Below are 72089 nucleotides of genomic sequence, written 5' to 3' on the forward strand. Positions count from 1 at the left end.
ACCCTTTTTTAACCACACTATAACATTTTAATTTAATTTACCAATTACTGTATTTCTGGTTTGATTAGGATGGTCTTTACAATCATAAAAGTAGCTATGTGGGGAGATCATAGGGCTTACTAATACATACAGGTATTACTGTATCTCTCTTCCAGTTCTACACACAAGGGAGCCAATGCCTTCCTACATTCCTGTGCTACAGGAGCTAAAGTCAGGTAACTGTCCTTCACTCCTCCTTTATTTGTTGGGGATACTGAATCAGTTTCTCTCATTTTATACAGAGTTATTCCACACTCATGACAAAGCCACCACCACAGTGATGTTTATTGTGATTGAAGTCCAATTTCAGTGTCTCATCTTTATGGCCATACTGTGTTAGTAAATTTCATCATACTTTGGCACAATAAACAATTAGGATGTATTAATTTCTAGCGTATGTAATTTCAATATGTAAAATATCAATTATAACGTAGTACTGAATGGATAAAGCGTCAATATCTGTGAGTAAAATATCAGGTTTATAGTTTAGTGCTGATCTCTTAACATAATTGAATCTGTTATAATTATCCTGGCTGATCTTACCAGTACAGTATACTGTATCATAAAATTCTACGCGTTATCTATGTTTTGAATCATGTAAGTTATGGTTTAACTCATAAACCAAAAATTTAATGTAAAAAAAAAATTAAATAAATTAACACACCTGTACTGTATTGGTTAAATAATTATATAAAAACCGGCCGAAGTGTAAGGCATCTGGGTCATCATTCAGTACAAAACCCACTACGCATTACTGTGTCACAAAACAGTAAGATATATCAGGAATACAATAAACCCCAAAAACCAGAAAAAGGCACAATATTCCTATTTTTCCACGATAGGATTATGGTCACTGAGTAACTATGGTGACCATATCGAAACTTACATTATTAGGGACACAGACAATATGCAGGTGCTTTTTGTATTTAACAAACGCGATCAATCATTTGGTGTTTTAATTTCGTGTTGAAACTGTTATGTGAGTAATTTATATAATTTTTTTTTCATTAGAAAAAAAAATTATATGGATATTTTTTTGCAAAAACATCTAATTTTGGAAGGATCACCTGAGGCTGCAAAGCGTTGGTTACTTTTGGGTTAATTTTTAATTTTAGAAAATGATTAAATTTATACACTGCTGATGGACCAACCTTACTTTTGTCCATCGTGCCAGGTATCTATTTTATGTTTTCTATTAGACAGCAAGTCTGAAAATAATAATAAACAGCACGGATCTTACTGCAGGTCGCTGTCTGGGATGAAGCTGATGAGGGTGAGACGGCGGCGTTTGGTTGATTTGTCTGACTTTGTTGATTTTCTTTCAGATCACTGTCGTCTGGGCTTGAACACATCAGATCTACAATATAATGCTCTGGTAATGCTTTATAGCCAACAGCCTTACACCATTAATAATGAACATCAAACTTTTCATCAAATGGCACTGGATTCGGTGAAAAACGTCATTGTTACCAGGTTTGTGTTTGGATTTTTCCTTCATCTGCATTAAATCGGAGTCTACTGATCTCTCGTCTTCCTTCCTTCTTCTCTCTGTCCTCCAGCTTCCTTTTCTTTTTTGTCTTTCTTCTTCTGCTCGGTAAATGTTTGAGAATAAATAAGTTGGTTAAAGAATGATCTCGTTAAAACTTATGATGCAGTAAGTATATTTGCAACAGGTAAGAAACACAAATGATAAATATAGACCATTGATGTGAATATAAAATATAGACAATTATCAGTTAGGTCCTACCCTATACTTCATTCAGCTTTTACAGTATTACCCCTTTACACATTTCATTGGTACCTTGCCAGAACGGACTTTTCACTTTCGCGGTGCATCTACTCATAAACAGTGAAGTATAATTTTTTTTTATTTGGCTCATAAAATGCGCTACTGAATTACCCTGCCAGAATATAATTTACATTGCTGGAATTTCTTACAATATGATGATCATTTTGAATATAAACATCATGGATTTGCATTGACTTACAATTTTTAGATTATAATAATTTGGTTTACAAAGTAAATTTTTGTCGTTTGGCAAAATATATAGCGTTTGCATTCAAAATGTTTCTGGTCTTTGAAGGAATCTAAAATGTAATTATATTGTCTAACTTTAGTCTGAGTATTATTTGTTCAAAAGTTAAATCTAGTTTTCTTAAACATTTCTGTAGGGAGGGAGAGGTGGGGGGGGAGGTTGGGACGACGACGGCTAGCGTGGTGTGTGAGGGAGGCAACGTGGTGGTACTTTGATTGATAATTAGTGTCCTGAAGAATATTTTTTTTTTATTACCTGAATATTTGTTTAGCTCGTAAAATTCATACGATTACTGTTGAATATAAGTTACATTGCTGAATTTTACAATGTGTTGGTCATTTTTGAATATAAACAGCATGGATTTTTGCATTAAACTTACAAATTTTGAATCTAATGTAATAATTTGGTTTACTAAAGCAAATATTTTTTTATCTTGTGTGTGCAAAATATATGTAAGTTTACATTCAAAATATTCTTGACATTCTGAAAATTCAGAAATGTCAATTATATCTAGCAGTCTGAGGTATTATTTAATACTAAGCGTTAAAATCTAGTGGTTTCACCAAACATTTCTCCAGAGAGGTAGGAGCTGGTGAGCTGGGAAGAGGGTGGGGTGGGGGATTTAGTCCATTGTTTGAATGGACATTAACCTGTGACTATATTTCTCTTAAATGATAGTATTGTGTGAGCATACCATCATAAAATTTAGATGTTATTTTTACTGCATGAGTGTTGTGTGGGAAAAGAAGTGGGTTGTGGGTAGGGCCAGTCTCTGTGGAATTAATCCCATATGTTCTGTTGTTCACTTTACGCGGTTTCACTTTCCGCGGTACCCTGTGGGTTCAATTGACGCGTAAATCAGAGTACTCTCTACTTAATTTCCAGGTGTGTTTTTATCTTCTTGTTTTAAATTCTTTCCTAATCTTAATTTCCAAAGTAACCAAAACTCCCATTTCCAAATTATATCATCAAACTCCTTCCTAAATGATATGTGACTACATTCTTTTGTTTTATACGTTGCTCTCATCCCATTCACTTTGATAGATATGCATCAGACAAAACATTTTCAAAATATTCTGCTGAGTATGACTTCATGTTATCAGCAAATATAAACCAAATAAAAGTGTTCACTTTGAATAATTATAGGTTTAAATTTGAAACAACTATTGAGAAATCTCAAATTAGTTGTGTACAGGCACACTGGCTTAGTATAGTGAGCCAACCTTTTCAGGACTTATTTTTCACTTGCTTTTGGGCCTTGTCATTCCTTCAGCTCTCTTTCCTCTAGTGTTTTCTTTCTGTCAGTTAACACAGGCTTTTCTCCTGGAATAACCAAAAAAGTTGAAAAAAGCGAGAGTATTTGTTGTACAATATTTGCTTACAATTTGTAATGTACAAGTGCTTTAAAAACTGTTTACTTGATATAAACTTCTAATAAATTATTTCTTTTATCTGTTTCTCTTATTTGATACTGTACCTTGCTGTAGAATAGCTATGATAGAAGAACTGTTTTGCTAGTTAAACAAACATTCTTGATCATTCTCTCTGTGGAATTTTCATTAGCACTCTTTACTTTTTTCCAATAAGCTGGTTTACTTCTTCTGTTGAATGCATATGAGTCTCACCTTGGACGCCATCTTACACCATCCTTTCCTGTTACCCAAACTTTGTCAATGTGTTTCTGCCCCATTTGTGGCCTCTCCGCAGTGTCACCATGTCATTGGCTGTCCATGTCAATATCGTTTTGTACTGTCTGTCACTGTGGTATTCTCATCCTGGTTTACTAACACCACATGCCAAACTAAATAATTTGTTTGCTTGGGTTGAATTCTGGCTGTGAAGATTCAGTCCAGCTGAACAAGGGTAAAGATACGTCGTTTAAACTAGTAAAGCCTGCTGTGCAGTGATGAACAAGTGGATTAAGAACAACTCACTTCGTGGTCAGTTGAACCTGGCGGCCGCGTGGTGAAAGCAGCAAGTGAACAATATAACATGTGGATGGTGAAGTAGAGACCGGGCGAACCCCAAACTCCTTTTTTGAACACAATACCTGCGTTTGTGGTAAAAAGCTTTTTTATGATGGTATGCACACCAGTTTATGTTAAGAGGAAATGTCTTTGCATATATTGGGTTTTTTTTGACGTTGGTGAAAGATGGCTTTGAGGAGATGATGGGGTTGGTTCTGTTTCAAGGTGTTGGCCCTCATATGTGTCACTTGTATCATTGTATCTTCTACTCACCATTGAAGGACGGGCCTCTTTGTCCGACCCTCGAGTCCTTATAGTCCATTTCCTCACTATCATTATCCTATCACTGGCTTGGGCGGCTGTGGTGGGTGGTGAAAAACTTGTATGTTTTTATGACTGGCGACCTTATGCGCTTTCCTGCTCATGCTTTTCTCCTGGTAAGTACCACGCGCGGAAAAGCGGAAGCATTCGTGAAGATGGTGGCGTGGCGTGGTAAGAGGTGAGAAAGTGGATCCGGCGTAAGGGGTTGATTGCGTGCATACACGGTTACATAATTTCACTGGCTTTGTGATGGAATTCTTCTGTTGAATAATATTCGGTGTGCAACTTATTATCCGTTACTCTGTTGATGCTTTGCTTCGGTTACAACCCATTTTCACCCAAACTACTGTGATAAAGGATGCGTAACCTGGCGTTTGAGTTTATCCTGAAACCCATAGTGTCAACAAGCCAGAGAGGATGATGTTTGTGCATAGATTCCCACAAAAGTCTGTGAGTTTGAATGTGCCGTTTCTCTAAAATAAGTGACTAAGATTCATGTTTAATTAACTCTTTATTGCTTTTAGTTCTAAAAGTTTTGACAAGTAAGGGTTGTGGCTGCACAACCTGTACCAATAAGAACATTCTGAACAAGTGTTATTGGGTATAAGCATTTTGTTGATGAGATAATAATAAAAGAGGGGAGATGAGAACACTTACTAACAATAGCCTTCTCTTTAAATGGTACATGAGAGAAAAATGATATGAATATGTTTGATGATTTTCCAACAAGATGGGTGAATATAGTTGGTTTCAAAAATTAAAGCTTATTATGTCTGGACTGAAGGACTGGTTTTGTCTTACTAAAATAATTAATTATTCAGAAATTACCAACTTTCCATATTCACATTTTCACCAAAATTTTAAAATATTACCTTAGACTCTTTTTGTCACCTTTTTTTTCGCTTTCTCTTTTTTGTTCTTTCTTTTGCTAATTTCAATTTCTTTCCTTTTCAAGCAGGTTTCTTAATGCTTTCTCTCTTCTCAATTGGTTGTAAATTTCCTGCTCACGTTCCTTTTTGGTCATTTGTTCTCGCGTGCTCTATGTTGTTCGTCTCCAATCATGTTTTCATCAAGCGTCATCATTCTTCATCGTCAACATCTAGTCACTGCTGTTGCTGTCTGACACCTCACCTAAGAATGAAAAAAAATTTAAATGTTTATATTGGGTTAAATATTGCAGTACTGTCCTGTATGTATATGAATAAGGGTCCTTCTCTATATTCCAATTCCAAAGATAAACTAAAAATTCCTTTTCTTACAAACTCTAAGCCTTTTTCCTGTACTTTCGCCAACATACTGTGCTACTATAAGCGTGCAGTCACAAAGATATCTTTCGTCTAACCTATTGGACCCGTATATTTGTAGACCAGATGCTGTTGTGGCACCCTACTCTGCTGTCTCTCTCTCACAGAGTATCATTGATATGACACCTTCCACTCCTCTGGCTCTGATCCACTAGGGGTGGTGGACTGTCATCTGAGTCTGTCCGAGCAACCACTGCTCGTTGTTCCGTGTTTTTCAGCTGCTTTACCTGAGAAAAGACAGATTAATTTATGTAATTGTCCAGTACAATTTTACAAGTTGACTTAACATTTGTAGGTATATTCTCCTAAAAAGGCTTACCAGCACCTCCTTCTTTACAAGTAGATACAAAAGAATCAATGATTGAATCTTACCATTTTCTTTTTGCCTGCTGGAGCTTGTCACAGTCTGAGTCAGATCACTAGTTTCAGAATCAGAATCAGATGCAACTTGCTTTCAGGTGTGGGCTTCTCTGGTGATGAACCACCTGATGATTCACTCGCCAGACAGCTTCTTTTCTTCTTTGCTATTTTCCAATAACTCTGAGAGGTCAATAAAAGTTTTCATCATACCACATTTTAGTTGTTCTTATATTCTGCTCAGTACACATCAATGCTGCGCTGCTCAGATATCTGCAGCGGGTTTTTAGTATCAGTAGTATACAAAGAATCGTTCAAGCAAACAAGCTGCCATTCATTGATATCTCTTTGACTAGGAAAAATACATTACAGGGATACACTAATAAAACCCAAGAATGAGAAATCATGAATGTTAAAATAGGTTGAAAAAAAAATTAGTGCAGGCACAATAATCATGAAGAAAACATAGCTATACAGTGCTGCGGCTACACTGTTGGTTTACCTACCAGTGAAGTGATGAGCACTTGCTTCATTTTCGTACATGCTACCCAGGTGGTGATGGTTGATATTAAGTCTTTCCCAAAATGAAGGGTGCATCCACATTAGCTCTGAAATGGTGGCTATAAAAGCCAAGAACTGAATTTTGTGTTTATATCTAACAAAAGAACAGCAATTCTTTATGTCACGTTTTCTCCTTGAACCTAAAACTCCTGTAACACTAAGTTTGCTGTATATCTTTCTCACCTTCTCACACCCTCACCCAGCTTATCTCTCTTGCCCTGCCCTCACAGCTTATCTCCTCTTACCCTACCCCACACCCTCACCCAGCTTATCTTTCTCACCTTCCTCACACCCTCACCTTTTCCTTCACTCTCCCCTACACCCTCCCTCTCTCTCTCCTCCCCACCCTACACCCAGCTCTCTCTCTCCTCCCACCTACAGCCTCTCTCTCTCCTCCCACCTACACCCTCTCTCTCTCTGTCCTCCCCTTCACCCAGCCTCTCTCTCTCCCACCCCTACACAGCCTCTCTCTCTCCTCCCCACACACACCACCTTCCTCCCCTTCTCACTACACCCAGCCTCTCTCTCTCTCCTCCCCACCACCCTCTCTCTCTCCTCCCTACACCCAGCCTCTCTCTCCCCTCCCCCAGCCTCTCCCTCCCCTCCCCTGTCCCAGCCCTCTCTCTCTCCTCCCCCTACCCCAGCCCTCTCTCCCTCCCACCTACTAGCCTCTCTCTCCTCCCACCCCCAGCCTCCTCTCTCCCTTCCACCTACACCCAACTCTCTCTCTCTTCCCAGCCTCTCTCTCCTTCCCACCTACATGGCCTCTCTCTCCCTCCCACCTCACCCAGCTCCTCTCTCTCTCCCTCCTCTACACCCAGCCTCTCTCTCTCCTCCCACCTACAGCCTCTCTCTCTCCTCCCTACCCAGCCCTCTCCTCCCCCACCTCCTCTCTCTCCTCCCACCTACACCCAGCCTCTCTCTCCCCTCCCCACCTACCTCTCTCTCTCCCAGCTTCTCTCTCCTCCCCACCCAGCCCCTCTGTCTCCTCCCCCACCCAGCCTCTCTCTCCTCCCACTACACCCCAGCCTCTCTCTCTTCCTCCCACTACAGTTTTTTTTTTTCCCAGCCTCTCTCCTCCACACCTGGCCTCTCTCTCTCTCTCTCTCTCCTCCACCTACCTCTCTTCCGCCTCTCTCCTCCCACCTACAGCCTCTCCTCTCTCCTCCCACCTACACAGCCTCTCTCTCTCTCCTCCCCCAGCCTCTCTCTCTCTTCCCCAGCCTCTCTCTCCCCCTACAGCCTCTCCTCCCCCCCCAGCCTCTCTCTCTCCTCCCACCTTACCCCATCCCCACCCCTGCTCTCTCTCCTCCCACCCAGCCTCTCTCTCTCTCCTCCCCTACAGCCCTCTCCTCCTCCCCCTACACCCAGCCTCTCTCCCTCCCACCTACACCCCAGCCTCTCTCCACCACCCAGCCTCTCTCTCTCTCCTCCCTACCCCCTACCCCGCTCTCTCTCTCTCCTCCCTACATGGCCTCTCTCTCTCTTCCCACCTGCCCTCTCTCTCCTCCACCTACCCAGCCTCTCTCTCTCTCTTCCCATAGCCTTCCCACCTCTCTCTCTTTCCTCTCTCCACCAACCTCTCTCTCTCCCTCCTACAGCCTCTCTCTCCTCTCCTCCCCCTACAGCCCTCTCTCTTCTCTTCCCACCCAGCCTCTCTCCCCTCCCACCCCCAGCCCCTCTCTCTCTCTTCCCACCTACACAGCCTCTCTCCCCTCCCTTTTTTTTTGTTTACCTACCCGCCTCTCTCTCCCTCCCACCCAGCCTCTCCCTCCCACCCAGCCTCCTCTCTCTCCTCCCCACCCAGCCTCTCTCTCTCCTCACACCACCCCAGCCTCTCTCTCCCATGCACCAGCCTCTCTCTCTCCTCCCCTCTACCCAGCCTCTCTCTCTCCTCCACCTACACCCAGCCTCTCTCTCCTCCTCCCCTACACAGCCTCTCTCTCTCTCCTCCCCCTACCCAGCCTCTCTCTCTCTCTCCCACCTGCACCCAGCCTCTCTCTCCTCCCTACACCCAGCCCTCTCTCTCCTCCCACCTACAGCCTCTCCCTCTCCTCCTCCCCCACCTTCTCTCCCTCCCACCTCACCCTCTCTCTCCCTCCCCCCTACACCCCGCCTCTCTCCTCCCACCCCCAGCCTCTCTCTCCTCCTCCCTACAGCCTCCTCTTCTCCTCCCACCTACAGCCTCTCTCCCCTACCCCAGCCTCTCTCCTCCCCCTACACCCAGCCTCTCCCTCTCTCCTCCCCCTACACCCAGCCCTCTCTCCTCCCACCTACACACAGCCTCTCTCTCCTCCCACCTACCCCAGCCTCTCTCTCCTCCTCCCACCCCTGCCTCCCTCTCTCCTCCCTGCACCCCAGCCTCTCTCGCCTCCACCTACTTTCACCTCTCTCCTCCTACAGCCTCTCTCTCCTCCCACCTACACCCAGCCCTCTCTCCTCCACCCCACCCCGGCCTCTCTCTCTCCTCCCCCTACACCCCAGCCTCTCTCTCGCCCTCCCACTACACCAGCCTCTCTCTTCTCCTCCCACTACAGCCTCTCTCTCTCTCCTCCCACCTACACCCAGCCCTCTCTCTCTCCTCTCCTACACCCAGCCCCTCTCTCTCCTCCTTACCAGCCCTCTCTCTCCTCCCACCACAGCCCTCTCTCCTCCTCCCACCTACACCCAGCCTCTCCCTCTCTCCTCCCACCTACAGCCTCTCTCTCCCCTCCCACCTGCCCACCCTCTCTCTCCTCCACCTCACTACCTCTCTCCTCCCACCTACACCCAGCCTCCTCTCTCCTCCCACCTACACCCAGCCCTCTCTCTCTCCCCTCCCACCCCACCCAGCCCCTCTCTCCTCCTCCCACCCTCCCCGACTCTCTCTCTCTCCTCCCACCACCCAGCCCCTCTCTCTCCTCCCACCTACACCAGCCCCCTCTCTCTCCTCCCACACCCAGCCTCTCCCTCTCTCCTCCCACCTACACCCTAGCCTCTCTCTCGCCCCTCCCACCTACACCCAGCCCTCTCTCTCCTCCCACCTACACCCAGCCTCTCCTCTCTCCTCCCACCTACACCCAGCCTCTCCCTCTCTCCTCCACCTCACCCAGCCTCTCTCGCCCTCCCACCACACCAGCCCCTCTCTCCTCCCACCTACACCCAGCCCTCTCTCCTCCCCCACCTCCCCGCCTCTCTCTCTCTCTCCTCCCACCCACCCAGCCCCTCTCTCTCTCCTTACCCCAGCTCTCTCTCTCTCCTCCCACCTACACCAGCCTCTCTCCTCCCTCCACCCAGCCCCTCTCTCTCCTCCCACCACACCCAACCTCTCCCTCTCTCCTCCCACCTACCCAGCCTCCTCTCCTCTCCCTCCCTACACCCAGCCCCTCTCTCTCCTCCACACACACCCAGCCTCTCTCTTTCCTCCCACCTACACCCAGCCCCTCTCTCTCCTCCCACCCTACACCCAGCCTCTCTCTCTCCCCTCCCCTACCCCAGCCCTCTCTCTCCTCCCACCTACACCCAGCCCTCTCTCCTCCCACCTCACCCCAGCCTCTCTCTCTCCTCCCACCTACCCAGCCTCTCTCTCTCTCCTCCCACCTACACCCCCCTCTCTCTCTTCTCCACCTACAGCCTCTCTCTCTCCTCCCACCTACCCAGCCTCTCCTCTCTCCTCCCACCCACATCCAGCCTCTCTCCCCTCCCACCTGCACCCAGCCTCTCTCCCTCTCCTCCCACCTACACCCAGCCTCCTCTCCTCCCACCTCATCCAGCCTCTTCTCCCCCTCCACCTACACCCTGCCTCTCTCTCTCTCCTCCCCTACACCCAGCCTCTCTCTCTCTCCCACCCAGCCCCCTCTCCTCCCACCCAGCCTCTCTCTCTCCTCCCACCTCACACCCAGCCTCTCTCTCCTCCCACCTACACCCCAGCCTCTCTCTCTCTCCTCCCACCTACACCCAGCCTCTCTCTCTCTCCTCCACCTACACCCCAGCCCTCTCTCTCCTCCACACCTACACCCAGCCTCTCTCTCTCCTCCCACCTACACCCCAGCCTCTCTCTCTCTCCTCCCCCACCTACACCCCAGCCTCTCTCTCTCCTCCCACCTACACCCAGCCTCTCTCTCTCCTCCCACCTACCCCAGCCTCTCTCTCTCCTCCCACCTACCCAGCCTCTCTCTCTCTCTCCTCCCACCTACACCCAGCCTCTCTCTCTCTCCTCCCACCTACACCCAGCCTCTCTCTCTCCTCCCACCTACACCCAGCCCTCTCTCTCTCTCCTCCCTACACCCAGCCTCTCTCTCTCTCCTCCCACCTACACCCAGCCTCTCTCTCTCTCCTCCCACCTACACACAGCCTCTCTCTCTCCTCCCACCTACACCCAGCCTCTCTCTCTCTCCTCCCACCACACCCAGCCTCTCTCTCTCTCCTCCCACCTACCCAGCCTCTCTCTCCTCCCACCTACACCCAGCCCTTCTCTCTCCTCCTCCCACCTACACCCAGCCCTTCTCTCTCTCCTCCCACCTACACCCAGCCTCTCTCTCTCCTCCCACCCACACCCAGCCTCTCTCCTCCCACACTACACCCAGCCTTCTCTCTCTCCTCCCACCTACACCCAGCCTCTCTCTCTCCTCCCACCTACACCCAGCCTCTCTCTCTCCTCCCACCTACACCCAGCCTCTCTCTCTCTCTCCTCCCACCTACACCCAGCCCTTCTCTCTCTCCTCCCACCTACACCCAGCCTCTCTCTCCTCCCACCTACACCAGCCTCTCTCTCTCTCCCACTACACCCAGCCTCTCTCTCCCTCCCACTCACCCAGCCTCTCTCTCTCCTCCTTCCCCACCCAGCCTCTCTCTCTCCTCCCACCTACACCCAGCCCTCCTCCTCCCCCCTGGCCTCTCTCTCCTCCCACCTCCCCAGCCCTTCTCTCTCCTCCCACACACCCAGCCCTCTCTCCTCCCACCTACACCCAGCCCTTCTCTCTCCTCCCCTACACCCCAGCCCTCTCTCTCCTCCCACCTACCCCAGCCTCTCTCCTCCCCCTACACCCACTCTCTCTCTCCTCCTCCCACCTACACCCAGCCTCTCTCTCTCTCCTCCCACCCCTACGACCTTCTCTTTCCTCCACCTACAAGCCTCTCTCTCCTCCCACCTACACCCAGCCTCTCTCTCTCTCCTCCCACCTACACCCAGCCCTTCTCTCTCCTCCCACCTACCCCCTGCCTCTCTCTCTCCTCCCACCTACACCCCAGCCTCTCTCTCCTCCCACCTACCCAGCCTTCTCTCTCTCCTCCCCCAACCGCTCTCTCTCTCCTCCCACCTACACCCAGCCTCTCTCTCTCCCTCCCACCTACACCCAGCCTCTCTCTCTCTCCTCCCACCTACACCCAGCCTCTCTCCTCCTCCCCACCTCCAGCTCTCTCTCTCCTCCCACCTACACCCAGCCCTCTCTCCTCCTCCCACCTACACTCACCTCTCTCTCCCTCCCACCTACACCCAGCCCTCTCTCTCCTCCCACCTACACCCAGCCTCTCTCCTCCCAGCCTCTCTCCTCCCACCTACACCCAGCCCTTCTCTCTCCTCCCACCTACACCCTGCCTCTCTCTCTCCTCCCACCTACACCCAGCCTCCTCTCTCTCCTCCCACCTACACCCAGCCTCTCTCTCTCTCCTCCCACCCACCTCTCTCTCTCTCCCTCCCACCTACACCCAGCCCCCTCTCTCTCCCCTCCCCAGCCTCTCTTCCTCCACCCTCCCTCCTCCCCTCCCACCCAGCCTCTCTCTCTCTCCTCCCACCTACACCCAGCCCCTCTCTCTCTCCTCCCACCTACACCCAGCCTTCTCTCTCTCCTCCCACCTACACCCAGCCTCTCTCTCTCCTCCCACTACACCCAGCCCCTCTCTCTCTCCTCCCCCAGCCTCTCTCTCCTCCCACCTACACCCAGCCCCTTTCTCTCTCCTCCCACCCCAGCCCTCTCTCTCCCCTCTCCCACCCTACACCCAGCCCCTCTCTCTCCTCCCACCTACACCCAGCCCCTCTCTCTCCTCCCCACCTACACCCAGGATGCAAGTCTCCCTCAGACAATGAAGTTATAATTTTCCACAAAATGAGTTTATGCACAACTTCCTTTGCATTACAGTGGATAACCCCAAGTTTAAAGATTATCATTGATCTTGTCCGAAAGTATATAAAATGGTGATGCAGTTTCAATGGTACAGTTCATTGGTGTATGCCTTTCTAGTTGTATTCTAAGAACAGTATTAACAAGTCTATAGCTGAAATGGAATGGGCTTGTCCAGTTGAACAATGTAGATATGAGATCTGATTCACTGCTGATTTGAAATTCTGACTGCCAGCTACCGGTACTTATAGTACAGGTATAATACTGTACAAGGATCTGAAAGTTGAATGTTCTGATGCCTTCAGCTTTTATTGGAATAAACTTGGCCATTATTATATAGCTTTTTGATGTATTGATCAACTAAAATGGTATCGTGTTTCAATACTGTATATAGTTCTGTGTTTTTTGTTTCAAAGTCAAATACGGAAACTTAATGTATTTTTCACTGAAAAATAGTTAAAAACAACCTTTATGCTGTGTATAAATTAAATTTTTCAGTGCTAAATGACATCTTTTAGAAGAACTGGTGGCAGAATACAAACACATCTAAAGGTAAGGATAATGGAAAAGTAAGAACCTATAACTTTGTCCGAACAAAATATATTTTATGGTACTGATATTATACTAGGGTTTTTGTGTAGGAGCATTGTATGTGAAGCAATGTTGTCTTACAACACAATACGGTACAGTGTATACTACAGTGCTGTCACACTCTCTGATATGTGAGCACACACTTGGATTATGTGGTTTAGTTTTGGTCACCAGACTATAGAATGGTTATTGATTTTCTAGAAAGCACTCAGGAAAGGATGACAAAGTTAATCTTGGGCATTAATAACCTTGAGTATACTGACGGATTAAAAAAAATGCAATTTGCATTCCACTGAAAGACAGTGAGTGAGAGCCAATACGGTCCAAGTGTATAAGTGGAAGATGAGGTGAAATAAAAGTCATATAACTAAGGTACAGTACTTCTAATAAAACACTGTCAAATGAGGAGCAAACACTTACCAATGGTTTTAAATTAAGACAAATTTAGTAACTGAGTTGTGAATGAATGGAAAAAGTTACTATACAATAATGATGGTCATTAACTCTTAACTCGCTGGTAAATTTCCAATACAGGTTGGAGAGTGTAGGGACAAAACCCCCTCATTAAAGTGCAAAGTAGGACATAAGTTTCCAATTTTTATACAGTATTATTGTTTCTCTGAAACCCTATCTAGGTACACATAATAGTGATGACAAATAAATATATACAGCATATACAGTATATATACCTGTAAAGTCATGTATATCTGATGTAATCATTATTAAGTGTCACTAAAAGGGACATATACAGCAAATCTATTTCCCCTCTTTATCCATATGTATGTGCATTTCTTTACAGGGAAGGCCTAGTGGATTACTCCAGTAACAGCTGTGTGTTCGGCACTCATCGTCGCATCCAGCCACCAGCTCTTCCAGATGGAGTACTTCCCCCAGTACCGGTATACATGAGGATTCCTCCCCTCTTTCCACCACAGTTATGGAATGTTCATCAGGCAACCATTGATGGGGAGGATCGCACCAACAACTTAAGCGAGAGTTGGACTTTTGCTTTCCATGAACTTGTGGGACATGACCACCCAACCAACTGGTTCTTGTACTAACAATCCTAATTAAGGATTCTCTTGGTGAGGCCGAGAAAACAAGTCATATGTGCCACAAAGGAGCATCACCAGTGTTTGAAGAGTCAACGTCTGGATTATGTGAACAAGAGGAAGACCTTGGAGGAGTTTCTGAAGGGCGTAGGTCACAACATATACCATAGCATGTGGTAAAGTATATCTTGACTTTAGCAAAGCCTTCGACAGAGTCCCCCACAAAGGACTTATAAGAAAAGTGGAGGCTCGCGGCATTGGAGGAGATATTCTAAAATGGATTAGTGCGTGGTTACAGGGCAGGAAACAGCGAGTGAGCATTAACGACACTAAATCCGATTGGAGTAACGTCATTAGTGGAGTACCCCAGGGCTCAGTCTTGGACCATTATTATTTATCATACAGTGATCCCTTGGTTAATGAACGCCTCGGTTAGCAAAATTTCGGTTAACGAATTACCTTCCACAAGAATCTTCAGTTCAGTTAACGAAAAAAATTCGGTTAACAAAATTTTTACGAAATCATGTCAACATATTTTCGCTTGCTCACCAGCTGTAGTATTAGTCCGCCAATACAGTAATCGGTTCTAGGGCTTAAATTCGTTCCCATTTGAGTAAATATCAAGAAGGTTGGACTGTTCAATAATATTCCAAGTTTTATATTAAAATTTTTTAGCAATTTTGCTGTGCTTATAGTGGAAGTACAAGCTTCTAATTTTTGATGCTTAACAACCCACCAACTCACCCACAAAAGCGTCGGGTTGTCTCTGGTCAGTAGGTAACATCTTGCCCTTAGCTCTCTTGAACATAAATCATTTTTACATTTTTGCAGGCTGGTATTGAGATACCATTCTGAAATTTATTTTACATATTGACAATATATAGTGCAGTGCAGTGTTGATTTAAAAAATAATCTTGGAGTACACCTAAATGAACTTAACATTTTGTAGTGCAAATAATGGCATAAACGTAGGGTGATTTTCTTCCACCCCACATCCTTCTCTTCTCCCTTCTCCTCCACCCCCACTTCTAATTCATCCATCATCATCTGTCATCAGCCAGGGCCTTCATGCACCTCAAAGTGTGCTTTACTGCATTTATTTTTTACTTTGTGTAATTTTTGGTGACTGGAACCAGTACCAAAATCCCCATTGAAACAATTGTTTAGGTTTAACGAAATTTTGATTTAACAAACGACCTTCTGGAACAGTGCGTTACGTTAACCGAAACCGCAACATACATAGCGACATGAATATCCAGCATGGCTAACATAAAGTATTAAATTTGCTGATGACACTAAAATAAGGCGTGTAATTAAATCTGTGAGACTCCAAAAACTACAGGAAGATCTAAAAAAAATTTTGAATGGTCTGAAAAATAGCAGATGAAATTCAAAGTGGACAAATGTAAAAGTACTTAGTCTAGAAGTGTAAACCAAGAAACCAGATATCAGATGAACAACGATGTTATAGAAAATCGAATGTGAAAGGTCTAGGAATAATGATAAGTAAATCTTAAGCCAAGTAAACAATGTGTGTTTGCTCAAAACAAGGCTAACAAAGGAGTGTTAGTTACAAGACTAGAGGTCACCCTAAACTTATATCTTGCTCTTGTGGCTTACTCACTTGAATTGCGCCAGTTCAATTCTGGTCACAGTATTACAAGAATGAATAATGAATCCCAAGAAAAATTCGAGGAGAAATGACAAAGACTTTTACAGGGCATTAGGAGCCTTGAGTGCTGAAGTCAGGTTAAAAGCATCTTAATTTGCACTCCCTCGAAAGGCGCATTAGAGTGGCTGACTCCTTGATAGAAGGTGTATAAATGATTAGGGCTAGCAAATGGGACATTACAGTTCATGTGCTCAAACTATCCCAACCAGGAGGCGAACTGGCTGTGGTTTTAGGTAGACAAATTTAGAATTTTTGCAGTAAATAGGTGAATTGGTTTTGGAAATAGGTAGTGGATGAATAGATAAGTTACCAAACATTGGTTTGGAAATAGGTTGGATGACTGGGCTGTCGAACAAATTTACCAAATATCATTAACTGAACTCGCTGAATAACTTCAAGCTTATAGGTTGAATAGATATATAAGCGATAGGGTGAGTATAAACATTTACCCAATATAGTATATAAATCGCTACAATTTCCTCCCATTAACATATTTCTTAAGTAAAATAAAACTTTTTATGTACAATTGTGCTTTGTTTGAGAATTTCCATAGATACAGTATGTTATTCTGCATTATATAATGAAACATAAGAATAAGAGAAAACACATGACCTATTATTTACATACCAAACAGTCACGTTTTTAACCCCTGGCCCATCATATAACATCAGCTTTTATGTTTGAAGCTTTTATTCCTTTCAATCAGATGTAATATTTATTAACTTGTTCCCGTCATCCACTACTCTGTTTCCCAAGCTCCAGTATTCTGACTGCGCCGTCTAGAATTTGTCTAATTTAAAACCATTATTCTGATTCGCTCTGGTTTGAACAGTTTAGTACCCCTTTGTAATGTCGCTTTGTTTTTAGCCTGCCTTCCCTTACACCTCTATCAGTCGCCCTACTCTCGTCTCGAGGAGTGCAAATTAAGATGCTTTAACCTGTCTCTATACTCAAGGTTCCTAATGTTCATCTTTATGGTTGTGTAAATAATTTTGTGTTCCTGTAAAACAGTGAGTTACTGTATATATAATACTTATAAAGCTGACTTTGCCTAGATAATGGTTGTGTAAATATTTACTCTTGTATAATAATTAGGAATTGATAATGCCATTGTATAATACTTATAATGCCTTTCACGTGTCAGAGAAGGGTCATAAACTGTAATGATGAATAAAATAATGTTAAAAAATCTATTATTTTTTTTGTCTCAGAGGGCTTTTTGCCCTAGGAGTTTTTGTCCTAGGGGCTTTAGTCCTAGGGGGCTTTAGTCCTGGGGCTTTTTAGTCTAGGGGCTTTTTGTCCTTGGGGGTTTTGTCTTAGGAGGCTTTTTTGTTCTGTGGGGCTTTGTCCATGGGCTTTAGTCCTAGGAGGCTTTTATCCTAGGAGAATTTTGACTCAAGGGGATTTTGTCCTACACTCAGGTTGGACAGAAAAAAAGACCAGGTGTTAACAAGGCCGTCTAGTGTGGGTCCAACAGCCCTATGGTAGTTTACCTTCAATGATTATTTTGCATCTATGGTAAAAATAACCCCAAATGGAAATTTTTAAGTTAAGGAATATTTTTTGTCTCACCGGCATGGTAAAAGTTAGGATGTTAAGGATTTTAACAAGACAATTACAACTTGGGAAGAAGTAACAATATTAAGCATTACTCACAGAGTCAATGTCTGAGCCGCTACCTCCCTCATCATCGCTATCAGAGTCAATAAGGGCTTTAACTTTTCTTTTATTCATGGTAGCTAATATAAAAGAGTAAGAAACACCTTGAGACAAGATATACAGCCAGCCCAGCCCGACACACTCACTGTAGAGGACAACAACAAACATCAACACGGGAGAGACTTGACTTGTGGTTCTTTTTCACTTTTTATTTAAATAAACCGATATTATATAAACTATTCTGATAAATTTATGTATAATATTTTATTTATAGACCATTTTTATTAGCAAATATCTATTAAATAACAAAAAATGAGATCCTATAGTTTCCTGAATGAATAAACAATGTTTATTAGAAACAATATATTTGAAAGACATTAATGGAGAATGATCATATTTCTTATTGAGGCATAATTTCCTTTCTTAAATAGGACTGTAAATAATAAATTACATCACAGTAGAGCTGTAGTGAGGGCCAGTGAGTGATGGCAGCTTCCATAGTACGGTCCTGTAGACACGTACCCACGGCAGTAAGTACTCTTCACTCTCGACTTAGTACATATATTTAAATCAAGAATATATTTAACAAACATATATTGTAGTATGAATGGCGCCAAGTATATAAAGGCAGTTGTTAAATGATAATGAAGGAGAGAGCATCGTCTGCTACCCGGCGTCGCCTCCACTGTAGTTACTGAAGGGAATTATTACTCCAGTGATTACATTGTGGAGGCTGCTCATATATCTTGGTGGTTTTGTATTTTTTATGGAGTTTCGTCTGGTACCAAGAGATTGTGTGGTGGGCATTAAGTAGATTCACCTTAGGTAATGTTACGTCAGCTCACCTTACATCATTCCCCAGTAACATGTTAATGACACTTGTTAAACTGTATTTATCACTATGTTAAGACGGACTCCTCACACTTATTAATGATTTGTTTTCTGTAGATTTGTTTTGTTTAAACCTTTGTGTTAATGTGTACAATTCAAACCTAGTGAGGCAGGAAGAGAAGAACTTTGAATTCACCTTTGGGGGGGAGAACCAATAGGCTACAGTCTCCATTGAAAAACCCAAACTATCTCACAACTACTTCATGTATTAGCAGGAACTAAATGCGGTTATTTTTCGTTGTCTACCTATCACATTTTTTCACATGAAAGATATATTTTTTTTGCTAGTTTTCTTATTGTTTTAGATGATTCTGGTTGGTTGGTTGGTTCCTTTGGTATTAGAATAGGTTAGGTTGGTTGGTTCCTTTGGTATGAGAATTGGTTAGGTTGGTTGGTTCCTTTGGTATGAGAATATGTTAGGTTGGTTGGTTCCTTTGGTATTAGAATAGGTTAGGTTGGTTGGTTCCTTTGGTATTAGAATAGGTTAGGTTGGTTGGTTCCTTTGGTATGAGAATATAATAATAATAATAATAAACGGTTTATTAATAGAGTTGCAGCCGGTGGCTGAAAATATACAGACTTACATTTGATTTAGACATAATGATATAATATGCATTGAATACATTTACAGGGCTGTACAGTACATAAATCAGGAGTTGTTTATTATTTTAACAATAGATGGGATGGTGCTGTTCTTATATCTATCGGTGCGGGCTCTTATGGGCTGTATTTTGTTGTAGTGGCGGACTGCGCGAGTTGGGTGGGGGGCTGCAGGTGGCAGGAGGTGGCGATGGCGAGGGTGGTGCAGTAGTCCACTGCCAAACCTTTCCAGTGCTTGGTGGTGGAGGTCACTGAGGGATGGCATTTCCAGGGTGGAGAGAGCGTTGGTGTAGCCGGAGTATTCTGCGCCGAGCATGATTCTGCAGGCCCTTTTCTGTACCTTCTCTAGCTGACGTTGTTGGGTGGAGTTGAGAGAAGACGACCAGGCTGGTGACGCATACGTTAGTTTGGGGAGAATAAAGGCGTTGTAGATGGTCCTCAGCTCTGGCGTGGGTGTCCCAAGTGACCTAAGTCTTCGTAGCATGTAGAGACGGTACGAGGCTGCCTTGACTGTGTTATTTACATGGGCCTTCCAGTCAAGTTTGTTGTCTATAGTTACACCCAGGAGTTTGGCAGACTGCACCAGCTGGAGAGGATGGGCACCCACTGTGACTGCTGGGGCTTGCACTGGAGTGGTGGCGGTATTGATGTGCATGACTACGGTTTTGGTGTGGTTGATGGTGACCTTGTTCTCCGTAGTCCATGCCTGTAGCCTGTCCAGGGCACCTTGTAGCGATGAGTAGTCTGGTGCGGTGTTGTCCACTGAAACCCCCACAGTGCAGTCATCCACGTACTTCCACCTGTGAGGAGTGTCCGATAGAGCGTCGTTGATCAGGATGAGGAAGCACAGTGGTCCCATCTTGGTCCCCTGGGGAACACCGCAGGTGAGGTGTTGGAATGTGGAGACCAAGCCCTGATACCTCACTGCTTGGCGACGTCCACTCAAGAAATCAGTGAGCTATGAGACCAGGTTGGTGGGCAGCCCTAGTGCAATAGCCTTGTTGTATGTTAAGTTGGTTGGTTCCTTTGGTATTATAATAGGTTAGGTTGGTTGGTTCCTTTGGTATTAGAATATGTTAGGTTGGTTGGTTCCTTTGGTATGAGAATGTTAGGTTGGTTGGTTCCTTTGGTATTAGATTAGGTTAGGTTGGTTGGTTCCTTTGGTATTAGATTAGGTTAGGTTGGTTGGTTGGTTCCTATGGAATATGTTATCTTTGGTGTATTACTCAAGTCTGACCTTCATTTCTTGTGCAAATTAAAAAAATTGCCAAAAATTAACATGTTCATTTTAGCAGAAACCTCTAATTTGCTAAAAAATGGAGGTCAGATTTGAGTAATAAACCAAAAATTACCTATATTTTGCCATGACCGGCTAAGTTCCTGCTAATGCTATGTTACTGTGAGTGCACTCCGATTGGCTAATCTGCCATTACCGGTAAACAATGCAAGAACTTTATATGACCATGACTGGCGGCATTTGGCATTTATTTTGCCATGAGTCGATCATTGTGCAGGTATAAACATGCCTTACCATAGTTTTGTTGTGCATGGAAACTACTAACAAAAATAGAGGTTTTAGGTCGAACATGGAATTTCACCTTTCTATTTATATAGGGAGAAAGCAATAAAAAAACTATATTCTGTTACATTTCCGGTATTTTAACCGATAAGACCTCCCCAATTACCAACAATATTGGTTATTTGAAGTAGGCAGTAAAGGGGATATGTGGAGTAAAATTCTACAAAACACCAACCAATCCTTTGAAAACCACACCTAACCTTATCTAACTTGTAAAAAGGTTAAAAGTACAGTAATGTCTGAGAACACCACTACCACCAGAGGAGTAGTTCGATTTTGTTAAATTTTTCCACATGTTATCATTATAAGAGGTGACATTTTCTAGAAGCTAATAGAGCCTGACTTAACCAACCAAAGAAACCTACCTAATCTTACTTAATTTCCTAACATTAGTACTGTAGGAATTTAGCTGGTCACGGTAATTTAAAATTTCTTCATCTTTGATCATAAATCACCTGTAGTGGGCAAAGCATGAAAGAAGAATAAAACTATGAAGTAAAACAGAAGAAAATGATCATATGGCTGTAATTCCATGTCTATGTGCTTTGTACACGGAGAAATAAATTTTTTACCTGAATTATTCCACCGCCAAATCTCCTGTGGTGCTGGTTGTTCTAGTCCACTCTTAAACTACTATAAACTTGTGACTCCGGTCTTTGTTACCCTATTACTTTAATTAATATTGGCTTTGTTGTCTTTTGTTTTAATTTTTATAGTCTTCACTGCCATGTTTGTTTTTACACACATAGTTTTTGATCCTCTTCTGTGTATAAAGGATTTATGATACAGTGTTATTTTGGTTTTGGTCATCTGGGGAACTGGTTAGGTTAGGTTTCTTTGGATATCTAAATACAGGGACGACCAACACTAAAATTTTACCGGATTTGGAGCCCATAATACAGGTATAAGCAAAACGTTTTTTGTAAGATGATTGAAAAAAAAAATCTGATCTGATCACAAGTCTTCGGGTAGGAGATCCAAGCTCCGACACTATCGCTCCTCGGCTGACATCTGGCACTTATGGGATGTTTCGTTGGTTCCTTTCATACAGGGATTTTATTTATTTATTTTATTTTATTTTTTTGTAGAACATAACTACAGAAGTATAAATTTAGGTTTAGGTATACATTAGGTGTCAATATTTCCATTTTTTTACATTATTGCGGTGGTGGTATAGACAAGCAACTGCCAGGAGTATGGTAACTGTTGGAAGCATTTGCCAGGGGTCCAGGAATCTCTGTTCATAAAGTGAACCAATCTAACCTAAAATAATACAGTTATTGCCTTCAATTATCATCTGTAAAGCAGATTCCAATCTACGAAAGGAACGATTGAAATATTTTGGACATAATTTGAGGAGCGATGGCGTTAGAGCTCGGACCTCCCAGCTGTAGATTAGTGTTCGGGAAATAAAAAATGCAGTAGTAAAAATCATATTAAAAAAATCCTCATCAACTTTTCAGCCTTCTCGTGATAAAAAAGTATTTATCTTCAATAGAGAAGTGTCCTCAAGTTACAGGTTGAGGCTCTCAACCATCCTCCAGTGTTACCGTTGGTCTGTTCTCAGTTATGATCTACAATGTCCAGTGTCAGTACAAGAGGAAACTGGAGAACACCTGCATTGTTAGGCAGGGCCACACTTGAGAGCACCCTTTTCATATCTGAACTGGGAATGGAACCCATAACCACAGTTGTGAGGAACGAGCTTGTAGCCACTGTTCCACTATCACCATCATATCCTTCTTTAATGAACCTGGTACTGTACAGTATACTGTATGTGTAAAAATGTTTCCTGTATAACCAGGCAGTCTGTGGCTTGACTATGGGTAGGACAATTACTTTGTGAAGTTAGAACCAAGACTTTTATTGTTTTTGTGTATATTACTGTTTACAGTATACAGTACAGTACTGTATATTGTGGGAGTGAGGAGAAAATAATTGTAAAATAACATTTTAAATCACCACAAAGAACAACACTTCAAGAGTGGATAGAGGTGAGTGTGTTTGATAATTTCTGAGTGGGAAAGGAACCAACTAAACCCAAACTAATGAAAGGAAATTTTTATTTTATTTTATTATATAAAAAATATTTGTTTTTGCAGGGGTTGCGTGGGTACAGTATGGCAAAAATGTGGGTTCCTGTGTCATGGAGTAGAGGGGAACCGGGTGTTGAAGCACTAGCAGCAACGATCAAATCCCATCATCAAGTCTCTCGCTCTCTACAAGTAAGGTTTTATAAACTGTAATATGATTAAAAGATCTATGTCACAGTTTTGTCTACATGTAGGTAGTTACTGTAAGTCTTAGAGGTTAAATAAAGTTCCATTTCTCCCCCAAATAAACTTTTTTACAAATTATAGTTTAGATTAACCTGTTGCAAATTTAAACATTACTGAATTTTATGGTAATACTGTACGTACTATACTCGTGACTACTGTCTTACCTCAAGAAAATCCCCCCAAATTGTAATTTCTATATTATTTTTTTCCTGAACACTAATATACATCAACCTGTATCGTCATGCCAATGCTATTTTCATTGTTTACTAATGACCATTTCATATTCTTGAATGCTTCCCAAGGAGTGTTCCAAACACAGGAACACTTTCAGAGATAGCTATTTTATCAGAAGTAAGATTAACCAAGCTAACTTACCTTTCCTTGGATAGAAGTACAGTATTGTACAGTACCGTATTTAAGGTTAGCTGATGATTTTATAATTTGATTGGAAGTGTATATGTTAACAGATCAAACATCACAAACAAAGTTGGATGTACTGTATTTGGGAAATTGGTGTCCATTTCAGTATTCAGGGTTTTGGAAACTCACTTGGCGGGCTGCCCTTGGTGATAGAAAATCCTTAGGGTCAGTTAAATTTTATATTTACTAGTTCACTGGGCGCATGGTAATTTTAACACATGCAAAAGTGAAAGTATCTAACATTGTTTAGCTATAAAGAAAAAAAATGGTCTTATGCAAAAAAATAAATAAATATGTTTTTTCAGTTAGAATAATACAAAAATATTATCTCATAAGCAAATGCATTTATAATCACTCTTATTGTTTTTGATAATTCTGAGTGAATGTTCTTTGTAGCTTGTGTATCCATTTTGTGTAACAACTTTCTTCCAGTCACTTCAAATGTTAGCATTAGGTATTCCCATAATTTAGAAAATATTCTGGGCGAGTAAAAATGTGTGTGGGTTAGTGGACTTGAAAATTTTCTAGCCCTGTGGGCTAGTGGAAATTTTATAAATTCTCTAGGCATGGTATTTATGGCAGACTACAGAGAAAAAATACACAAAGAAGTTGTCTTTAAAAGGAAAATATTTCAAGGTTGTTGATTTACCAGTGCAAGCTGTCCATACATAAAACGACTTCAGGCATGATGCCATCTGAGGTCCCTCACTCATGCTCACCAGTCTTTGACTTTGTAGTGTTTCAAGTGCTAGTGAATTCTGTAGAAGAATTGGCGCTTTTGAGAATCAAAAGACCGGTCATTATTGTTGTAGTGAGATCCATATTAAGTAGATAGACTGTTAAAGTTATTTCAATATATTTAAAGATCAGAAGTTCATTTCATACAACTTAAACAACAATACTGTATGTAACAAATTTATTTGGGAGTTAAAGAAAATACATTACTTTAGTATGTTATCTTAGAAGACTAATTACAGTACAAGACTGTATTATACTGTACAGTACAGCACTTCATCGGGTGGTTGTGACCAGCAGAATTTATAGTACAGTATAGATATTTGTGTTTTAATGACAATTTAATTGGTTATCTTCAATTAGCACAGTGACATTGCAACCAAATTTGTATGAATGACCATGCTTGAAAATGCCATTGAATCTATAGTCTGTTCACTCAAAGCTTGCAGCTGAGGCCTAGTGCTTTTTTGTAGCAAAACAGCTGACTGACTGACAGGAAATGTGCAGTCATCCAACCAAACTTTAGTGCAGGTATTTCATTTATCTTACCTATTTTCTGTAATTATGAGGAATAAAAACTCTTCACTGTTGATCTCTGATAATTTTGGTTTTTGAAGAATTAAGAATTAACACATGAAATGTACTGGTAACATAGATATCACAAAGAGAACAAGAAAAAATATAACCCAAATTTCAGCCACATTCCCGGTCATGCTACTTGACGTCACAAGGCATGTGGGAGTTGTCTTTACAGTCCCCAGTCAGTATCCAGGCACTGCCTCGAAGCATAATGCTGTGATGTTAATTCATGAATCCTGCACTGTGACTATTTTATTACTGTATTATTATTATTTATCATTTCACCACTTATGAGCCTACTGACCATTCAGGCGGTTGGTCTGTTCTTTGTATGTCTTTCTTTTCCACTGCCTATCTCTCTTATTTAACCCCAAACTTTTTTTTTTATTGCCATTTCTTTTTACAATATTTCTTTCTTGCTTGTCAATACATTTCTCTCTCTCTCCATCATTATTACAGTATCATTATCACTGATATCTTCAGTAACATATTCTCTGGCAATATCTAATTTTTAAAACATCGACTTTTGTTGTGTTTTCTATGCACTTTTCCAGTCTTCCTTGCTCATATTTTCTATTGCTCTTCTCCTCTCATTATTGTATGGTTTAAATTAGAATTATCTTTTTTTATTTGTTTGACTTCAGCCCAGATTACTTCAATGGGGTGAAATTTTAAATTGGCAATGGTATAGTGGTAACCTAAATATTTCATGGTTGTGTGCATGGGCAGAGTTGTCAGTTTCATGGGTTTCCTTATCTTTGTGACTTTACAAAGGTTAATCAGTTATAGTTTGGTTAGTGAGGGATCATGCGCAATGTTGGTACGGGATAACCAGTCACTCATTTCACTTTTCTTGTTGCTTTATGTTGGTTTCTTATTTAATGATTTTGAGTTATATGGGGCATTATTCATTATTATCAATGACTTCTTTTGAATGTTGGGCAGAAGTTATTCTGTGAACCTTGTTCTAAACCTGTTGTGGTAGTCTCCTTTGCTCCCATTTTTAGATCTGGACATTAGCAAGCACCTTTACCTGACCTTGTTTATGGTCCTGCTGCATGTTCTCCCTCTGTCCAGCACTTTCCAATACAGTAGGTCGGGATATATAAAGATTTTTTTATATCGCGGGCTACCAAAATTATCAAAATTTTCCTATACAGTCAACCCTCACTTTACGCGGTCCCACATTCCGCGTTTCCACGTTTACAGTACCCTGCCAGAACCTGGGATGCTCACATTCCGCGGTGCGTGTACCCCTTTACGCGGGTGAAGTATAATTTTTTTATTTAGCTCATAAAATTCATACAAATTATCCGGCCAGAATATAATTTACATTGCTGGAATTCTTACAATTTGATGATCATTTTGAATATAAGCATCATAGATTTTGTATTAGACATACAAATTTTAGATCTAATGCAAGTATTTTGTTTACTCAGAGCAAATATGTTATCTTTTGTGCAAAATATATGAAGTGTATATTCAAAATATTCCTGGTCTTGCAAGGAATCCAGCAATGTCAATTATATTATCCTAACTTTAGTCTGAGGTATTATTTATTACTAAAGTTAAAATCTAGTTTTTTCACCCAACATTTCTCTGGTAGGGAGGGAAGGTGGGGGGAGGGGGGGAGGGAGGGACCGACCATCTGGCGCGGTTGGAAGAGGGGGGGAGGCAAGTGGGGTACTTTGATTGACAGATAGTGTCGTGAAGATATTTTTTTTTTTATTAACTGAAGATATTTGTTTTAGCTCATAAAATTCATACAAATTACCCGGCCAGAATATAATTTACATTGCTGGAATTCTTACAATTTGATGATCATTTTGAATATAAACATCATAGATTTTGCATTAGACATACAAATTTTAGATCTAATGTAAGTATTTTGTTTACTCTGAGTAAATATGTTATCTTTTGTGCAAAATATATGACATTTATATTCAAAATATTCCTGGTCTTACAAGGAATCCAGCAATGTCAATTATATTATCCTAACTTTAGTTTGAGGTATTATTTATTACTATACCTTAAAATCTAGTGGTTTTCCCCCAAAAATTTCTCAGAGAGGGAAGAGCCAGCGAGTGTAGTGTGAGAAGAGGGGGAGGGAGTTGAGTCCATTATTTGAATGGACATTAACTTGGCGACTGTATTTCTCTATTTCTCTTAAGTATTAATTGTGTGCATGTACCATCATAAAATTAAGATGTTATTTTTTACTAGAACATAGGTATTGTGTCGGAAAAAGTGGAGTTTGGGGGTCAGCCGGTCTCTTCATTTCATTTAATCCCATATGTTATGTTGTTCACTTTACGCGTTGGGCCTCCGTGGGTTCAATTGACCGCGTAAAATGAGGGTTCACTGTATATAGCTTTATTTTATTTATTTTTTCATGAGGGAAATTGGGCAGGAAATATTTCAAATTTATCACTACTACCAAAATTATCTAAACTTTCCAATATATAGTGAAACATTTATTTACAGTCGACTCACAACTTACATGTGGTTATGTTCCTGGGACCTCTCATAAAGCCAAAATCTGTATAAAGTCAGAAACACTCCTAAAAATCCTTTAAATAGCCCCAAAAATATGAGTTGAAAATTTTTTGCCTCTTGTGGAAAATATATGATGTCTATATTCAAATTTTTTGCTGTCTTGCAAGGATTCCAGCAATGTAATTTATATTCTGCTAACTTTAGACTGTGTCATTTTATGTGAAGTTTAGTCACTTTTATTGGCCTCCAGAACCTAACCCTATTTTCCCCATTGATTACATGTAATTATATATCGCGATTTAGTATATAGCGAACATCCTTGGACCCTATCTGGTGATATATCCCGACCCTACTGTACATTGATTTTGATTTATCCACCTCTCATCCAAATACACTTCTGGGCTGGGGTTTGTGTTCTTCATGTTCTTTTATGTCAATTTTAGGTACTTTTTCTTGCACACAATAATGCCCTGCCATTCCATTAGCACTACACTTCTGCTGTTTACCTTTCTGTACCTAAATCCAATCCTTGTTGAATTTATCGGTCTTGCCAATGACGCTGGACGGTGTCTTTCTGGGGGGAAATGTAACTTAATCAGCTCAAGGTGAGATTCAAGTGCTTGTTTTTATGGAGCAAATTGTCTGGACAGAAACTTGAGTGGCCTCGGCGGTGTTCTTATCCACCTCCACCTCTGTCTGGCTTCTCCATTATTGTCATTGGTAGCAATGCATATTAATTATCACACTACTTGCCTGACTTCTTATTCTTGAATGACTACTATGTGCATACCACCACTTCCGTCGATTTGTCACGACATCCTTCAATATTCTGAGGCTCCCAACCAAATTTAAAACAAATGTACATTATAACCAATGTTTCATCAACTGTATCTCTGGTATATTCTACATAAATTTTTTTTTCAGCAGTTAATAATTAAAAAAAAAAATTGGGAAACCAAGTGTAGCTGGCAGACTTATGACAGCTTAAATTTCCTACCAACATTTTGCCAGAGTTTTAAAGCTGTGATTTTCCATAAGATACTCCTTTAAATTAAATATTTAAACACCATTAAATGCTATGTTGGTGGTGGGGAAAAACGTAAATGAGTTGGAGTTATGCTCACCTTCCTCCTCGCTGTTCTGACCACTGACTTACATGTCCCGTTTCTTTGACTATCCTGGTGGTTTTTTTTTTTTTTTTTTTTTTTTTAAGGACAGCGGTCATTTGGCCAACTTGAAAACTTTTTAATTCTCTAAATTCATTTTATAGTTCAATTCATTAAGTTTTATTTATTTTAGTCAGAAGAATTATACAGTACTGTATAAGTTTTATGATTCTGCACAGTATTGTACTCTCGTTCCCGCTAATGCATCTTGCTGCTCATATTACGTTCTTTTTCTTTTACTACACCATCATGACTTATTAATAATTATGATTTAAAATTAATAGTTTTCTCAATAATTACATGTATATTAATAGCAGTATATTTTAATTACAATTTAAAATTATCATCAGATGTTAAAGAAAATTTCTAATAGGAGATTGCAACATATCCATTTACAAGCTTACATTCAGGATAGAATTGCCAAGTCTCAAATATTAATTGTGGACAATGAATTTTTATTTGATGGTCCAGCAATAATAGTTACATTTATATTTTATGTGTTAAGAGGGTGTATGTTGACTTAAATTATGGCAGGGAATTGTAACACGTAATAAACTGTTTAGAAATATCTGGCATCTTTTGCCTTTGCTGGTGATGTCAGAGTTTCTGATGTTACCCAGGCACTGCTTGATAACTGAAAAAGGCACTTACATCACTAAACTTCTACATCGTGTTTGTGTTCCATTTATGTTACTGTATTTTTGTTACAAGTGCATTTCATGTGCTAGAGTTTGCTTCCCCAAGTGTGGAAATTATCAGACAATAGCATAGAATGGTTATTATCCCTTAAAATAACGTGACATAAATAAGATAGATTAAATACTGTACTGTACTGTACTGTACTAAAGAGCTGCTGTGTCCTTTCATGTGTCTGTCTGCCAGCCAATCAGCTGCCTTGCTATAAACTGGCCCTAAGCTTCGGGTGAACAGAATATAGATAGAAAAGTACAGTGGTCCCTGGGTTAACGAGCGCCTCGGGTAACGAAATTTCGGTTAACGAATTACCTTCCATAAGATTCTTCACTTCGGTTAACGAATTCCATTTCGAATTTTTCCCAACATGTTTTCACCTGCATTTGGCTGCCCACCAGCAGTAGTATTAGTCCGCCAATACAGTAATCTGTTCTAGGGCTTAAATTCCTTACCATTTTAGTAAATATCAAGAAGGTTGTACTATTCAATAATTTTAAAAGTTTTATATTAAATTTTTTAGTCATTTTAACAGTTATTGAACATAATTGAAGTATAGGAAGCTAGTTTTATGCGCGCCAAACAGCCACAGTTTTTCGTCAGTTTGTTTACCAGCTCAGAGGGAGGAGCATCTTGTTTGAGACTCTTCAACATAATGCTTTTTTCTGTTTCCAGTCAAATTATTGGTCATTTTGAAATATATTTTACATATTGACAATATATAATGCAGTGCAGTGTTGATTTAAAGAAAATAATCTTGAATTACACCAAGTGAACTAAAATTTTATGGGTGAAATGGCAGCCTGGGGTGACTTCTCTTCCACCCCAATGCCTTCTCTTCTCCCTTCTCTTCCACCCCCATTCTAATTCCCATCATCATCAGCCAGGAGCCTTCTACATGCACACCTCAAAGTAAGTGTACTTTACTGCATTTATTTTTAGTTTGTATGTAATTTTCGGTGAGCTGGAACCAATTACCCAAAAACCCATTGAAACAATGCTTTCGGTTAACGAGCAACCTTCTGGAACGAATTGTGCTCGTTAACCGAGGGACCACTGTACAATACAGTGATCCCTCGATTAACGAACGGTCCAATTAACGGAATTTCGGTTGACGAATTAACTCCCATAAGTATTTTCAATTCCATTAACGAACAAAACTTCGATTAATGAAAGCCTTACGAGAAACACGCTTTGTTGTGCGCGTCAGCTGATTGGCTAGTCCGCCAATACAGTAATTGGTTTTATGTTTACATTCGTTTCCAGTGGAGTAAATATCAAGAAAGTTGTGCTTTTGAATATTTTTACATTTTATATAAAAATTATTGGTCATTCTAATTTAGTTAACATATTGATAATATATAGAGTACAGGGAACAGTTTTTGTGTGCCAATCAGCTGATTGAATCACCCGCCAACGCTTCTCGGTTTAACTTTGTTTACAGTGGAGGGAACATCCAGTTTGTTGGTCTTGAATATTTTTGCATTTTTACATTAAAATTATTGGTCATTCTGAAATTTAGTTCATATATTGATAATATACAGTGCAGAAATTATTATGAAACATTAAGAAGGCATTAGAACCAATGCACTCTGTAAAGAATATGGCATGTCATCATCGACTGCCTCTACAATCAGCTGTTTGATATGTAAACAAAGCTGCCGGTAATACGACATACACACCTCAAAGTAAGTTAAAATAAAGTATTCTATTGTTTTTTATTTATTATTATACAGTATACTGTACAGTACAGTACTGTATTTAGTTTATATTTAATGTTTTGTTAATTCTATTACCGATATACAGTAGTAGTAGGCAGCTACCAAACAGGGAGGCACTACCGCCTGGGAAGATATTGGAAGCATAATGTGTTGTCTAATGGTAGACCCTGCTGCCATATGGCATCACGAAAATTGTGACCGAATCCCAGGTTGCTGATCTGACTTTCTGCCTCATTTACACACAATTGCAGGGTCTCAATTGTTTCTCTTAACATTGACAACACAACACAACATACTGTACATACCCCGTATATCATTTCTCACTACAGTAGTACCCCGATTTACGCGGTCAATTGAACCCATGGGGTACCTCGGAAAGTGAAAACCGCGTAAAGTGAACAACAGAACATATGGGATTAATTCCAAGAGAGACTGGCCCGACCCCCAAATTCCACTTTTTCAGACACAATACCTATGTTGTAGTAAAAATAACTTCTTAATTTTATGATGATATGCACACACAATTAATAATTAAGAGAAATATCAATAATATAAGGTTTTTTAACACTTACATTAGTAGAAAAGATGGCTGGGCACACGGGGATGGGGGGTTGGTTCCGAGGCAGAGGGCAGATTATTGGCCCTCACCTGTATCACTTGTATCAATTGCATCACTATCCACCACATAGGCTTGCAGGGCAAATTTGTCAAACCCCTCAAAGTCCATATAAGTCCATATCTTCACTATCACTGACTTGGGCCGTCTGTGGTGGGTGGCGGGTGAAGAACTCGGTAATGTTTTGATGACTGGGCGACCTTGTGCGCATCCTGCCCGCGCCGCTTCCCGCGTATATGAGTAGATGCACCGCGTAAAGTGAAAGTCTGGTACTGGCAAGGTACAGCGTAAATGTAGAATCGCGTAAAGCGAAACCGCGTAAAGCGAGGTATTACTGTATTGATATGTTTTATAATTTTTTTTATTTATTGCTGGCTCTTTATTATTATTATTATTAACATTACTATTATTATTATTATTATATATTACTTTGTATTATAGTTAATATTGAATGTTATTAATTTTATTATTATTATTATTATTTTATTATATTCCCCCAGGCCTTGATGTGGATCATAAAATGACCTGTGCCCGGGTAGGCACTAATTACCCAATATCCCATTGAAATAATAGATTCTGTTAAAAAAAATTTTGGTTAATGAACGACTCTGTGGAACCAATTGCGTTCGTTAATCGAGGGACCACTGTACTCTCTTGTAGTATAAATGGCTGTATGTTACTTATAAATATATAATGCTGATGAATTCTTTTTAGGTACAAAGGTTCTACAGTGCTACACCCCCACCCCAGAAGCCACCCACTTTCTTTGGGAAGATAATGGAAAACTTACGAGATGAAATGGGCAGAAATCAGAAGATGAAAGAGAGTTTAAAAGAGTTTAGAAAAGACATGCAAAAACTGGAGCAGTCAGAGGCTCTGCAAAAAGTCAGGTTTGTAGTGTAAATTATTATAAAAGAGGTGAAAAGACACTTGAGTGCATATACTGTACTGGGTTACAACTCTCTCTTGAGTTGAAAATGAACTAGGAAACTGAATTAGAGATTGAAGGATAAAATACAGAGAGGCTACAAACTACTGTGAATAGTACATTACAGGGAAACCTTGATAAATGATGGGGTTAAGTTGCTGAAAACCCATCGCGAAGTGAAATATCGTAAATCAGGATCATTTTAACATTAGGTTCAATGGTATACATTCCCAACCAGTCCCCAAGACACATGTATCACTGACAAAAAAATTCCTGCACATAATATCAATAGAAAACAAATAACATTCATCACATCATGAAGAACAAGCCTGGTGGTCATTACATGTTCCCCTTCGAGGCTAAGGGTACTCTTGTAGGTGGGGTAGAGACATCACTCTGACTCCCACACAGGTATTATTAACCTGTGCATCTCACTTTACAGACACAAATACAGAGTGATAGCACTTAACTGCAAGAAAAAATAACAGCAATGATAACGTAAGCACAATGATAGCGGTCGACTTAGATCACATGTTCACTAAAACAGAGGCAAAGCACTTTACAGTTACAAAAAACAAAAAAAATATCACTTCACAGTATCCATAACACATTTCAATCTAAATGTTAGTGCTGTCTGCAAGAAAAAAAGAAAAAACAAAACACCGCTGATACTGAACAATAATCGTGGAGCTACATGATGAGAGACAGATGCATTCAACAAAGAACCTAGCGCAGGACTATAATGGGCGGGTTGGCCAAGTGGCGGCACATGGATAGATATTGACGCAGCTGTCAAGTGCAGCAAGAGATGCATCCCCTATGGTGGTACATAGGGTTAAATATTGATTCCTTATAAAATGTCACTGATTTGATGTAGGAAAATATAATTTACATTGCTGGAATACTTGCAAGACATCGATTAATTTGAGTACAGGGGGCCCCTAAATTCGCGGGGATTGGGTTCTCAAAATGGCCGCAAACCTCCAAATCCGTGAATAACATTTGCCGACGGGGAGGGGGTGGGGTAAATTTTTACTTGTGTACATAGAAATGTATATTCCCTTTGTGTTTGCCCTTAGGATAATTATTTCTTTTACCTGTATATATATATATATATATATATATATATATATATATATATATATATATATATATATATATATATATATATATATATATATATATATATATATATATATATATATGTATATATATATATATATATATATATATATATATATATATATATGTATATATATATATATATATATATATATATTGATAAAATCACACGGAAAATGGAAACAACGGAGTACCTATAAATTGAATAATTATAAACTAGTAAATATTAATTATAGCTTTCTGGCTCTTTATTCAAGACATCTTCAGAGGCAACTGGATTACATGACAGAGAGAGGCTTAAATATACAGGTGACCTAAAACATGAGGTCAGGTCATAATGATGACATCCACTAATCCCCACACCAACACAACCGTGAGAGGAGCTTAAGAGAAGGTGGTGGCGTGGACTAGACAGGTCAGGTCAGAAAAAGGGACCCACAAAATAACTGTCATACATCAAGATCAAAGGTTTTCAAAGCATTTTTAACCTTGGGCCACTGACAAATAAATTTATGTAACATATTTACTAGTTTATAATTATTCAATTTATAGGTACTCCGTTGTTTCTATTTTCCTGTGTGATTTTTATCAAGATTTATCTATCCACGTTTTCATTGTGATTTACATGAAATATATATATATATATATATATATATATATATATATATATATATATATATATATATATATATATATATATATATATATATATATATATATATATATATATATATATATATATATATATATATATATATATATATATATATATATATATATATATATATATATATGTGTGTGTGTGTGTAGACACACACACACAAAATGATGTGAACAGTACAAATAAATGATAATGGAAAATACTCTCACAAATAATCAGAAACATTTTTAATAAATTTGTTTCTGGTTATATGTGAGTATTTTCCAATATTATTTGTTTGTACTGTATGTATTTTGTGTGTGTTCACAACACACACACACTATATATGCAATAATAATAATAATAATAATGAAGCCTCATATCGAGAATGGCCGCCCAAGGGCCTCCTGCGTGAATTTGTTAAGGTGTAGGAAGCTGGTCGCCAACACAACAACCACACCTCAAGTTAACGAGCTGCATGACCTAGTGTCACGGAATAGTCGAAAGCCTGACAGCTCGCCAACTGCACTGGCTAACCATTACCCCGAATGCAATCCGCCGTCGATTAACATCCAGGTTGCCAATTACTGCTGGGTAAAGGTAAAGGAAATTACTCTCTTGAGCGAATGACTCCATGTCCCAACCGAAAAATCCAGCAACTTTAAACTGCCCTACAGATATTCATGGGTATATCCAGAGTGTCTTCCACGATAATAGTGACCACGATTTTTGGGACCCCTGTACACTATATACAACCCAAAGTTTGCACTAGAGATAAAAAAAAATTCAAACCAATGTACTGTATATGGTTAAAGCAAATTTTTGGATCGATAAGTAGATGGTCTTAATTCCAACCATCGTTAAGTGAAATATCGCTGAACGAGGCATTTATCGAGGGGTACCTGTATGTATGTTTATGGAAATGACTTGCATTAAAAAATTAGTGTTGGCGAACTGAGGTGAAAAAAATGGAAGAGCTGCCAGGAATGGCTGGATTTAAGTAAGGGAGAATTAATTTAATAATTTCCAAGGAATGTTTGTGACTGGCCACTGAACTTTGTAATGTTGCAATTAGAATGGTTAAATAGGGCTTAAAAATTAGGAAGGGAATCAAAAGGCTAGCTTATACTTTGTAAATTATGAAACAAACCGGACAAACTACTCTGACTGGGTTCTTTTATATATTGGTATTATTTTATTTATTCTCACATTTACTGGTACAGTATATATTATTTTGTCTTATTCCTCACAGATAAATATCATATTCTTGAAATATTTTGATATTATCTACTATAGTGTGAAATCATCTCAGCATAGAATGTACAAGTAAAATTAATGTATATTTATTATTTGTACAATAATACCGTACTAGCCTCAGAAATTTATATTAATTGGGGGGCATTATAAAGGCATCTCCCACTATTATTATACAATCGGCCCTTAACATACGCGGGGGTTACGTAACAGAGATACCCGTGGATGTTAAAAATCCGCGTATATGTGCTGCCCCTCCCCCCCAAAAAGAACCTGGTCCCCCCATGTCCTTATTTACCGTATATACCTGTGTGTAGTTCAAGTTTTTAAGACCAAATTATTTGGCAAAAAATTGGGGGTCGACCTCTAAACGGGTAATAGTTTCGTTAGGTTGAAAAATATTTACCAGTAACTACCAGTAAACAATGGAAACGATGCACCAACGCACCACCAGCTGTGAGTGTTGGTACAGTTGCCAGGGCAGATCTCTTGCGTCATCATAGCAAGCCCAAAGTAGCCAAATCCATGGTATGGTAGCACAGGACGATGTAAAACAAAGTATTCATTTATTAAAGTTTATTTATAGATACTGTACATAAATTTTTGTTCATTACATTTGAAACATCAATCTTTGTTAATTAAATTTGAAACAAAAGAAAACTACGATACCGTATTTTCATTAAAATATTACATCACAAGTATATTTTACCTTAACTGTGACTGAATGAATATAGGTATTCTCAGAAATAAATATGGAAATATAATATTTTTGCTGGAATGACGTACATATTACAGTGGAAAGATCATGAAAACAATGACTTTCGCTTTCTTTCGTTATTCAAAAGATTTTACCGTAATCGCTTTTCGAATGGTTTTCAGTTAAAAAACTGTTGTACTCGTACTGTATTACAATAATATTCTATCCTATCATTAGCCTTATAATCCCACAACTGAAAACCATTCGAAAAGCGATTACGGTAACATCTTTTGAACGAAAGAAAGAGAAAGTCATTGCTTTCGTCACAATTTTATCCCACTTTCCACTGTAATACGTACATCATTTCAGCAAAAATATTACATTTCCATGTTCTCAGAAATAAATGGTAGTTTTGTTGAAACGTAATGTACAGTATTTAATATTAAAATGCAAAAATAGCTATAAAAACAATTAATACACCCGTAATGTACTGGCTGGCATCTCCACTCGTCCCTGCTCCCGCGTCCAAGGTCACCACTCCTCCCAACTCGCTCCCTCCGCTCCCTCCTCTACCTCCTCTTATGAGGGCCTGAGCTGCCACCATTTATGAGGGCCTCTGTGTGCCAGTAACAATTCCTTTTACTCTCATACTTATTACCATTGGTAGCATAGCGAGAGGAGGCTGGGTGGGTAGATGTAATGATAGTAACAAGCAATAGGGAAGAAATGAGATGTAAATACTGTGGGTAAATAATAGGCACAATATACAAATACAAAATTTATTTAAACATTAATATGAAATTAGGAGAAAGCATCTATTTGTACCAACAAAGGAAATCTAGTACTAGGCCTCAGGCTCAACATACTCACACCACTACTGGGTGGACATGCTCAATAACACTTCCAACCCTACTGGGTGGATATGCTCAATAACACACAACTCTTAAGTCACTTAGCATCATAGACCAGGGCAACTGCCACTACCACCTTCAGTCATCAGGAGTGATACTCAAGCAACAGCCATGGGGTCCAGCCACCATGGAGTACTTCGGCGAGACTCTGGAGATCCCAGTGGATTAATTCCACCACACAAATAGCCCTACTGAGGTTAGACACTCATCCACCAATGATGGGGCTGGTAGTGGTGTGTGGCTTGGTGATCGGGGGTCACCTCGCAGGCCCGGCGTTAGGGCCAGGCAGGCCAGCTATGGTGGCTATAGGTAGTCTGAAGTGTCTGACGGCCGGGTCTCACGAAGGTAACTGATCTACTGGATCTCGGACATCTCCCAGACATAGTGGATACAACATCCACGCTACAGACACGGCCTAGGCTGCGTTAGGAACCTGTATGGATGAAGGGCGGGCACTCAATAGCGGTGACAACAACATCACGTTTCAGGGGCGTTAAAGGCGTAAATATGACTTCACTTGAGACATATCAACTACATTACTGTAACACTTGCACAATCAACTATAAATTGGGTCAAATCACTTAAGAAGGGCGAATTACAACACAGAGTGGAATAGCATACCTGTATGGATGAAGGGGCGGGCACTCACTAACGGTAGAAAATGCCTGTGGCGCCTCACTCAAATAGGCCAGGGAGTCCACCTACTTCTATTCGATGAATTAATTTACTGTACCTCTGGCGTTGAAACTGAGACTATGAACTCAATTTCATTCCTACTATTATCTTCACTAACAATGCTCTGACTCGGCTATCAAAAGCAAAATTAAATTGATTACAAAGGGTTGGATGGCAACAGGTCCCAACATACAGCGTCTGCTCACGAAATCCGTGGATTATATTCAAAGTTCCTACAAACAAAGACAGAAACAGGAAGCAGATGCGTTTCCACTGGGGGACTCAGAAGATTTTGTGGACGTTTGAGCGTAATATGAATCCTTAAGGTTTTCAGGTTAGCCATTATCACTTTCATGACACTCTGCCTCCTCCACCCCCTCTGCCTCCTCCCCTCCCTGTCACTACTGCTGACAAAAGAACACAAATGTTTTGTGAATAACTGCACCTCCACTTCCTATGAACAGTACTGAACTGTACTGTGCTGTGCATTTTTACAAACAATAAACATGGCAAAAAGCTATTAAAAAGATAAAAATTTCACTTTACTGTACAGTACCTATCCTCGGTGACAGGGCCGGGGGTCATCGCCAGGCTCATCGTCCTCGATTCCATCTTTTGGTTAAATGTAACATCTCCACCACTAGTGTGGGGGGGGGGGGATGCAACTTTTAGCTTCAGACATGAAAAATATTTACCATTTACTGCCAGTAAACAATGGAAACGTAAAATATGTCCCAATTAGTAATGAAAAGTTGTGCAGTTCCTTCAGCAAATGAAGCTCACCAACTTACAATAGGCTAAATTACCTTACAACGTGTTTTCAGTAGTCTATGTTGAAGTTCTTAGCATAGGCTAACTTATCATATCATATACGGTATCACAGTACTCATTGATCTACAAAAAATACCGGTAATAAAAACCTTTCCGATATTTCACACGTAATATAATACCCGGTAATCTACTTCAACCTCCTATTGTTTACAACGACGCATGACGCACCACCAGCTGTTGAGTATCAATCAGCTAGACGGTACACGTGTTTTTCGAATCGTTTTCAGTTAAAAAACTGTTACATCACACGTATATTATACCTAAACTGCGCCTGAATGAATATATTCTCGGAAATAAATAGTAGTTTTGCTGAAACGTGATGTATTTCAATGTAAAATAGGATAAAATACATGACGAAAACAAAAGACTTTACCTAAGCTTTCGATGTTCTTGAGATGTTATTCGTTTTTTTACTAGTTTTCGGTTAAAATACTGTTATATTACAATGATATTCTATTCATACTGTGCTTGATATAATACATTCACGGAAATGTAATATTTTTGCTGAAATTAGTTACGTATTACAGTGGAAAGTGGGATAAAATCTTGACGAAAACAATGACTTTGAAATATAATGCGATATTAACCCCTAAATCGGTTAATTCGGACAATCGGCTAAAACGAACACCCTCCCCCCCCCATTAGTCCGAATTAACGAGGGTCGACTGTATGTACACTAACTTGTATAATTTTTTATTTATTTTTTATTTTATCATTGCTATTTAATATATGCTTTTGGTATTACAGTTTATAGGCCTATAGTCTTAAGTTTTGATGCTACATTGTACCGTTAAAGGTACTTTTAGGGGTAAAGCTAGCAAAATTTATAAATAGGAGTTGATGACTAGTGGGAATTTAGTTTAAGGGTTGGTATCACTGTTCATAACATCAGCTGTTGCAGTGGTGCTCATGTCCAAGACACTTTGGTGTGATTCTAGTGATTTTCTACAAAATATGTAGGATTATACCTCTTATTTCTCAAAAGCTAGGGTTGGATTGTACAAGAGATATATGAAGAACTCAGGCTTTTTGGCCCCAAAATCAGGAGTCGAACTATATATGAGATCAGTTTATACGGTATATGAGATAGATAAGGAAGGGTTCAGTAAACTGTACAGTATAGTGAATTTATTTGGAAGAGAGGTAATACTGGAATGTGAGGAGTGGTACAGTAATACAGTACAGGTATAGAGAGGTAATATTGTACTATGTATCATTGTTTGTCATTGACGTCCAAAGAGTTGTGTGCGAAGGTTATGGGCAACCACGTGGTCGTGGTATGGAGGACAACCAAAGCACTATTTACCTGTTGCCCTTGATAAGAACTTTAAATAACTGCTGCTACAATTATTATATTACTCATTAAAAGACATAAAACAAAATACCTGTACACTAAAATGTAACAGCTGTCAGCATATGAACTATATATTTCAAATGAAATTTTTTCCTCTGTTCCGATGTTGCTGCTGCGCTTTTGCCACATTGTCTCGTTCTGTTTGTAGTAACGTCGGCAAATGATGAACTGTGGTTTGTACTGGTTACTAATATCCACATATTACCAGTACAATACTGTATCTTCATATTATGCACATAACAATATTTATTCGTTGCTGTGATGTAAAAAAATAGAGGGAACCTTGGTCTCAACCTTAATCTCCTAAGCATTTGTTTCTTTCTGGTAAAATACAGAAGGTGGGGCTATCAACCCTTTGTCCCATGGCTGGTTTCTGGTGTCACTATCTATATCAACATGAAGTGTGGTACTGTATATAGAAATTATTTGAGAATCTGCTAAGAGGTTTTAGCACTTTTGTGTTAGATACAGGTAAAGACTTGAGGGAAGATATGCAAGTAGGTGAGAGTACTGTACCTATATTTATTTACATTTTTTATATAGAGTTTCAATTTGAGTGTGAAAAATAGCCAGTTTTAACTCCATAATATACTGTATATCTGTAATGATGTTTTGTTTTTTACAGAGAAAAGTATCAAACCGTTGAGGATGAAACTGCAGAGGGAAGCAAAAAGGCCAAGCAACAGCTCTATACTATCAAAAAACGTGTTTCAGAGACTGTAGAAGAAGCACAAAAAGCAGAAATTATTCAAAAAGCTTGTAAGTTTAGAAAAAATTTGCATCCTGTATTTATAGTTCTGTATGACAATGAAATATATTTCTGTACTGTACTGTAATTGAAAGTAAATAACATTAGCTAGTGTAAGTTTGGTTGTTAAAGTGTCCTTCTGAGAAAAGGGAACTCATTTATATCTGTAATTTCAGCAAAACTTACTGAAGAAGCAACTAAACAAGCCCAGAAGGTTGGTCAAACTATTTCCCAAAAGAGCGAAGAACTAAGTAAGACACAGACTTATAAAACAATCAGTGATACTGCGAAAGCAGTAAAAGAGGAAATTGATCATTCAACTTTTGGGGGGGCTGGAGCTAGAGTTTATAAAGCTCCTGTGTCATTACGTAAGCGAGTGCAGCGAGATCCAGAAGCAGAGAAGAGAATTATTCAAGTATGTATACCTGTTAATTAATTTATTACTGTTTACTGTATAGTAATACCTCTTGACAAAGAGGATGTGTTCCATGCCTTCACCTTGTCAGAAACTTGGTTACCAGAGGTAGATATAACGTAGGGATATGTTCAAGGACTTAAAAGAAGGGCAGCTTAATAGGAAAATATCATTATATACAAACATAAATACTGGCATATGGTTAAAATTGTCTGATGACATGATTTTAAAACACTATTTATCAAAATAGAATTCATCCATTCCCTCAGACTCACATTAATTGTTCCCATCTTTTAACTACTATGGTGTGTGAATGTAACTCTGAAGTTATTTTCATAGTACTTTTTCTTTAGGCCAATGCTGAAGCAAGAGGAGTAACACTACACAAGGATTCACAATTTGCAAATAGTTGGCAGAACTTCAAAGATAACAATCCTTATGTTAACAGAATACTAGTGTGGAAGACTAAGTTAGATGAAAGTGATAATCCATTAGTACGATCATCAATGCTGGTTAAAGACAAGGTATGTGGGTCAAACTTTAATTGGTGTTTAAATCTGTGTAGAAATGAAAAAGAAAATGCTTTGTACAGTATTATGGTTAATGACAAATGGTGTTAAGTGCCTCTTTTGTTTTAAATATCAGTAGATTTGTAATTCATTCATTGTGTTTAGTTGTCAATGGTTAAAGGTCAATAGATATATCAGTGAGATGGTATACTGTACTGAAGTTGCATTGTAATATAAAATTAATGAATTTTCTATGCCTGTACATTTCAGTTATTTGTTTATTCATTTATTTACTTATTTATTTATTTGTATACTGTACAGTATACTGTATGTACTAAATGGGTTCAAGCAGTATACTGTACAGGTATGTATATTGTAATAAAACAGTGGTATGCTTGATACTCTCTTACTAATCTTGCAAATTAAACATTCACAGGTCTCAGAATTATTTGGTGGAGTCTTCCAGCGTACAGAATTATCTGAAGCCCTAACAGAAATATGTAAGATGGATCCATCTTTTGACAGAGAGCGGTTTCTGGTGGAGTGTGAATATGATATGATTCCTAATGTTCTGGAGGCTATGATCCGACCAGACTTAGAGGTGAATTTATATTTTTTTTATTTAAATTCTTCATAATTTTATTAATTTCTTTGTGCAGTGCTAGCTTGTTTACAGAAATTTCATGTGTATGGAATAACATAATGCTCTTGGACACGTATACGTACAGTACTTGTAATTGGTTATACTGTACACTATCATGCCTATGTCTTTGTTTACTGTACTTACATTTGCTTGTGCAAATGACTGAACTACAAGCAGCTTTGGATCAGAAAATAGCCTTGAAAGCATAGAAATTATACTTTGATCCTATTCTAAAATTCACTTCAAGAAAATATTGTGTATTTATTTGTATTTCATGATAACAATTGGTAATCATGCTTAATAAGATGATTCATTATTAGGTGCTGCGAGATTGGTGCTTTGAACGAGCTTACTCAGTTCTGGCCACCCCAGTGAAGCAAGCCTATCAGTTAGGATTTATCTTTGATTCTAAGGTGAGTGTCAACATTATTTTACAGCAAATACTGATTGGTTTGGTTTTACTATTTTATTAGGTACTTCTTGTAAGAATTTATTAAAACAGAGTTCTTCCTTGATATGTTATTGGGATGCAGCCAGTCTGGTTAACAGAGAATTCTTGTTTTCATCTGTTTGTGTGACTAATTGATGCAAAATTGAATGGGGCTAATGTGATCTGTTCAGGGTTGTTTTATGGGCAAAATATAATTTAATTTTAAAAAATCTGTATATTTACTATTTAAAAAAAATAAGGATTAAATATTTCCCTGTAAGAAAATTGTAATGACTTTACAACCCCATTAGCTTTTGTTTTGCTGTATAGTTTATGGAATAAGTATTACCTAATGATTTCCAAAGTTAATGGATTATGTTTATTTAACAAGATTTTTGTCTTGGCCAGTAAGTAAAAAAAATCTTTATGAAGAAGGTACTGTAGTAGAGTATGTCTATACTAATTCTACTTTCAGGTTTTAGATGTGGACAATGTTGACTTAGTTATGGGTAAAGTGATGGATGAGGGGCCAGTGTTAGCGGTTTCCTTCCAATCCCAACAAATTATGTGTCTTCGTAACAGCAAAGGGGAGGTGAGTTAGTTAATTCTCATTACAGTGTAATAATAATAATAATAAACGGTTTATTAATAGAGTTGCAGCCGGTGGCTGAAAATATACAGACTTACATTTGATTTAGACATAATGATATAATATGCATTGAATACATTTACAGGGCTGTACAGTACATAAATCAGGAGTTGTTTATTATTTTAACAATAGATGGGGGTGTGTGTGTGTGTATATACAGTGGGGTATGCTATAACGAATGGATTCTACTGCGAATATTCCTATAACGAACGGTTTTACCTATAAAATTGAGAATGCTATAACGAACGAAACTCCAACAACAAACTTTTTTTTTTTTTTAGTAATTTATTGTTTTTTTATTACAAGTATTAATGATATTCTTTATTTCAGGGGTTTAGATACATATATATGCACTTTTTTACAATTTTATATTATATTTTTCAGTGCTAAGTGGTTGTATTTGGGGGCCTGGAACGGATTAATCCTATAACGAACGAATGCTATAACGAACAAGGTTCTAGAACCAATTAGATTCGTTATAGCATACCCCACTATGTATGTATGTATATATATATATATATATATATATATATATATTTATATATATATATATATATATATATATATATATACAGTGTAATAATTTTGCATAGTATAACATCATGTTAGGTTGTAGGAGTTGGATTAAAATATCAGTATTATCTGTCCCTCACCGAATGTCAAGGGTCCTGTAGTGGTTTAATAATGGTGTTATACACTTAAAGACCTTAGTTGTTGAAGTGCAGTAATAACATAACAACTGATTTCCTTGACGGTTCAGATAAGCAGTTATCTCCAACCCCACCCCATATATCCACTTTTTGTGGACTCATTTTCCGGTGGGGTCTGCCCTAATTAGTCCTATTTATCGAGGTTCTACTGTATTAATATTAATAGCTAATGTGCTCCTGACAGGTTGTAGAAGGTGACCCAAGTAAAGGTGCTGAGAGTGCAGTATGTTGGGTGTTGTCGTGATCAGACAGAACTTGATGTTAGTTGCCTGGAGAATACTGGACCTATCAGCTCAGAGCACTGAACAATTTTATAACAAATGTAGGGTAAAGGTAATGGTAATATTGTGGTAGTTTGTATCCCAATTCAAGTAGAACTGCAACAGTTATTGATTACATTCGTGCACTTGTCATCCGTGACTGGAAGTACTTCTAGGCCATTTTAGACCTTGCAAAAGTTTACCCTGGTCAGAACATTGTTATGATTAAAATATTTTAACGTGTTATGGTGGGATCTATGTACAAAATTGGTTCTAATGAACACTGAATTTGTTTGTAGAATATTATTGTAATTTTATGAGAAGTGTTTGAGTGAATGACCTTCTCAGATGAGTTGTTGTTATTAGTTGATGCACCAGTGTATTGATTTTGTAAAATACATGTGAATGGCTATCTAGTTTGTCTGTGGACTATGAAAACTGAAAGTGAAACCATTATATAGAATTAGGTATTCATCATCTTCATTATCATCCATACTGTAAAAGCAAATTGAAAACAGATATCCGTGAAGATGGTGGTGTCATCAGGTTACGTAACTCTTCCTGGTGTTGGTGTAGTCGTTCAGGAGCTTGATTTTTTAGTAGAGAAACTTTTACATTACAGATTAACTCTTGGTCCATGGGCTGTAATTATAGACGTAGTGTTGGGAGGAAGGAAGACCACTTTTACGTTGGGGTGACGATCTAACAGTAGGGCCGAGTGTCTGTTGGGCATCCTTGGCGCAAACATCTTGAATGGCACATTCTGTTGCTCCAAATTTCTTCACATCGGGAACGAAACAGTCATCAAACCAGGAGAGGGACAGTGTAGAGAGAACATCCACGCCTTCGTCGGTCAGCCAGTGGACATTTAGCTTGGTCATGTCCATGCTCTGTGAAGCGAAGCTGCGGTGTGTGGATCACCGATAACTTGAGCTTACAGGTACCGGAGGCATTGGTGGTAAACAGGACGGTGATCTCTCCTGCAACTTCGGCCCCAAATCTTGCTGGCATTCTTCACAATGAAGGTCTTGGAAGGTAGCTTTTTCCAAAAGGCCAGATTCGTCCATGTTAAACACCTGGTCGTGGTGTACTGTCCTTCCTCCATAATCTCACGTAAAACGGAGGAAATTCCCTAGCCGCAGAGCGGTCAGAACTAGCTTCTTCACCACCAATGTTTATATTGGTGATCTTGTTCATCTTAAGCCTCTGTAACCACCCAGGAAGCATTAAAGGTTTGGGCTCTGTAATTCCCATCTTCGTGACACTGCAGCATACAGTTCACGTGCGTGCATCCTTAACAGAGCGGCGTGTCCACCGCCATGTTCTGTTAGCCTGGCGCACCAAGTGGAGTCACAAGTAATTTTTCCGTCTTGAAGCACCTGGTTGTGGAAATACTTGATCATAGAAGCACCTGTAGACTTTGTGATGTTCATGTGTTTTCATCCTTCTTTATCTTCCGGATCGTAGATTCGTTCACACCATGCTGGCGCCAATCAACCTGTCTTGTTCCTTTCTCTAACTCTTGGATGATCTTGTACTTCACCTGTAGCTTAAGGAGCGTCGTGTCTTCTTGGGCTTAGGTGGCTGGGTCCAGGCAAGGAAGGTTTATCTCTGGGGGCGGTGGTCCGTGAAGCCATTTACAGAACAATGGATGCCCGATTACGGGTGTGGCCTGGAGGGATGAAACTGCAGCGGGCTAGGTCAAGCGTCGTCTTTCCTCCCTCCCAGGTGGACCGCTCATATTACTTTAAACCAATTACAGCTAGCAGCGGAGGTAGGGATGCATGGCCAATCACAGTCCGATCGTCATGGCGTCACTGATAGCATAACAGAGACATACTCATAACCTTACGTGGTTTGAGCGGAGGCGGAGGGTGGGGCGAATCTAAAAATAGCGTCAACCGGACACTCTCCGTAAAGGCGTACACGCACCACGGAATGTGAGCATCCTGGGTTCGGCAAGTGCATAGCGATAGAGAAACGCGAATGTGGACGCGTAAGTGAGGTTGACTTTTTTTTTTTTTATATATATATATATATATATATATATATATATATATATATATATATATATATATATATATATATATATATATATATATATATATATATATATATATATATATATATACTGATCATATAAACTATGAGAGACAGTTAATTAAAAAGACTCTCAAAACCAAGGAAATGGTTAAAAAAGTCTAATTTGCAGGGATTAAAAGCATTTTTCAGACCTTTAAATTTAACTTGTTGTTCTACTTCGGAGAGGGACAAATCTGAGTAGTTGAAAGTCACCTTATTAGGGGAGAGTTTACTGTCGTGAACATAACCTAGTTTTCCAAGTTTGTGGTACTGGACGATTTCAATTCTAGAAGTCAGTTTATAATTTGTAGTATTTACTAAATTCTGCAAATGGTTGTAATCTAAATAAGACACTTGAGACTTTAATTCCCGAGATAGTTTATCGTGCTTGTCACGGGTAAGGTTAATATTATGTTTCTTTGTCCTTATTTCACTGCTAAGTAGATGTCTCTGGCAATTTCTGTAGGACTTAGAATGCTGCAGGTTACGGTTACTGAGTTTAAATTTCAAGAAATTGGGGATCAAGTTCTGTGAGGAGCATGAATCCAGAAACAGATCACACTGTAGCTTTCTCAACTTGTGGTCTTGTCGTTCTACTGCTCTGTACAAGGCGAGCACTGGTTGTCCAGTTTATCGAAGGTAAATTTTCATATAATATTATGTTTTTATTGTATATCACCTGTATTTTTTTAACTTTTTCAAAACTTTTTTGTTTTTAGGCTCTGATGATGGAAAACGATTATTTCCGAAGTGTTAGCGATTACAAGAAGCCCACTTGGTCAAGATGTTTGTGTTTACACTGGCGGGTTGAGGTGTTGATTGTATGTAGAAGTCCGCGTGCTTTATTGGGCTAATGAAATATATATATATATATATATATATATATATATATATATATATATATATATATATATATATATATATATATATATATATATATATATATCCTGTATAATTTTTATTTTATTATTTTTTTATTAATGCGCTGACGAAGGTTAAATTTTGTTAAAGATCGCCCATTTTTAATTGCTCATAATATTTTCTCCATCATGCTTCTCCTTCACAGTTATATTAACTCATTAGTTAATCCCCCTCCTCAAACAGACTATAGACTGTACTGTATATACCGATCCCTGTATCAACAGCAAACAGCACTTCCTCTCCTGTACTGTACTTACTGTACTGTACTTACTTTTAATCGTAACAATACAGCCCATTCATGTACCATATCACCTATATTGTCATCTCTTCCTCCTTTTCAGTATAAATCATCATACTTTCCTCATCATCATCATCATTTAATAGCATCAACATCAAGAGCATCAATATTTATTGCAACTGCCCCTGCACCACCAATTTCTTTCATATCATATATGGTACAGTAGTAGTCTTTTTAGTAGTATCTTCTATTATCCATATTATCACAGTCACACTAGACAGTACAGTACCAGTGTTTTGTTCTTTAAATTTACTGCCTTTACCCACTTAGTGCCAAACCTTGGTTTATATTGGGCCCTGTCATTAGGAGATTCTCACTGTCATGTATACAATATCTTAACAGGATTTAATTGGAGTGAATTCTGGATAACATCATTTACAACATTCTTTTGGTTGTATTTTGTGTTACTCTACTACCAAAAACTGGATACAGTAATAAGTGGGTGGTGTTTATATTCTGTCCATCTTTGTATATCTTGTAAGCTGGACAGGTCATACAAAAAGGTTGAGAGTTGGCATGATACTGTTTATAGGACCTATTGTATAGCTGTATGTCTGAACAATTTTATTATGTGTCTTTGGTCATAAATATCAGTGCCATGCCAATGTGTAAAACCCAGGTTTTTGGGGATTTATGGACAGTTGCTTCCTGATGTGTTGTTACCCCTGATCCTGCCTCCCCTGCTCATGTGGGAAGTTGACAACATATATAAAAATTTACAAATACTGGTGAAGACAAGTACTGGACAGTAAAGCCTTGAATTACGGCAGCAATGTGTCCTCCAATATTGCGGCGAATGTCGAATCGTCGTATCGTGAATCAATAATTACTTATAATAAAGCAGTAATAATGAGATGAGTTCCCCAGTGTGTCCTTTTCACATATTTTATGTGGCTTTTTACCCATTCCCCCCAAACAGTAAAATTAATGGAAAAAAAGATCTATACCTATACTGCACTTTAATTACTGTTTATTAATGCATCTTATACAATATAATTCAGTAGGTACAGGTATTAGTGATAAAGAACTCAACTGTGGGTGGAGGCCCAGAGTATGAATGAATGCAGAATTATTTCGTCACTTCTCTTAATAAGAATACAAAAGATTCATTATTGTTTATTACTAAATGTCTATACAGGTATCCTTCGAGATACAAAAATTCGCTTATATGAATTTCCTAAATTACCAACTCTTTTTCGTGTTACCAAAGTTTCCCCCGCTAATACCGATTTGGGTCCTGATAAAAATTCAAATCGTGTGGTTCCGGGAGTCAGCTGGGGTGGCCACATCCCCCGAGTGCTCCCTCTTCCAGGCTGGGGTAGGAGTTATGATAAATTTTCAACTCGAATTTTGGATATACAGTGGTCCCTCGGTTAACGAACATAATTCGTTCCAGAGAGTCATTCGTTAACCGAATCCATTGTTTCAATGGAATATTGGGTAATTGGTTCCAGCTCACCGAAAAGTACATACAAAGTAAAAAAATGCAGTAAAGTAAACTTACTTTGAGGTGTGCATGTAGAAGGCTCCTGGTTGATGGTGATGATGGGAATTAGAAGTGGGGGTGGGGGAGAAGAGAAGGAAGTGGGGATGGAGGAGAAATCACATTCTAGGGGACCCATGCTTGATGCCGTCATTTCACCAATAAAATTTTAAGTTCACTTGGTCTAATTCAAGATTATTTTCTTTAAATCAACACTGCACTGTGCTATATATTGTCAATATGTTAAATAAATTTCAGAATGACCAATGATTGTACTGTAAAAATGTAAAAATACTCTGTGTTCAAGAGAGCCACAAGCAAGATGTTTCCTCCATGGAACAGAGACACAAACTGACACCTTGGTGGGTGAGTGAAGTGGCTGATGGGTTCACCAAAAACTAGTTCCCTGTACTGCAATTATGTTAAATAAGTGTTAAAATGACTAATAATTTTAATATAAAACTTGGAAAAATATTGAATAACACAACCTTCTTGATATTTACTCCATTGGAAATGAATATAAGCCCCAGAACCGATTACTGTATTGGCAGACTAATCATCCAGCTGGTGAGCAAGCCAAAACATGTTGACACGTTTTCTTAAGAATTTCGTTAACCGAATTTTTGTTTGTTTACCGAAATGAAGATTCTTATGGAAGGTAATTCGTTAACCGAAATCTTGTTCACCAAGGCGTTCGTTAACCGAGGGACCACTGTATAAACATAACTTTTGTCATATTTTTTTCATTCAGTTACATACACACAATCTTACATACAGAATGTGCAAAGAAAATATATATACAACCACTCCTCGACTTACGACGGGGTTAGAGACCCAAATCCCTGTCGTAAGTCGAAAATGTGAAGTTAATATTGTACATAGAAAATCTAAAATGGGTGTCTCTTTTTCTTCTCATCACCACAAAACTCTCACTTTTCAGCTTGCCAGCCACTTTAAAAGGAATTACAAGCAAAAATTTTGGAGGAAACACAGCGCAATCACTAACGTCTGGATTCAAAAATACGTAATTTGAAAAAAGAAAATTGGTACGACTGTGGCGGTCGTATGTCCGGGTGGTTTTTAAGTCAAGCAGGTCATAAGTCGAGGTGTAGCTGTATATCATAGTCAAAACATAAAAGGAATAAAAACAAATTTGTGCACCAGTGAGAATTAGCAGGATGAGCTGGGGAAAGTTATGTTCTAATTATTTTTCAACTCATAGTTTTGGATAGTAGATAAACTTAACTATCTTCACTTTTTTTTTTACTCAGTTACATGCACACACAATCCTACATACTGTTTTTCCAGCCCCATAAGATTTTTTTATTTTTTTTTCCCTGAAAAATTTTCCCCAAAATCACCCTATGTCTTAACACCAGAAGGTCAAATTGTAGAAAAGGAAGTTTATCAGCCCTCACAAACTCCAGACATGTAATATAAGTCTACAGGTATCATTCACATGTAATAAATATATCCCGGTACAGTAGTAGGGTCGGGATATATCGCCATATACTAAATAGCGATACACCCCCCTGTATATAATTACAGTACATATAATCACTGGGGAAAATAGGGTTAGGTTCTGGAGGCCAATAAAAGTGACTAAATTTGACTTAACGAGTTATTTTCTTACTAACTAAAGCACCAATGAACACTAGGCTCAGGAACACCAGACTAGCGAACACCAGGCATGTCATCATCGACTGCCTCTACAATCAGCCGTTTGATATGTAAACAAAGTTGCCGGGAATACGACATACACACCTCAAAGTAAGTTAAATTAAAATAAAGTATTCTATTGTTTTTATTTATTATTGTACAGTATACTGTACAGTACAGTACTATAATTAGTTTATATTTAATGTTTTGTTAATTCTATTACCGGTATTCAGTACTTTTTATGTATACAATAATCCCTCGGTTAACGAAATTTCGGTTAACGAATTGCCTTCCATAAGATTCTTAACTTCGGTTAACGAGCAATCCCTCGATTAATGAATTCCTTACGAGCGCCCCTCAACATGTTTTCGCTTGCACACTAGCTGTCGTATTAGTCCGCCAATACAGTAATTGGTTCTAGGGCTTATATTCCTTACTATTTTAGTAATTATCAAGAAGTTTGTACTACTGTATTCAATAATTTTAAAAGTCGTATATTATAATTTTTAGTAATTTTAACAATTATTTAACATAATTGAAGTACAGGGAAACTAGTTTTTAGCTCGCCAAACAGCCTCTCAACACACCAAACAGGCGTCAGTCTGTGTCTTTTCAGTGGAGGTAACATCTTGCTTCAGACTCTCTTCAACATAAACTATTTTTTTCCGTTTTTACAGTGAAATTATTAGTAATTTTGAAATTTATTTTACATATTGATGATATATAGTGCAGTGTTGATTTAAAGAAAATATTCTGTATTACAGCAATTAAACTTAAAATTTTAGTGGTGAAATTGTTATTGAATCCAGCATGGGTCCAAAGAAATCTAGAAAGGCGATTTCAATCCAAGTTAAACTGGAAATTATTAAGAAACATGAAGAAGGCATTAGAACAAATGTGCTTAGCAAAGAATATGGCATGTCGACATCAACTGTGTCGACAATTCTTTCACAGAAAGACAAATTCAAGGAAGTGAAAGTGAGAGACAAATCTACCAGTGTTTTTAAAGGTAGATCCCTAATAGCAGAAACAGAGAGGTTACTTCTCATTTGGATTCGGGAAAAACAGATGAAAGGTGATTCAGTTTCGACCGAATTTATTTGTGAAAGAGCCAGGGAGATTTACGAACATTTAAAGACAGATCAACCTGGTTCTTCAGGCACAGACTTTGTAGAGTTTAGGGCCAGCAAAGGCTGGTTCGAAAAATTTAAGAAAAGAAGTCATATTTTTAGTGTTGTTAGGCATGGTGAGGCTGCCAGTGCTGATAAGGAAGGGGCAGCAAATTTTTTAGTGGAATTTAAAGAACTGATGGATGAAGAAAATTATCTTACACAGCAAGTGTTCAATGTGGACGAAACTGGGCTGTTCTGGAAAAAGATGCCCAAAAGGACATTCTTCACCAGAGATGAAGCCTCTTTACCTGGGCATAAACCCATGAAAGACCGTCTCACTCTATTGCTTGGTGCCAATGCTTCAGGGGATTTCCGACTGAAGCCTATGCTTGTCTACCACTCTGAGAACCCCAGGGTGTTCAAGCAACAGAAAGTGGTAAGAGGACGGCTTGGAGTTTATTGGAAGTCCAACCGTAAGGTATGGATGACAAGACAGCTCTTTAATGAATGGGCAGTTGAGGTGTTTTGCCTTTCTGTGAAGAGCTACCTAACCACCAATAAGCTTCCTTTAAAGGCTCTTCTCCTTATGGATAATGCCCCTGGTCATGACCTTCAACTTGCCAGCACTTTGGAGTCTCAATTTGACTTTGTCAAAGTGTTGTTTTTGCCTCCCAACACTACATCAATCATACAGCCAATGGACCAGAATGTGATCAGCAACTTTAAGAAGCTGTACATGAAGAAAATATTCAGGAGGTATCATCAGGCAACTTCCACTGATCCTGAACTAACACTGGCACAGTTCTGGAAGACACAATTTAACATCCTCGAGGCTGAAAAATTGATTGTGTCCTCATGGCAAGAAGTCTCCACTAGATCCCTCAATTCTTCATGGAAAGCACTGTGGCCATCAGTAGTCCATGATTTTGAGGGATTTGAGGAAGAAACAGAGTTGGACCAGGAGATTGTGTCCATTGGTCAGTCATTGGGCCTTGAAGTGGAGGAGGATGATGTATGTAGAAGAGCTTGTGATGTCTCATGAGCAGGAACTTACTCCTGAAGGCTTGCAGCAACTGGATGAGATCTTAGAGGCTGACAGTTGTGAGAAGGAAAAGGAAAGTGATGACCATATGTCAACTTCAGATTTGAAATATGTTGTTCATTACTGGGAGAAGTTGAGGAAACTGGCTTCAAGGCACCCAGATGAGGAAAAAACTGAACTTGCCTTGTGTATGATGAGGAGGAGAGATGCCCCTCAAACCAAAATTGACAGTTTCTTCACTAAAAGGTGGCGGGAAACAGATGCTAGCCCTCAGCTTTCCACTTCAAGAAGGAGAGAGGATGTTCCTGCTGGAGAATCTGTCAGTCCAGAGGTTCCTGACACTTTCATGGAAGGTGACTCACCTTCCAAGAAGCAGTAAAATGTTTTTCCACCTCCACTTCCTTCTCTTCTCCCTTCTCCTCCACCTGCCACTTCAAATTCACATCAGCATCATCATCCAGGAACCTTCTACATACACACCTCAAAGTAAGTGTACTTTACTACCTTTTTTGTTGACTTTATGTAATTTTCGGTGAGCTGGAACCAATTACTCAAAAACCCATTGAAACGATGGTTTCGGTTAACGAATTTTTCGACTAACGAGCAGCCTTCTGGAACGAATTGTGCTCGTTAACCGAGGGACCACCGTACTTTTTCTGTGAGTTGGAACCAATTACCCAATAATAGATTCAGTTAACATAATTTTCAGTTAGCAACCGACTCTGTGGAACCAATTGTGTTCTTTAATCTAGGGACCACTGTATTAGTTATTATTTTTTGGAAAATGTAAATAATATATTTTTTATATTATTATTTTCATCGTAAATATGAATAAAATAATGATGTAAATTAAATCATGTCCCAAATTAACCAGGGTTTTTAAGTATGAATCATCATAATTCAAGGCTTTCCTGTACAGTACAGTACTAGGAAACAGCCCTATCAGTCAGTTCCTTAGCCACACGAATAATACAATATTGCCACATGAGCAGGGGAGGCATTGTAAGGGGTAACAACACACATGGGGGCGACTGTACCTCTCGACAAACTAATTTCTATACATGTGTAAGTTGTCATAACACTGATGTTTATGCCTGTAGACACATTATAAACTTAATCTTTGCATAAAATACTGTCAAACGATCATAATTCCAAATTATCGTTATTCAATCTAGTACGGTAAATAAAAAAAATGGGGATGTTGTAACTAAAGTATGAATAGAATAGAATGAGCAGAAGAAATATGCCATGATATGGTAGCCTTGAGAGCTACATAGAGTAAAGGCATCATATCTAAGTCACTATTGTAAGGGACGTATTGCAGGCTGTGCAGATTATGTGGAGCATTTACCTGCCTGGATTTTTTTACTTGCTTTGACTAATTTTTGAAGGAAATTTATATATTTTTGGGAGAAAGGGTAAATAAACATCTTAAAATGTTCAAATTTATTGTGTGTTTGAACTCACAGATCACATACTAAATGGTGTCAGTGGTGGTAACCCTTGTCATATAATGTCATGACTTCTGTCACTTCACCTCACACCTGCCTGATGTATAGGGAGGTGGAGGCAGAGGTAGCCCCTTGATTACCTACCCTCATTACAACTCCCCTTCCCCTATAGTCTGGTGACAGTAACACATGTCAGGTGAGATTATAACTTCTGTCACCTCATATCTACAGCCTCTCAGCTTGGTGGTTCCCTTGAAATGTTGACAACTTGACACCTACTAACCAGAGGCAGGTTGGCCGCTGAATGTAGAGATATTTTCCCTGCACCGGATTCAGGTCATTAATCTTGGTAAACTGATGACAAATAGCCCATTGACAGACCTGCCTGGATAAACATGTACTGTACAGTAAAGGGGTTTTGCAGCAGCTGACAAATTCCCGTGTACGTTTTCCTCTCAAAATATTAAGTTATCCGCTGGGCACATGGACATGAAAAATCACTTGCCCGGGAACTACTAATCTGCTCGGCCTGGTGTATCATCAATATGCAAATCTTGACTCACTGCAAACATGGGTAAAAAGAATGCCCTGTTGAAGAGTGGCAACTGTGCCTCAACAATGCCTTTATAATCTTGGCAGAATATTCAAAACTGTCTGAGGTAATGGGATATTGTACAGTAGTACCCCGATTTACGCGGTCAATTGAACCCACAGGGTACCGTGGAAAGTGAAAACCGCGTAAAGTGAACAACAGAACATATGGGATTAATTCCAATAGAGACTGGCCCAACCCCCAAACTCCACTTTTTCCGACACAATGCCTATGTTGTAGTAAAAATAACATCTAAATTTTATGATGGTATGCTCACACAATTAATATTTAAGAGAAATACAGTTGCCAGGTTAATGTCCATTCAAATAATGGACTCAAATCCCCCCCCCCTCTTCCCAGTTCACTAGCTCCTGCCTCTCTGATTAATGTTTGGGTGAAAACTCTAGATTGTATCATTTAGTAATAAGTAATACCTCAGACTAAAGTTAGGATAATATAATTGACATTTCTGGATTCCTTGCAGGTCAGGGAATATTTTGAATGTAAACTTCATATATTTTGCACAAAAGATAAAATATTTGCTTTGTGTAAACCAAATTATTACTTTAGATCTAAAATTTGTATGTCTAATGCAAAATCCATGATGTTTATATTCAAAATGATCATCATATTGTAAGAATTCCAGCAATGTAAATTATATTCTGGCCGGGTAATTTGTATGAATTTTATGAGCTAAATAAAAAAAAATTATACTTCACCGCATGAGTAGATGCACCGCGGAAAGTGAAAGTCTGGTTCTGGCAAGGTACCACGTAAATGAGAAATCGCGGAAAGTGAAACCGTGTAAAGCGGGGTAATAATGTACAGTAAACCCTCAACATTTGCCGGGTTAGGTTCCTCAAAAACACTGTGAATGTCAAATCCACAAATGTTTAACTTAAGACCTTATGAAAAAAATGGTGTGAGAGGATACACACCCTTGAAGAGGTACCTTTTATGAGCAATATTGTACATGTTAAATACAGAAAATAGAATACATGTATACCAGCTGTGCCTTCTCCCTTATCACTGTGATAGTAAGAGAAACTTTTTTCTGTGATTGGTCCTCTATCCACAAATTAAGGGCATGCTCCATATTTTCCATGTCAGTGTCACAGGTTTAAAAAGTTACTTTATCACTTTTGGGGGCATTTGCAAAGACACTTGCATGAATATTTGCCTCATTATTCCCAATTGGATGAACAGTTGACTTGTTAACACCATAATGGCATCCCACAGCTACTATACTATCACCCCTAGGAAGGTGCTCTAGCAGCTCCACTTTTTTATTTTAAAGTCATCACTTCTGCTTCTTTGCACCTGATCCACTCATTGTACTCTTAGAAGGCATCACTAAGGACAAAAAGTCACCCAAAAGAGCAATACAGTAATAGCTGAGCTGCATGTGTTGCTGTGACAGAGAGTGTGCTATGATGGGAGGTGTCCCACTTGATATGGTCATGTACAGTAAACACTAAACACGAGCGTCCCGCAGAACTATGGGAAAACGCAACCACAAACTGCGAATAATGAAACCTCATGCTCGTGAATAATGTATAGATATACAGTGGTTGTACCTATGAATAATTAAACCCACAAATGTTGAGGGTTTACTGTACTGTATATTAATATATAAATCTCATTTCAATTAAAGACTTATAATATTGGTGCTAGGATCTTACTGTGATTTGATAGCTTTCAGCTAAATTTATTGTTAAGATTTAAAGAAATTTTTTATGCTACTCATTACATTTGTTAAAGTAGAATTGAAAGTCTGGTACCTTTTGCCTTATGTAATGCTGGAAAAAACACAATATTTTATTCCTGGCCAAGTGATAAATTGAAAATACCCATTAATTACTGTATACTTATAGTGAAGTTACACATCAATCTAAAATGTAAAACTTGATAACATTGTGATAAAATATGCAGTAAGATTTTAATCACCCTGGTGGAATAAAAGATAATTAACCTCTCCATATGGAAAGTCAAGCAGTAAACATATTATTCCTAAGAATGAGATCTACCTATAGAGTACCGGTATTGAGGCTCACCATTGAATTTATTTTGTTCACACTCATGGAGTAAAGACTATTACTGGTACAGTATATATTTTTTTCTGTATTACTTGTGTTATTGTTATGGTTTCAGGATTTTAATGTGTGAGGAATGTCATGTAGATTGACTGGAAATCATTAGCATGATATTCTGTAATTGTATGTAATCAGTACAGTAATTGTCATGCACTTATACAGGTGATTATCACTCACATCCTAAATTCACAGGTAAAATTAGGTACCAATATGGCTTGTCTCAACATGTGGAATGGGATCATGGGTTCATACATTATAGTACTGAATAATATGTTCCCACAATACTGTTCTAAGAAAGATTCAGTCTCCCACTCATTGTACTCTTAGGAGGCATCACTAAGTACAAAAAGTCACCAAAAAGAGCAATAATAGCTGAGCTGCAGGTGGAGGCTGGCTCAGAGAACATTCATTCGCAAATTGATTTTATCTCCCAATTTTATGTGTATTTGCATTGCATCATAAAAGATATAATGAAAATTTATTCTGTAGTGGATCAAACATATGATATTTTAAGCTCAACACAATCATTAGTGTTAAATATCTTTTTGCTCAATGCATAATGAAATGATAATGGCCACAATAAAATAATAATACAATAATGATGATGACAATAAAATTAAAATTGTAAAGTCTTCCTTTATTTTATTAGTTTTCTTGGTTTGTATAAGGAAAACTGTCAGTGAGTAGACAATGGTTTTTAAAGACATTAACGCCCAGAGTTATAATCACCATCTTACTTTGATGGAGGTTATCGTGTCAACAACCACAGTCTTAAATGCGAAGAACCCTGCACTGCAGCGCATATTGGAAATGGACGACAGAAAAACGAACAAATAATATTGGAATTTGAAGATGTGGCTAGTAGCTGATCTTTGTAATCGTTTTGTTTGTTTTATTGGATATTTATAGTAAATACAAATAATGAATAAAGAAAAACATGATAGTAATTTTATAAACCCGTTTTTATTTTGTGTGTGTGTTTTGTTTTACTGCCAAGTGCACAAGCTCTTTCAGCTGCTGGAGTCATCTCTTACAAACTCTGTTTGGCAAGTAGTGCAATAATCATAACATACTCCCTGCAGGCAGCAGGAATTGAAGGTTAACCCCATTAACTATTTTACTTTTTTATTTATTGTTTAAACTACCTTTGTGTTGAACGTTGAACTTAGCAACCAGTAAAACCTATGAACTTTAAGTCTTTGGGATACAGGAGAGAGTAATCATTTGCACCCTATATATAATGTGACCTACTTCACAACAAATAGTGGAACTTACTTTATTTTAATATGCTCCCAGATCTTCCATCTCTGTAGTTCAGCTCGCTGAGGTCCATATCCCTCGGTGTTGAACTTGGATGCTATGGCATCTAAGCTTCCTTTTTTAATGACTACCTTAATACCTGTGTCTTTATTTTGAACTAATTTTTCCTCACCAATTAATGGAACTAAAAATTCCTGTTCTCTGGGAGTTATAGGACTTGTCCTCACTGGTAGAGAGGAGGAGGTGTACTTCATGTTGATGGTCGTTCATGTACAACAAACGCACCTTCGGCATATCAGCCACACAAGTATGATGATCCATAATGCATCAGCGAAAGTGGACACGCTTACCAACCCAACCCTCGACAGTCCTGCATGGAGGGGAATAGGTTAAAGCCATTAAAACTACCACTTGAAGGAACGACTCCTACCTGGTGGTTCTTCGTGGAAGAAGGAAAGAAGGTGATTAGAACCCTGGGTGTAACACTCTAGCTCCCTGTGCTGATGTGGCATGACAGTTATTATTGTTGTGCTTACCTCTTTTGCAAATGATCATCATCACTGTTTTACAGCCATTTTCCTCGCTTTGCGTAGCTTAGCCGTGATAACCTGACAGCAGCTCTCAAAGTTGCACCATCTCTTGCAGCCTTTCTCATCAGGTTCTTATATCTTAAGTCATTTCTCACAACCTCTTACTTATACAATGCTCTGTGATACAGTACTAAGAATTTCATTTTGTAATAATATTTTCAGCTATTTTCTTGTGGGTTTCCTTCAGTAAGAGATATTGAATGCATGTAAAACAATCTTAGTTCTTAAAAGTACAAAATATTATTTTAGGTGACCCTTACTGTACAGGAGGGGGGGTTGCATTCCAAAAAATAGTTTTCATCTAGTAAAATGAATTTACATATAAACAGCCATATATTACTTGTATTTAATCAGGATGTATGCCAGGACCTTTTCTGACCCCCCTCCCCACCCGAAAAAAAAATCCATGCATATTATAAAACCAATATAAAGCCCCTTAATGAATTAAATAAATTATCTGACAATACTGAATACTTGGTGTAAAAATAATATACTATTTTACATGACTTGAGAACTGCCATTTTTCTTTGGGTCTGGTTCTCAATACACATTCCAAGCATCTTGTACCTTTTTCCCAGCTGAGGACTCCTTGTTCTTGTCATAATCTTTGCCAAAAGAGATTTGAGGGGATTACTGAGTTCCTTATTTTGTTGGCATTCTTCTTAATGGTGTGTACTGTACTGTATTGTGCTATTCCTAAGGCCTAATGCACATAACTCTCACCAATATGTCAAGGGTTCGAGCCTTGGCCCAGACACACGTGAGAAGGGTGTTATCCAGTGTGACCCTACCAAACATAACAGGCTTCCTAGTCCCTGGTTTTTGCCTGTATTAATATTCGAGAAACTGCCCGAATGGTTAGCAAGCTGATAAGTGGCAAAAAAAAATAAAAAAAAAACCATCCCGTGCTTCAGCTCACCTCAATATTTTTCTAACTTGTTTTTAACATGAAAACTGTCTTCTTTTGCTTCATCAATAGAGAGTTTATGAGATACAGTAGAATGTTGTTTAAAAACTATAGCACTAGTCAACTGTAAAGGCAAATCCATGCATTGGCTACAAGATAAGTCGAGGGTAACATGGGGCTGCACTCAACAACCAACAATAGGACACTAAGTGAAGAAGTGCTCTTGCTGCCTCTCTTAGCTACTCTTAAGCTGCTCCCACAAACCTTAACTGTATATTAAACTCCATGCATGTTTACATTGATCACATGAGTTTCACACTTCCAACTCAGTTGGTCACGTCTACATATTTTTCTTGCACAGAGTGAGTGGGGTACAAATACTGTAAGGTCTTTGTATAATACCTGTAACCAAATCTCAGTAAGTGATGTCACATGTAAGAGTCACCTGGACTTACTACGGTAATCATCATATTATCTTTGTCTTGTTACAGCTTTTCATCACTTTGTAGATACGACTTTTCAGATGTATTATGAATATTATACTAACCATAAATTTAAAACAAAAATTGGGGGATGTTGACCCTAATTTTGGGCTCCGTACAGTACTGTAGGTCATATTATATGATTGTGTTCATACTTAATATATTTAATTACACTATAGTATACAAATCTGCACACTGCAAGTCATGACTTCATGTTAAAGACTCTCCTCAAACTGTGGGATATTCTGTATATTTAAAAAAATAAATAAATACTGTACAGGTATATGAATTACTTTCAAGCAGTGAATTCTATATAAATTATCTTATACTTGAGGGTATTCAGTACAATATATCACTGCAAAATACAAAATAAACAGGGAAATTAATTACTGCATATAAATGTTAATCTCTCAGTTAATTAAGTAATAAAATAAAGTGCCCACTCTTCCTGATAGAACTTGTCAGTTGCCAAGCTTTTGCCATGTGTTTTTTCTTAACTGACTGGGCATGTTTAGTTCATTGTCATATAGTAAGAGAAGAGAAGCTATCGTACTTCTTTTTTTAGATTCCTCCCCAGCAAAAAAGGACGAAGACTAGGATGTGATTTGAGCCTCATCTTCAGCTGTCTCCAGTTCATAGTTAAAGATGAATCCGAGACCTTATGGTGATTTCTTTTAAATGGAAGGTACAGTGAGAGATCAAACAAATTGTCATTATTGAGTCTGTTTATGGAGACATCCCCTTGTCAAAGACTGAAGATATTAGAATCAGGAAGTTTAAAATATTGGAGATTTTAAAATACCCGTACAGTACAGTATTGGAAAAATGCACTGTATCAGGAACTTCCACAGTACTAGTTGTGGGTATGAATGACTAATAGTAGGTTGTTGGCTTTACCTTATGCTGAGATTATACAGGGTACTGAGTTGGGAGCACTGGTCACACCTTCCCCTCCCAACTAATGGGTATCGGGTACATTATATTAAAAGGGCTACAAACCATCCATCATAATTTGTAATTTTTATAAATAAATCTTCCTTGTCATGTACATATGTAAATGAAACTACTGTACAGTATTGTCTTTTTTTTTTTTTTATTCATAGTTTGATGGTATTTAGGTTGTCACTCCTATACATGAGGTAATTGACTTCTAGATACAACACAACTAGTTTTACCTCTGTAAAAATGGATACCAAAAACTTACCTTCTTCAGGATATTGATGTTACTGTTGGAAAAGAATTTTAATAGGTGATGTAAATATTGTAATATAAATCAATTTGATACAAAGTGTTTCTTTATTCCTCCAGCTTTTGAAGCTAATGGGGAAGTGGTGCTAGTGTACTTTGTCTGTAGTGATGGCACACATCATCTGCATGCCAGAGCACCAGTTCCCCCACCAGATTGTGGTGGATTATCCACTTAGGGAATACCCAGGGTTGGCACAATTTTGTATTTATTGTGAGACCCAATTCCTGCTATCACGCTCTCTTGAGGACTTAGGAGGATGAACAGAGAAACTAGGATCATAAAATGCATATGAGTACTGTACTGTATATTAAAACAAACTTCAAACACATCAACAATGTAAATGTCCACTGGAGATGTCAGTAGTTCCCCTGGTCTGCTCACCGAGGAACATCAGCAGCACACCTTCTAGTCGAACACCTGTACCTCCCCCCAACCACTCGTAGTAGCAGCTCCTCCACAACACACCGGGCATCAGTGGCTTCCCGTCCACAAGCGCGGTCCTCAGCTCTTCACAACTTACATCTACAGCACCTGTTCTGGCAGCTCCGCATCCAATTCTGTAGTTGGCAGCTTTTCTGGAAGAGCCCACCCATACTGCAGATATTTGAGAGCTCTCTTCGCCACCACTTCTGAAAAGCTCACTCATCTTGGGTGGTGGAAGGATGTGGTAGATTGACAAGGTTTACTAAGGTGGTATGGGTCATGGCATAGAGTAGTGTGTGCTCTGCCTCTCTCTGCACTGTTTCCTCACACATTGACTGTGATAAAGTACAAAGACCAATCACGCAATATTCAAAATTTCAAATCCCAGAAACAACTCGGTCCCGAGTAATATGTTTCAAACCTTAACCTGAATCCTCCCAAATGGCGAAGCAGTAAAAGTAAATTCAACTCCTGACATTGTGCCCCTTTAAGAAACTGACCAGTGTCTACCCTTCAAATCTGCTAAACTAGTCTGCTCCTTAATGTATTCAATATAAGAAAACTGTTGTAAATGAAGTGCCCATCTCATAATTCCTCCCATTTGAATTTTTTACTGAATGAAGAATAATTATTCAAAGGCAAATGAGCAACATGTAAAGTAAATGTCCTTCCATACAAATGCTGGTTGTGTTTCTTTATCCCTTCAACAACAGCACATGGCTCTCTTTCAACTACAGTAGGCTCTCGCCAATAACGTCTAATAAGTGCCTGAAAAACGCTGCTATTAGCGAAAACGTTATTTGTGTGACATTAAAATACATGTAAAAAGGGTTTATTGGTGCCGCCGCCCCAAGAACTTCACCCATTTTTTCCCCTTTGATGCCCTCCTAACAATTTTTGTTAGCTGAAATAAAAAGAATTGTTATTCAATCATCAAAATAAAGAATTTGAATAATATAACACTTACCTTGGGGGAGTTTTTGAGGTGCTTGGTGTGATGATTGTTCCGAGGCTGGGGTATGGAGGCTACTGCGTCGAACCTCCGCCCACTTCCCTGGCCCCAACTCAGTCCCCGTCCCGATGCTGGCCTCTCGCACCTGGCTCACCCACTTCCGCTAACACTTCATCAAATCCCGCAAAGTCAAAATCTTCAGGCATTTCCCCAATGTCATCAATGTCTTCATCAACTTCAACCCCTCTCTGTTGGTCTTCCTTGGCTGGCCGGCGTTGTGAAAGAAAGCGAGTGATGAATAACTGCTGCCGGGCATTCACTCGCTCGTTGTGCTGCTTCTGGTATTTTCTTGAAATAGATTTTACAAATCCAATCATTTGCTCCCTTTCACCTGAGTCACTCTCAATGTCTTGGATCATCTCTTGAAGGCTGGTACAGACACCCAATAAGAGTGACAGCTTCTGTGTCGTCACTTTCCTCTGCTCGGTCTCCCCTGCATCACTCGCTGCATCACCACTCTCACCACCTTCTTCCTCCAGGAGATCCTCGACGTCATTTGTGTTACCATCTTGCATCAGTTCTTCTAAATCTTCCCGAGTCACTTCTTGAAATCCTGGGGCTGGGATAATGCTGACGGTTTCCAACACTTGGTTCATTAACTCTGCTGGCTGCTGTCTCTTCGTCTTGGCAGACTTGAGTTGTGGCAGGAGTGCCGACCAGGCATGCCTAACGGTTGCTTTTGTAGTATTTCCTTAGCCCCCACGCGGAAGCCATTATTGACCATCGACCCTAGCAACCACTGGTTATAGAGGCAAAAATCTCACGTGGGCGCAGCACTGTATTCCACCGAACGTGTGTGAGAGCGAGGGGGAGCGGACAACTACGTCATCAATATGGTGGCAAACAAACGCTATCTTTGATGCGCTCGGACGTTTCCTGCGAAATCTCCATTATTCAAGAGAATCCTGACGTTATTATCGAAAATGGGTATCTATTGTAACTTAGTGTTATTGTCGAAAATATTATTGTGGAAGTTGTTCTTGGCGAGAACCTACTGTATAGGAAACTCACCAGTTCTCACCCTTCTCCTGGAGCAAAACTGATCCTATGCCATCTTGTGACACATCTGTCTGACGTATGAATGGTTTGCTGATACACTATTAGGAAGGTCCACACCACCTTGTTAGGAGCATTCTTCTTCACAAAGCTGGTTAGAGGAATAAAGATTATTGCCTAATTTGGGATATACTCCCTGTAGAAATCTGCAAGACCCAGAAAAGGTCCTACTTTTGTCATGGTCACAGGTGGACGAGCATTTCGTTTCTTGTCTGGTAGAGAAAAATATTGGCTTCCCCCGATCTCGTGTCCAAGGTATTTGATCTTCTCTTTGCCTACAGTGCACTTCTTGGGGTCTTGTAGTCAGTCCCACCTTCTCTATCTTCTGCAGTACTATATCTACAAGTTCCAAATGATGTTCCAGTGTTGAAGTGTGTACCAACACATCATCAATATAGATTTCCATTCCCGTTAGTCCTCCCAATACCTGTCGAATCATATGGTTAAATTCTGCAGGTGCATTAACCTATCCGAAAGGAAGTGCAGTGAAGTGATATAATCCCTCAGGTGTTGTGAAGGTTGTGTATGGTTTCCTTGTGAAGTGGAATTTGCCCAAATCCTTTTGTCATGTCACTGTGAGTGAAGAATCTACTGGAAGCTAACTTAGCAAAAATCTCCTCCTGATTAAACATAGGTTCCGCATCAAATCGAGTTATACTGGTCAATTTCCTAAAATCAAGACATAACCGTAATCCTCCCTCTTTCTTCTGAACAGCTACAGTAGAATGTCGATATAAAGCCATTCAATTTAAGAATATTGATTTAAAGCGACACCCACAATTAAGGACAATGTTTTAATTTAAAGCGAATCTTTCCTATTTTGCGCGAGTTAATCTGGCGCATCATATTTAAAATTTTGCGCCTAATGTTTCTCTGGGAACACTACACTGTCCTAAAGGCAAAGCTGTACTGTACATGTACTCAAAATAATGTACTAAATGATTACTAAAATTTTTGTCTAGTGCAAACTATAGCATGAGTATATTCAAATTAATCACTTACAAGAGTTTCAGCAATGTAAATTACAGTATATTCACCCCGGTCACTTCTGTGACATTTTGAAAGCAAAAGACATAAATAAACAAATAAATACTTCATTAGACCTTCAGTGCCAACTTTCAAGCATGTCACTGTCACTTCCCTCCCTCTCCCCCATCTTCCCAGCCAGGGTTTGGTGTTTCAGGCTTAACGTTTTTATCTTATATAATGTCACAGACTAAAGTTAGAAGAATATAATTTGTATTGCTGGAATCCTTGCAAGGCAGCATATAATTTGAATGTAAATGTCATATATTTTGCACAAGAGATAAAAAAAATTTCTCTTTGTATGTCTAATGCAACTTATAGCATGTTTATATATTCAAATCAATCACTATCTTATAAGAATTCCAGCAATGTTAATTATATTCTCCCATGTCAGTTAAGTGACATTTTATAAGAGAAAAACTTAGTCACTCTTAAGGACAGATACGTATTTAAATAAGCACTAGACCTTGGCATCAACTGTCAAACATCATCTCCACCCCCCATCTTCCCAGCCAGTAAACAGACCATTTTGCATCCCTTAATTTTAGCTGTGTTGATTTATGTGTTTGTTTCAACATAATACTACAAAAAACAATGTTTTGTTTATTCTAGGAGAAGGGCTGAGGTGCATCTGGGTAGACTCAGTCTTTTTAGTATTTTGTGTTTCTCTCAAGTACCAAACTAAATTGTTCCATTGAAACAACACTAAGATTTATTGCGAATTCGGTTTAAAGCGACCTCTCTTGGAAGTATCTCGCGTTATATCGACATTCTACTGTACCATGGGACTTGAATGTGGAGATTTTGATGGCTTTATTATTCCAGCCTTTTGCATTTCACTGATTTCTTTACTAACAAGTCTCTGAAGGTTATGAGGGATGGGATAGGGTTTAGTCCGAATAAGAGTTTCATTCAATAACACAATGCGATGTTCCGGTATGTTAGCTATCTTTGGAACATCTGAAAACACCTGACCACACCTCACGAGTAATTCAAAAAACTTCCTCGCATCTTCAGGTAATTCTTAAAAAACAATCACATCCTTCCAGGTTTCTGAAGGTGTCGTCATTGGCAAAGACTTGCCATACCTCCCAAGAATCTTGAATTACCGCCACTGCAGCAGCATACCTGGTCATGTCTGCTTCCTAAGGGTAAACAAAAAATGATTCTGTGAGTGTTCATACTGACATTAAGGGTTCAAAATAATTTTTTTACCATGTTCATATAGAACCTAAGGTCCTCTCCACAAATAGAAATAAAACTACATTGAGAGGTGTTGGACAAGAAACTATCTCAAAAGGTCCCTTCCATTGCATAAGTAGTTTGTTACTGCTAATTGGCAACAAAAGTAGAAGGTAGAACTAATCTTCAACCTTAAAATTTGTCAAACTTTGTAGTAGCTTTTCTGAAGAGCTTGTGCCTTTAGAAATTCTTCCCTGGCTATCTTGCAAGTTTGTTCTAATCTGTCTCCTAGATTCAAAACATATTCATAAGTAGTCTCGAGTCTCTGGAGTCTTTGTATGAGTGGTCCTCTTACTGTTCTTCCATACACCAACTTGAATGGTGAAAACCTTAAACTAGTCCGAGTCGGGCAGCATAACCTCACTATTTTAACCAATTGTGCATTTTGTGATAAAAGCACCAAATTTGGCACACATGTTGACTTATATATAGTCCACTGCAGATTTTGCTGCTGGGTGTGACTGTATGTTGGCAGTGGAGTTTAATGCACTGCAAAAGAACTAAACCTACTAGTGTTGTTGTCTGTGGTGGTGGTGGTGGTGGTGGTGGTGGTCATTACTAAAATGAATACCTTTCTGTTTTTGCAGGGTTATCCAATGTTGCTGCTTGTGGAGTAATGGTCGTGGATGCCGACTGTGATGCCTTTGAAAGATTAAGATTAAAGAATTAAACGCTGCTTGAGGTGTTCCAGTCATGTCGAAGAGCTTCAGGTTTATTGACCCTGTACATCCTGCTCCATCAATCTCACCTCCAGCTCAGACAAACTGGAAGCTCTGTCGTCTTTGCCAAGAGGACATGGCAGAGCCACTGAGATGCCCTTCTCAGTTCAAACGTAGATACGTTGGGAGTGGTCACAGTTCACTTGCGGAGAATTTAGTCAGATTCAGTGAGCTCGGTCAACTTCCACCAACACTCCAACTAGAGAGACTTGACGAAGGGAATGGCATTGGGGCAGCTATGGTTGCTAACAATGCTCAGTATGGTCATTCATGTATGTAGTCTCAAATACAGCAGCACAAAGCTACAAAGGGCAGAAAAGAGAATGCTTAAGACAAAACAAGAGCCAGGATACACCAGCTGCATGCAAACTGACTAGGACACATTCATGCTCGTCAAGTAAGGAGAAGACGATCCAGGATGTTTGCTTCTTTTGTGACCAACCTGCAGGGATTGATGGTCTCCATGAAGCAGCAACATTCCAATTGGACAGCTGGATGCAAGCCTGTGCAACCATGCTTGAAGACACAAAGCTTCTTGGCCAACTCAGTGCTGGGGACATGGTGGCTTTAGACTCCAAGTACCACACGAATTCCTAGGTCTGAAGGGCCTAATGAAACAGGTCAGGAGAGAGAAGCATCTGGAATTGTCCTTGCTGAGCTAGTTCTCTACATCGAAGAAACCAGGGTAGAAGAAGGGAGAGCAACTGTCATCAAATTAGCTGATCTCGCCCACCTCTACCAGTCCCGAATGGAACAGCTAGGATTCAAGTTCGATACGAGGGTACACTCCACACGACTCAAACAGAGGCTCCTTGCCCATTTCCCTGATATGCAGGCACACAACAAGGGGCGAAATGTCCTCATGATATTTGAGGAAGATGTTGGTGCTGCTATCACCAAAAACTGTGAACTGGACAGTGACAGTGATGCAGTTCATCTTGCATGTGCTGCCCAGATTGTGCGATGCCATATGTTTGGAGAGGCCAAGCCTTTCAATGGATTCCCTCAGAGGTGCCAAGAAGAGTCTGTGCCATCACTGTTGCTTGCCCTGGTGAACCTGGTCCTAGAGGGTCCCAGCATCAATGACCAGATAGCAGACACAAGCCCTGCAGCCCTCACCATCGCTCACTTGCTGAAGTTCAACAGCATCAAGCACAAACGGGTGCATAACTCCACAACGTCTGTCACTGAAAGGCACAGCACTTCACAGGAGATACCAGTTCCCTTGTACATAGGGATGATGTTGCACGCTCACACACGCAATAGAGAATTGGTGGACAGACTGTCACACCTAGTTCTCAGTATTTCCTACGACTGTGTCCTCCATCTCTCAGCGCAGATGGGCAACAATGTCTGCCAGCAGTTTCACAGAGAGCAAGTGGTCTGCCCTCCAAAGATGCGTGGCAAGGAATTTACAACTGCTGCCGTAGACAACATTGACCACAATGCCAGTGCAACAACAGCAAAGACATCTTTCCATGGTACCTCAATCTCTGCTTCAGCACCCCTCTTTTCCTGGTGAAGGAGTAGATCGAAGCATTCTCATCCATGGAGAATCTGAGAATGCAAGCTCTACTAAGACTGTTGGTCATTAACCACACTACTACACAGATGTGTCTCCTGTCAAAATTAGCATCAAGACCCCAACACCCACAGCCACGTCACTGGCAACAGACTTCATACAGCACACTGCAGAAGAGTACTTGTGGCTTAGCCATGCCATGGAGGTTGTTGATGGCAGAACTGAGACACAAGATAATACATCATGGGCAGCCTTTCATGCCAGCCACCAGACGCCAGATGTTCGAGTCATCTGCCCCCACACCGCTGCTTCCACTTTATGTGGAGAGTGCTCACACAGTGGCCATGATCCGGCACTCCATAGATGTCATAAAGAACGCTGTTGAGCACCTGAACACTGGACAGACACCAGTAGTCACCCTCAATCAGCCCTTGTATGCCTTGGCCAAGCAAATTCAATGGACATGGCCGGAGCGCTATGGTGAAGATAAACTAGTGGTTATGTTTGGGGGGCTGCACATCGAGATGGCAGCTCTGAAGATGCTGGGGGACTGGCTAGAAGGCAGTGGCTGGGTGGAGGCACTAGTTCAAGCCAAAATTGCGACACCAGGATCAGCTAATTCCTTTCTGCGAGCAGCCCATGTCACCCGCACAAAGAGGACTCACCAAATTACTGCTGCGGCACTGTATGTTCAACAGAAACGTGCCTATGATCACTTCTGCTTGCGAGAAGTTGACCATACCGAATATCTGCCCAAGTTCAATGCCTGGTGCAAGAAGAGAAAAGACACCCCCTTGTTCCAGTACTGGGCAACAGTGCTAGAACTAGAGCTGTTGGTACTGGTGTATGTGCGTTCTCTGCGCCAATCCTCGTTCCCCCATGTACAGTCTCGTTCAAGATTCTTCGAACACTGCTGGAGACAGCTGGCAACTCAAGGTCTCTTGTATACTATAGTATGTAGTAAAAATAATGAATGAATGTGAAAGTGATCGGTGATTGGTTACTTAGTTCCCCGTTGCTAATTATTGGTTGGGCTTTTGCATTCATTCATAATTTTTACTACGTACTATAGTAAACAAACGGGCTTAAGTAGCCAGCTGTCTCCAGCAGTGTTCGAAGAATCTTGAACGAGACTGTACCTTGATGCACTGACGGGACTGACTCCATGGTTCCTTGCCCTAGACCACACTAACTATGCAAGGTGGGTCCTTGTTCACCTAAGGGACATGGCAGAACTTGAAAAAAAGCACCCAGATGTAGCCAGAGAGTTCAATGTAGGCAACTTCGCGGTGCAGAAGACGAGGAAGGTGTTCTCATCAATCCCGATTGATCAGGCTCATGAACAGAACAACGCCTGCATCAAAGGAGATGGAGGAGCTGTGGGCCTGACAATCAATTCCAGTGCCCTGTCGCATTGGATGGTTTTGGGTCCAGAAGTTGTGAGAGTGATAGAAGAGTTCATAGATGAGCATCAGTACTGGAGCAGGCAAAGAGACACTCACCACTATGACCAGATTCCCAGTGTGCAAACTTCAATCATCAAAGATGCCCACTCCCTTGTCAGTGTAACCCTTTTGAGGAGGAAAGCCTGGATCTGGTGGCCCTTCACACCAAGGAGATTGCCAGTCCTTCTGCAGCTGAGACTCTCAGAAATGCGAAGAGCATTGGCCAAGACCAGTTCCAGACCTTCACCCGAGAATGACTGATGGAAGGAACCAAGCCTGTCGATGCTATTCTTCGAAATGAGCTGAAGGTGTTCAGTGCTTCCATATCAAGTAAGGGAAGCAAAGGAAAGGAGCAGCTGGCCTCTCTCAAGCATGATGTGAGCCTTTTGTCATGGCTGTATATTGGCTGCCAGACAAGGGATGGAAACCTTGAAGAATTCTTTCATCACGAAAATCAAGCATGTCCTGCACTCTCTGATGGAGGTAGTATCCGTCTATGTACAAAGAGTGACCTCCTTAGGGGATCTCTCTGTTGCCCAGACAGAAGCTCATCCTGCCACCAGTGTAGTTCTTGATGGAGCAGCTGTTCTCCAGATGCTCAAACTTGCAGCAGCCAAGAAATTTGAGGAATATGCCCAGGAGGTCTTTATCCCATACATGTCAACAAAGCTTCAAACTGCATCACGGCTTGACTTGGTGTTTGACAGTTATGTTGCTGATTCACTGAAATGTACAGTGAGAGCAAGCATGGACAAGGAGTCCACAAACGTGTGGTGGGTTCAGCTACCATTCCAGGAACAGGCAGAACTTCCTCAGGGTGGACAGCAACAAGATGGAACTGTTCAAGTTCCTGTCAGACGCCCTCCTCACATGGTTTGACATGGAAAACAAGCAACTTGTCATCACCAATGGACAGGCAGTCCTTAATAAGCCAGTGCTCCCTGATCTGGCATCGGTCGCCTCATGCAATCACAAAGAAGCAAACAGTCGCATGTTGCTGCATCCATCCCATGCAGCCTAGCATGGCCACCATAAGATACTGATCCAGACTGTGGACACAGATGTCGTTTAGGCTGTCTCAGTGGTCCAAGAGATGCATCAAGAAGATGAACTGTGGTTGGCATTTGGCACTGGCAAGAGTTTCTGCTATCTCGCAGCCCATGAAATGGTAGCATGTCTGGGACCAGAGAAGTTGCGGGCACTGCCTAAGTTCCATGCCCTGACAGGGTGCGACACTGTGTCCAGTTTTTCTGGTCATGGTAAAAAGACTGCCTGGGGACTGACAGAGGCACTGCTGAAGCTTTCTGCTGCATCAAAAGTGATACCAGAGGATGTCATGCAAGGACATAAACAAGGCGTGAAGGAAGCTATTCACCAAAAAGAACAACATGCAGCTGATCCCACCAACAAAGGCAGCCTTAGAGGAGCATGTTAAAAGGGCAGCCTACCAGGGGGGGGTCATGTCTGGGGCCAAACCCTGGTACCATCACCACAGCTGCCTCCACCAACCAGCTGGGGCTGGACGAAGAATGCAGAAGGCTTGTACACGCCGTTTTTGATGACACTACCTGAGGCTGCCCACACCTGTTATGAGCTAGTCTTGTGCAGATGCAAGAAGCGATGTGTGAAGGACTGCAAGTGCAAAAAGGCTGCACTTGAATGCACAGTACTGTGTGTGTGTGAAGGACTGTGCTCCCATCATTGACTTCCTAGATTGGTGAATACTGCTCCACAACTCGCTGTACTTGCAAATTCACATACTGTATTCACCAATGATGTAATAAAACCATGTTTAATTTTGGTTTATCTCCTTTTTCCTTGTCTTTTAGCACCTTAGAATGTCAACTGCAATTATTTTAGTCCTTCAATATGTCTTGAAGTGACTTTTCTGGATGCTGCCATAGTTTTCTGACCGCCATTTTGGAAAATGCCTGCCACAGCCGTCGGGGGCAAAATATGAAGTCTCACCATATCCAGATTTATTCATTATCTAAAAGTTTATAAGTGTGCCAAATTTGGTACTTTTATCACAAAATGTACAATAGATATGCTGTGCTGCCCCACTCTCTGTAAGCAGAGAGTAATGGTGAGATATAATGAGACCATTCCTTTGGCTGTTCCTGACACATCCGTTTTAATATTCTCTTTAATATACCTGTAGAATTAAATTTTTCCACCAATCCATTTCCCATAGCAAGTTAAGGTGTAGTGTGAAGTT

At 39.7% G+C, this 72089-nt stretch overlaps 1 protein-coding gene across 1 annotated transcript; it reads left to right on the forward strand.

Moving 5' to 3' along the window:
* Positions 1-18119: 18119 nt before the first annotated feature.
* LOC121875411 (mitochondrial import inner membrane translocase subunit TIM44-like) lies at positions 18120-44189 on the forward strand. The gene is made up of 10 exons (XM_042379963.1): positions 18120-18187; positions 22830-22952; positions 32144-32319; positions 40467-40600; positions 40766-41004; positions 41358-41528; positions 41950-42114; positions 42477-42569; positions 43062-43178; positions 44130-44189. The coding sequence occupies exons 1-10, from the start codon at positions 18143-18145 to the stop codon at positions 44187-44189; spliced, it is 1323 nt and encodes a 440-aa protein (XP_042235897.1). The 5' UTR covers positions 18120-18142.
* Positions 44190-72089: the final 27900 nt, after the last annotated feature.

This window comes from Homarus americanus, unplaced genomic scaffold (genome assembly GCF_018991925.1).
Source record: "Homarus americanus isolate GMGI-L3 unplaced genomic scaffold, GMGI_Hamer_2.0 scaffold27433, whole genome shotgun sequence".
Taxonomy (NCBI): Eukaryota; Metazoa; Arthropoda; class Malacostraca; order Decapoda; family Nephropidae; genus Homarus; species Homarus americanus.

Excerpts from the sequence above, each read along its gene's own strand:
- LOC121875411 (XM_042379963.1), top strand. The coding sequence starts at position 18,143 with ATGGCAGCTTCCATAGTACGGTCCTGTAGACACGTACCCACGGCA. Across the intron at positions 18,188-22,829 it reads GTAGACACGTACCCACGGCA|GGGTTGCGTGGGTACAGTAT; the intron begins GTAAGTACTCTT and ends TTGTTTTTGCAG. Across the intron at positions 42,570-43,061 it reads GATTTATCTTTGATTCTAAG|GTTTTAGATGTGGACAATGT; the intron begins GTGAGTGTCAAC and ends TTCTACTTTCAG.